Source organism: Melanerpes formicivorus, unplaced genomic scaffold, assembly GCF_026170545.1.
Source record: "Melanerpes formicivorus ecotype bairdi unplaced genomic scaffold, bMelFor1.0.p_v2 SCAF_30, whole genome shotgun sequence".
Lineage (NCBI taxonomy): Eukaryota > Metazoa > Chordata > Aves > Piciformes > Picidae > Melanerpes > Melanerpes formicivorus.
In genome coordinates, this window is record NW_027142382.1 from 8,444,079 (window position 1) to 8,515,637 (window position 71,559).

General features: G+C 44.8%; 1 protein-coding gene and 1 long non-coding RNA gene across 2 annotated transcripts; one reads left to right on the forward strand and one right to left on the reverse strand.

Moving 5' to 3' along the window:
* Positions 1 to 3,508: 3,508 nt before the first annotated feature.
* Positions 3,509 to 28,382, forward strand: RIPK4 (receptor interacting serine/threonine kinase 4). Its single transcript, XM_068155234.1, has 8 exons — positions 3,509 to 3,769; positions 12,104 to 12,395; positions 21,184 to 21,332; positions 22,124 to 22,173; positions 23,181 to 23,339; positions 24,274 to 24,380; positions 24,868 to 25,120; positions 26,132 to 28,382. Exons 1-8 carry the CDS (start codon positions 3,588 to 3,590, stop codon positions 27,307 to 27,309), a joined length of 2,370 nt encoding a protein of 789 aa, XP_068011335.1. The 5' UTR covers positions 3,509 to 3,587; the 3' UTR covers positions 27,310 to 28,382.
* A 24,992-nt stretch (positions 28,383 to 53,374) lies between these two features.
* LOC137449611 (uncharacterized) lies at positions 53,375 to 56,567 on the reverse strand. Its single transcript, XR_010989436.1, has 3 exons — positions 56,465 to 56,567; positions 54,096 to 54,235; positions 53,375 to 53,731 (listed from the first exon to the last, which is right to left on the reverse strand). It is a non-coding gene; the product is annotated as an uncharacterized lncRNA (long non-coding RNA).
* Positions 56,568 to 71,559: the final 14,992 nt, after the last annotated feature.

The following is a 71,559-nucleotide window of genomic DNA, read 5'->3' on the forward strand; positions in this document are numbered from 1 at the left end:
TTTAAAGTTTAGCATCTTGGAGAGGAATGGTTGCCATGATGTAGTTTTTGGCATGTAATTCCATGAAGTAAGATGTATTGAAAACGATCTGCAGAAGGTACTTAAAGCCCTAAACCTGTAATTTCCTTACTAGATCACATGAAATACAGAGTACATTCCATTTACTGTCTCTACAGTGCAAAGTTTATGTGATCTCTAGCACATTATGATGTGCTTCAGTTTTCTGCCTTGAAAGAGTTCTCAGCTTTATGAGGATGCCATGAGATTTTTATTAACTTGTGTTCTGATTTGTTCAACTACTACAGTCACAAACACTGAAAACACACGAGGGAAGGCCCAAGGATGGTCCCAAACTTGCTCTATAATTCATGTCTTACTTTTGTAGTTCAGATCAGTTTATAAAAGACCTGAGTCTTGAGGTGCTAAGCAGACAGAGCTGCTATTAACTTAATCTCTGAACTAGCCAAAATTCATAGATTGGTCTGACTGGGCACTAGTAGCAGCCTAGCTGGAGTGTGTTGTGGAGTTCAGTAGGATTATGTACAATGTGATTTATTTGTTCATTTTCTTCAGTGGAATAGTTGGTTTAATTATTCCCACCCTCTTCCGGCTGCTCATTTCCACACCACGCTTCTCAGTTGTTTGCAAGGGTGTACTTTAAATGAGATCAGCAAGGAACTCCAACATCTACTACAATGTGTAACTATGCCCCTTTCATCACCTTCCTCTTTGGAGGTAGTGTCCTTCCAGACTACTTGCCTCCCATCCTGGGGACATTAATGAGCATCTGGTAACTCAGGCCAGCTTTCTGATCTGTTGGAAAACTAACCAAGGGAGTTGTTTTAAGTGAGATCATTAAGTTGATTCAGTTACTGTTAAACCACGTGGACCTGAGCACAACTATGTGAATACAAGCACCCACACAAAAAGAGAATGGCAGCCTCCTTCCAAGATGATGTAGGTTGGCTTAAGCCAGCTGCAGTATTGCACTGTTTGTGTATAAAAACCTATGCCATAGCTTAAATATTTGCAGAGTGGGTGAATAGGTGGATTTTTGTTTTATCTCTCCAGAAATCTGCAAGTTGCAAATTAGTGCTCTTTCATATTAGCTTTAAAGCTATTGCACAGTTGTCATCTGCTATCTGTTTGCAGAACATCAAATCAAAATAGTTTAGCTCTAATACTCAGGATAAAGGTGCCCCACAATCTGATGAAACTTTAGGTTGGCCAACTTCATACACATCAAGGAACTCTTCAGATTTCATTCTGAAAAGAAAAGGCTAAAGTGCTGGATTAAATCCTGTTCTCTGAAGGACTGCAAGAAATACTGCAGGATAGTGAAACAGAATGAGAAGAAGGTCTCTTTGTGATGCCCCTGCTGATGTGTATGCATGGGAGAGAAAGATTTATACAAGACTTGCCACAAAAAGATACATGGTTTCACATGCTTTGTTCTCAGTAAATCTAGCATTGACTGTTGTTTGTCAGACTGGCTAGCTATTAGCACATCTTCTTTATTTATTTGTCTACATATTTATTTTTAGTCAGGGACCTGACTGCTCTAGAATTCCCTTGCCACCTTATTTTTCTGCCTCTTTAATACGAGATCTTCTGGTGTGCTTTTCCAGCCTTCCTACACTGCATCAACTAAAAGCTTGGAGTCTGGGCAGCCAGTTCTCTAAGCACCCTAAATGTGAATTTTATTTAGGCCTAGCCCTCTTGAAAGCACTGAAGTAATTAAAATACTCTTCGGTGAGCTCTTTCCATGTCCTATCATGAGCTCTCACCTCTTTGTTGCTGGTGTTGACTTAATTCTTAAATCACAGTGTAGAGAGAAAGGAAACAATCTACTTTTTGCTTAAACTAAAATGTCAAGTGCAAGTGAGGTTTTACCTAACTCAGTTTTTCATCTTTCACCATCTTCCCAATGAAACAGCGGAATAGAACCCCTGGTCATCTGGTGTGCTATTTTGAACAATGTGGTACACACCTCTCTAACACATAGTATCCGAGACCCTGGTTCTCCAAATCACTTCAACTTAAGTAGAGCTCCTTGAGAGCATGGAGTCCAGCCTGATCCAGTTGTAGCCAAAGTCCCAAATTAAAGCAAGGAAGAAGTTAGGATGACAGCCAGGAGAAAGAGGTCAGATAGAGGTGTATTTTTGGGCCATGCAGGTGACCTAAAGGCTTGCTCTACACATAGCTATTTCTTATTCCTGATTTATTTATATACAGGTGTCTTCATTCAGTGTGAGCCATTGTTTAGTTTAATCTGGAGTAAATTAAGAAGGAACAAGTCCATATGGAATAAAGCCCTAGGAACAGACTTGATGTCCCATGTCTTCTGAAAGTAATTAAACATGCCTATAGATTCTTTTTCAGTGGAGCTTTGCAAAGACAAGACTGCCTACTGCCATTATCCTAGCTTTAAAACACATTGTCCTCTATCTGTTGCCTATCCCATCAGATTAAATGATCAGACACTAACTGCCTAGATCAACTTCAGTCTGATATTCAGTATAACAAACAAGCACGAGCTTCATTAACCTTTACACACACAATAGGTGTGAAGGTCAGGATGCAGATCGGAATAGCCTCTTTACTATCATGTTACAGACCACAGGTTGCAGGCACCTTCTTTCAAACTGCAGCATCTCAGTAACAGAGCAAGACTCTTTACCCATTAGTCCGAGTCCTATGGTACCTGCAATTAGATCCACAAAATGATTCAAGCACTCAAATCTGCCTCTGGGATCATCAAAGTACTTCCTCCCAAGGGCAACTAAAAACCAGAGGCATATCAGCCTCGGCAGTATAGTTTCCCAGAGCCTACAGATTGTTGCTTCACAGTGTGCCTGGACAGAGGCCAGTCTCTGCCACCCAGAGCAGGTTGACCCGAGGCTCGTAGACCCGCGCAACATGCACTGGTTAAGGGTTTGTCCTTTGCTGGAGGGACGCAGACCCTCTGGGGTTCCTATAGCAGGTGCGCAGGTGCGCAGCTGCGGAGTGCTTCCCTCTCCCTTGTATTTAACAACTTAATTGTCACAGCTCCAAAGTGCTCTGGTCCTGCCCCATCGCTTTTGCTTGAGGAGCTTTAGATATGCGTGCTGCACCGCACTGCCAGGCTTCGGGACACGGGATCTTGCAGGGTGCCGGGAAGAGATGAAGGACCACTGAAAAAGCCACCCGCGACTGGTGGTACTGCCCTTTACAGGTGTCGGGAGAAACAAGGGCCAGCCCCAAGCCCTGCTCTGTCCCTGGGAATATCCCAGCCGCGTCCGAGGGACCACGGAGTGCGCTATGACCCTGAGACCGCTACCTGTGCCAGGCTGGCAGCAGCACTAGGGAAAGGGAGGGCCGGACCAGCCCAAGAGAGGCCACGCCACAGATGCCCTCCCCGACAGCGAACGTAGCCCTCAGCTCTCTGCGGTGACGGGGGGCGGCCGGTCCCGGCCCAGGAAGTGACGCCAGCCCAGGCACACCTGACTCACCTGGGCAGGCGGCGGCGCTGGCGCTGCTCACCGCGGTGCCGGGCGGGCGGCTGGCTGCCGGAGAGCGGCGGCAGCGGCAGCAGCAGCAGCAGCAGCATGGCGCGGGACAGCGGCTCGCCGTGGGCTATGGGACTGCTGAGAACCTTCGAGGAGAGCGAGTTCTGCAGCTGGGAGAAGATCGGCTCGGGTGGGTTCGGGCAGGTGTACAAGGTGCGACACCTCCACTGGAAGACCTGGCTCGCCATCAAGTGTTCGCCCAGCCTCCATGTGGACGAGAAGTAAGGAGCGACGGGCTGAGGGACTGGGGAGGGAGAGAGCGGGGGACCGGGGCTTTTTCCGCAGGAGTGACCCCCTCCAGGCGCCCCGGAGCTCTCAGTCGCCCTGAGGATTCTCTACACATGCAGCCGGGAAGCCACGGGGCGACTGAAGGCTCCTCCTTCACAGCCCTGCTCGGCTCACGAGAGCTTACGGATTGCTGTTTCAATTTTTGTTTTGTTTGTTTTATTACTGTCGGGGTGTTTTTTGGTTTTTTTTTTTTTTTTTTTTTTTTGTTGGTTTTTTTCCCCTTGTTTTCTCTTGGCTCAGCTTAGATAAGGCTTGCAAATGAAGGTAGTTGTGCTTAACGGCAGCCTAAGCGCATCTGAAGCCAAACGAGGTGATCGCACTGCCCCTGCAAAAACTTGTTTTTGAGAAACAAATCAAGCCATGGGCTATAAGCCCATATGAGTTAAAAGCTCATACAGAGTTACAGGCCTTGGGAGTGTACTTGCGAAAAAGAACAAACTGGCCCAAGACAGCCGCAGGCTAACAGGGCCGGAGCGGCAGCCGATCTCGCAGCCCTGTTTACCAACAGTCACAACGGGTACGAAGGCCTGACTAAACGCGGCCAGCAGAGCCGCGTAATTAATTATTCCCTAGGCAAACGTGGCCTTTGTCACACTTAAGCGAAGGCCGAACCAACACCTTTAGTTATATATAATGGGGCTGGCCTTCCTCAAAGAATAAGCTATGTTGCTTAGCCACTTGCAGCAGCTCGGGAAGAGCCGCCGCACGGCTGCAGCGTAGGGCTTGCCTATTCCCTCGGAGCCATTTGGAAGGCATTTTGCCCTGCCCTAGTCATGCCTGTACTGGCTTGTGCTAAAGCGTTAACGCCTGCTACAGCGCTGAAGGTCATGAAAGGCAGTCCTGTACGGGAAGGGTAGGAGGAGTGAAAATGCCAAATGGGATCCGGGGGCTTCTCAGGCCTGCCGTGTCTCACTCCACCTTGAGAAAAGCCAGCCCTTTGGCTTGTGTTTGCAGATGCGTTAGTTGTGCCTCCTGTGTGGTGGATGGTGGTGGTAAGCAGCAGGGGGGGTGTTGGGGTGTGGGCGCTGCAGCTGTCTTTCAGGAGTGGGTGCTGAAAGGAGACGTGCTGGGAAAGACGTTCTCCAGCTTCCGTTCAGGGCCAGCGCTTCTCCCGGCATCTGCTCGGGATGCATCCTCACTCAGTAGGTCAGAGTGGAGCTGTACTGTATTGCAGGTAAAGATACCCCATGTTGAGAACCCTCTCCAGCTTGGCTGCTGTCTGACTAGCTGTGGCCTGTGGTGGAGGACAGGACGGTCGGCTGTGCGGTGCTCACAGTGTGTATGTGATGGAGACCTGCCAAGTAGAGCTCTGATTCCCTAAGTAAAGAAGGCTGACAGGCGTGTCTTTAGAAATGTCCTTCTGTTTCGAGGCACAGTAGTGATTTCCCAGCAGGTGTGCATCAGTGTGGAGGGAGATGGATATGACCAAGTCATGTTCATAGAGTTTTTCCAACTCCACCTTGATCTTTGGGAACTCTGCCAACTCACTAGCTGATTCTGCAGTTAAGTTTTTGAGATGTGGGTTGGTTCAGTCACAAAAGGTTTCCCTTGTTGTGGTTCCTGCAGGAGGAGGGAGATAAGTTGGCCCAAGATTGAAAACGTTTGTAAGCCTGGCTTCTAGGGTAGTTGGGCATCTTGTCTTTTATTTAAATTGCTGGCTTTGCTGTAAGCATGGCTCCTATGGTAGAGGAAATGAGATAAAGTGTCACATTGTTTTAAAAGAGGAGAGGGACAACTTAATATAGGCATAGGGCAACTGTCTTGTCTGTGAATAAAAAGGGAAAGACCTCAAAGTGGCAGAGGATGTTTTATTGTGTTAACCAGCAAACCCTCCTACCATTAAAACTCCAAAATAGATTTCAGAATTGATGCTTATTGAGACTTAAGCAAATTGTACCATAGCCAACTAATTTTTTTTCAGTTAAAACATCTGCTAAAAATAAGGTAGAATATTTGCTATGGTTTTCTTATTTATGGAATACACCTAGAAATTTACTCAAAAGTTAATTTTCAGTCTGAGTCAAAGGATGCTGCCACCTATTTTAATAGGAACAATTGATTTGGAGAATTGCTACCAAATTTCTGTATTTAATACATTCAATGTGCAATAGAGAACCACCTGTCCCTCAGTGGACGTGAGGTGTGCAGATAACTGGAGAGACTGTGAACACACAGCGCAATAAACTGAAGCACCTTGAGAGTTTAGGAAATTTGAGGGTGTGGGGCTCCTGCAGCTCCTACATAACAAACCAATCCTTACAACTGATTGATTTGTTTTACTGCAGAATTTATGCTTAAGGGGAGCACTAATTAGAAAGCAGGGGGTCCCTGGCCTTGGAAATGACTGCTTCTACAAAATAAAGCTAACCAAACTTTCTGTAGTTGGTGATGCTGCCCTGCAAAGAGACTTTTCATCTGAAAAACCTTTCTGAAGAACTTGAAACCTTTCTAAGAAGTTTGTGCCATTCAAGTGGTGGGGTGGGGGGCACAGACAGAATAAAACACTACCTCTTTAGTTTGCAGGTTGAAACAAGCCTGTATAATTAGATTGTTGATCCAGAAGAATAATTTGACAACCCGTTTCTGGGGACCTTGTGAAGCAGCAATTAGAATTACCAGTGGTATCAGAAGCATTAACTGAAAATCAGAGGCTTTTTCTTATTTATTTATTTGATACCACATTAAAACTTGGCTTGGTGGTGGTGGTAATGCTCTGTAGTGTCTCTTACTGTGTTTCTGCAGACAGTAAGAGATTTGGAGTAATTCCCTTGGCAGTTATCGCACCATAAAGCCAAGTGGCCTCAAGCAGAAGAAAAACTGAATGTACAGCCAGAAGCGTTTTTACCTTTAACCCAAAGCTCTTTCAGGTGATCAAGGCAAATTCTACTCCCAACACCTTATTTACTCCCACTTGCTGTCTCCTGAGATCACATTTCCCACATGTGACTCAAGATGCTGTCAAGATGGGGAGGTTCAATGGAAGCCTGAAGGTGTGACCCAGAAAGGTGGAGGAGCCTCTCTCCCCCAGGACTTGCAGTGGAGATGCAAAGTCTCTTCTCTTTACTCATGTTGGCCAGAATGGAAGTGTGGTCTGGAGAAAAGAAGTGGTGCAATCAGAGAGAACAACCTGGAATCCTTAGTGAATTACCTGTAAATGACCATAAACGTGAAGACTGTAAAGAGTATGAATGATGTAACAGTTCCCAGGGAGGGCTCATCACCGGAGGTGTTAGCTGGTGGCAGTGGAAAGGTCTGCTGTCTTGATTGGAAGAAAAAAGAAACTGCAACCAAAACCAAACAAAAAAACCCCAAAGGCCTACCTTACTCTACAGGACCTGGATTTAGGAGTAGAATAGGACTTAGAGATTTGGCAAGTTTTAGAAATGTCTTGTTGGCAGATGCTACATTTATTTAGGTGACAAAGTGAAGAATATCTGTTCTGGATCATCTCTGGATGTGTAGGCAGAACTTAAGAGGTAACTTGCATCCCCCACTGGAGAACAGCATGGCTGTATGGGACTGGGTTTCTCCTGGGCTGGGAGAAGCCTGTCTGCTCAGCATCTGGAGGTGGTTCATACAAATGGGCTCATTACAGGTTTTCAGGGCTTTTTGAGTTTCTGTGGAGCAACTTTAACTGCTTGTAGGAAAATGTGAAGGTAATGGTGGTGGACTATAAAATTGCAGGGACTGCCTTGTGAGTTTAAACTTGTGTTTTTATAACATGGTGTTATCTCTAGGGCATTGGATACGTGCAGATGTGGATAGAGTCACGATTTGTGCTTTCTTGTGGCAGGGTTTGTGGAAAAAGGGTTGGGCCCTGGTTGTGGGGGGTGAGGCAGTGAGCAAGAGAAAGTCCCTTGTCTCTCCAGGAGAATCTAAAGAATGCAGCCCTATCCATTCAGAGTCTGACTTTGAGTGAAAGCAGGCAGCTGTTTCAAGGATATTTGTGGTCCCTCATTCGTGTTGTATTAGCAATTGCTTTGAAAATGGCTGATCTATCATGGACTCTGTGACAGAGATGCTATTTGGTACTGAACCCAGGGCTAGATCTCTTTGCGTGTATGCCCCTATCTTTTAACATTGCTATATGGGAAAGTGTGTGCACCCTGTGATTTACAAGAGCTCAGCAGCCCTGTGTGCAAGACTTTTATTACTGTTTTAGGATATAGTACTGAAAGAAGAGGGGAATGGAGCAAAGGTGCTTGGAGAAGGTAATTCTGACTCTTTAATCATGTAGGTGTCAAATAAGAAATTCTGTTACAGCAGTGGCTAGCCCCATGCTTCTTCACTGAAAAACCTCATGAAAAGCTTTTATTTTCCTCCAGTTTGTAGGGAAGTGTTTCTTGATTATAGTGCAGAATGATTCTAAGTGCCAGGAGTAACTGAGTAGCATAACTTCTCCTACCCCATACTTTGATCTGTTAAACGTGAGCTTGAAAGGTAGCTACTTGTTGTGGACCGTAAGTTATCCATGGGGCAGCAATGTGCCCTTGTGGCCCAGAAGGCCAGCGTCATCCCAGGGTGCATCAAGAAGAGTGTGTCCAGCAGGTCAAGGGAGGTTCTTTCTGTTCTTGATACAGTCCTAGTGAGACCACATCTGGAGTATTGAGTCCAGTTGTTGGCTCCCCAGTTGAAGAGGGACTGGGATATGCTAGAAAGCGTCCAACAGAGGGCTGTGAGGAGTGAGGATGATAAGGGACTGGAACATCTGTCTTTTGAGGAAAGACTGAGACCTGGGACTGTTTAGTATGGAGAACAGAAGTCTGAGAGGGTATCTTATTAATGTTTACCAATACCTGAAGGGTGGATGTTAAGAAAAAGGGGGCAGACTCTTTTCACCCGTGCCCCATGATAGGACAAGAGGCAATGGACACAAGCTGGAATGCAGGAAGTTCTACCTCAATATGAGGGAAAACCACAATAAGGTTGATGAAACACTGGAACAGGTTGCCTAGAGAGCTTTTGAAGTCTCTTTCCCTAGCGATTTTGGAGACCCATCTGGACACATTTGTGTTTGTCCTGCCCTATGTGATCCTACTTTGGCAGGGGGTTTGGGTTCAATGATCTCTGTAGGTCCCTTTCAACCCCTACAGTATCCTTTGTTGAAGCATTAACGCTTGTGTATTGAAGCGAAGGGCACACTGAGAACACCTTAGACCATGCTGAGAGACAGTAGCTCCTTGTACTAAGAGAAAATGGAAGGGAAAGACCTTTCATCTTTACCTGGTGGAGGTCTTGGTTTAACGAGTTGTTTAGGTTAATGCGATTAATGCAAGGGCACTCCAGCACTCGGCTAATGACTGAGTTGTATTTTGGCTCTCTTTGTTTCTTTTGTCTTTTCTCCTCTTCTGTTTTCTAAAGGCGACTGGTCTGTACTTGAAAACTGTCTCCCCAGCTGTAGAGATAACCGATTCAGTGCTGAACATCTTGAGTATGGAAAGATGCTAAAGGTGACAATTGCTCGTACGGGGCTTTTATTTGAACAGGCAAATCAGATAAAGGACACTTGCCTGTTAATTAGTCAGTTAATTCACTCACCTCACCGTGTCTGGTCGAAGCAGACGGGAAGCTTTTTCTTCTTTCTCTTTTCTTATTCTCTCTTATTTTTCCTCCCTCTTTTTTTCTCTCGTTTTTGTTTCCTTTTCTTCCTATTTTACTCTTCCCCCGCCATTCTTCTCTTTTCTTCCCCCCACCCCCTCTTTTCTTCTTCTCTTTCCCCCCCACCCCGCTTTTCTTCTTCTCTTTTCTTCCCCCCACCCCCGTTTTTCGTCTTTTTTCTTCCCCCCCACCCCCGCTTTTCTTCTTCTCCTCTTTTCTTCCCCCCACCCCCGCTTTTCTTCTTTCCCTATTTTCCTCCTCTTCTCCCTTTTTTTCAGACTGTGATTTTGTCGAAACAAAATTCTTCCTAGGGAAAAGCTGAGGCTCTTAGCCCGGGAAGCCTGTCCCTGGGATTCTAGTGGTTCTTGTTAGGCTTTACCTGTTGCTGGGATCTTGCCTTGCCTTGGAGGGCTCAGACAGGTACTTTACATCCCTGACTCCAGAGCTCAGCCCGCTGAAGCCTGGTGAATTATGCTGGCTATGCATGTGGCTTGGGGGCAAGGAGTTGGTTGCATTATTCATAGGCGCTCCCTTCCAGCGTGCCAAAGAGCAAACTGGGTACTTGTCTACAAAGGCAATTATTTCACAAGCAAGCTGCTGTAGGGAGCAGCAGGAGCCAACATGGTTAATAGAGAGAAAAGAGTTCCCTTATCTTTTTCTTTTTTTTCCCCTCCCAGTGTGTACATCCCTCTCAAACCATTTTTCAGTCTGATCTTGCCTCTGAAATAGGTCTGCTGCCTCTTGCTAGGCTAGACTCATGCCTAGGGTGAAATGTTAACTGCACTGGGTTATTGCAGGCTGCTACAGCTGGTGAGGAGCAGGCAGCTTGTCTGGGCAAACGTAACTTTGTGCTTCCTGCAGCATGTGAAGTAGAGGGGAAGGCGATGGGGACACAGAAGTGTCCTAATGCAGAATCTGAGCGCTAAATGACAGCTCCCCAAAATGCTCCCACGTGGGAGCCCCGAGTGCCCCTCGCAGATTGTGTTTGTGTCATCGTGGTGCATGCTGCCCCATTGGTCATCCAGGCACTGGTGAGAGAACACATGGGAAGGAGAGACTTCACTACCCTAGGGCTGGACTTGGTATTTCACTTTTTACAAACGGTGCTTTTTAAAAAGAAAAAAAAGTCTGGTTGAGCTGATAGCTCTGCTGTGGCAGGAGCTCCCACAGTGGTAAGTGGCATCTCTTGTTAGTGACAAAGGGCACAAAAGGTGGCTGGATCAGGATTGGTCCCCAGATATTTTCCAGCTCTCGGGGACTGCCTGAGGGGACAGATGACAGAGCTGCCTGCCTTGGGGAGCACGCGAGCATCTTTCTTCTGCTCCGCTGCTGCAGCCACCCTGAATGTGCTTGCTGAGCTTAGTATTTAAACCCTGAGTTTTCCAAGAGAGTTGGTCATCTCAAAATGCCTGTGGAGAAACAGCAAAGCAATGTGGTTGTTTTGTTTAGTGGGTTTCTTGTTTGGTTGGTTGGTTTTCTTTGTTTGTTTTGTTTTCTTTTTAAAATGGGACTTTACCAGGTGTCTGTGTCAAAACTTTGTCCTGTTACTTCAGGTGCTGTTCTCTGTTAAACAGTGTGCACACCTTGGGTACTTTACAGAAACTGTTGTGTAATGAGAGGGGCGTCTGTTCAGGAAATAGTACCTATCTGACCTCCCTGTGCCCTCTTTTGTGAATTAGTTGATGGCAGCAGCAGTGATGCATCAGTACCCCTGGCACAAAACTGCTCTAGGTACTGCCCATCATCACTGATAATGTAGGTTTTGAGAGACTGAAGGTTCTTTCACCTATCATATGTAGCTTGTCTTTGGGGGTGCAGTTACCCTGGGCAGGTGGCCTTATTTCCTCTTTCCAACTCAATGCCTAGCAGGTCCTCATGGGCTTTTGCAACTCCTGTGTGAAGTGCAGGATTAGAGCATGGCAATGAAGGGTCTTGACCTGGGAGGCTGCAGCTTGGACTGACTAACACTTAACGCTCTGCAAGGTCAGGCTGAAGCGGCCTGTAAACAACCTAGGGGTGCTCATTACGTGTGCCAGTGCTGGGCCTGTTACATCACCAAAAATGGTGCACCGGGATTCTTCGGCATTTGCTGGAGCTGATTCAGCATAGTATTGGAGTTGCCAGATCTGGGGTTTGAGGACGAGGAAGCTTTTGCTGTATCCCGCTAGCTGCAGCAGGCAGCTTGCTCCCCTAAATGGTGGGTCCTGGGGATTCTTTTCCCAAGGTCTGTGCCTGTGTACTGGCAGCCTGTGCGGGCAGAACAGCTGAACAATGCTGTCTGTGCTCTCTCCTGATTAACTCTGTCTTATGACTCACAAAAAGTTAATGACTTTGGCCCAAGGAGTTACAGCGGTGGTAAATCTGGGCACTACATGTATCGTCCTCCTTAATAGCACAGCACAAACATCAAAGCGGGGAGATGGCCTTCATGCTAGGGATATTTACACAACTCACATGTGGATCAGCAGCTGCAAGCTCCCTACCATTAGAAGTATAAAACAAAGTTAGTAATATGTGGAAATATGCCTGGAGTACAGGCTGGTGAAATGTAGCATGGTTTGGCCAAGTGATGGTCATGAAATGTGGTGTTCAAGAGAATATTTTTGTGCGTGATTGGTGAGGGGAGAAACAGCTATTCCATCTTTCACTCTCTGCTCTCTTCTACCCAGGGAGCGCATGGAGTTACTGGAAGAAGCCAGGAAGATGGAGATGGCAAAGTTTCGCTACATCCTTCCTGTTTATGGCATCTGTAAAGAGCCAGTCGGTTTGGTCATGGAGTACATGGAAACGGGATCTCTGGAAAAGCTCCTGGCCTCTGAACCTCTGCCCTGGGAACTGCGCTTCCGCATCATCCATGAGACAGCTGTGGGGATGAACTTCCTGCACTGCATGTCCCCTCCACTACTCCACCTGGACCTCAAGCCTGCAAACATCTTGCTTGATGCCCACTATCATGTCAAGGTATGCACTGGGCACTCTGCCAGGGACCCACCTTTGGATACTTTTTGGTGGTTTCTGCCAAAATCAAAGGCCTGGGAGAAACCATCAGCACTCTTTTTCATAGAACCCTAGAATTGTTTTGCTTGGAAAAGACCTTCAGGATCCTTCAATAAGAAAAATACTCACCAACCAAACCCCTCTACTCTCCAAACTTTTCTACCTGATTTATGCACCATTTTGGTACATAAATAGAGGTAGAGGTAGGGAGCTTATGAGAACTGTCCTAAAATGCTAGGAGGGTGCTTGTATAGTGAACTCTGGTTTTGAGACCAGAGTTGTTGGATTTTTTGTTTGTTGCAGCAGGGTTATAAAGAAAATGCAAACAGGGAGAGAAGAGCAGTTAGAACTTCTAAATAATCTGTGCCGCTTCCGCAGCTCTCAGTTGTAATCTCGTTCTGTCTCACTCCTTCTGGCTTTGTATGCTTCACTAAATACCCAAACCTCATTTACAGTTGCAGTCCAGAGAATCTTCCCAGAGACAACTCATTTTCCTTCATTTGCTCAGAGCATGTACAGTGAAGAAGTAGCTCTGTCCTGACTTTATGCATATCAGACATCACTTAAGGGAATCTTTGTGGCTGTAGCAGTATGACGTTCTCACTTCATTTGTTTTCAGAGTAAGCACTCCAGGAGGTTCTGCTTTGACAGCTGGACTAAGGAGGCTGTGCTTGCTTTCTGATCCTTTATTTTGGAGAGGAGGGAGATAGCGGGGGTGGGTTTGCCTTTTTGTTTGGTGTTTTTTTCAGTTCCCCAAACCGGTGGCCAAACTCCTAACCTTTGACCTTCAGGATTAATCATGCAGAATGGCTGATATAACTCAGTACAGGTAGTCACAGATCTTTATCAGTGCCATCATCCATCTGCTCCCTGTTTTCCTATCTCACTCAAACTGGCCAGGCAGCTTCGGTCTTGCTGTACCATTCTAAAAGTGAAGTTTTCATTAAGGAATATTCCCTTCCGATGTCATGAGAGGGTTGGAGCCTTAAGAGGTGTGTGCCTTGAATGAAATCATATCTGTGACAGTCTCAGCATTTTCACTAAGCCTCTTAGTGGTTTACTTCTTGGAAGGATTTTCTTCCTGACACAGGAGGCATCTACAAGTGGTCCATGGTATTATGACTTTCTGGTCGTAATCATCAGGATCTGAACTGCTGAAAGTGTATCCTTGCACACCGGTGCTGAGAGGCCCTTACTGAGTGTTTATGTACTTGAAGTTTGCACTTGCTTGCATAACTTCTGGAATTCCTAATTCTTGACTCATCTATGAGCCAAGATATGAAGGCTGTATTTTTCTCACTGTTTCAGGAGGCTGAAATGCTGCCTGATATTCTACCTGCTCTATAGCCTATATCTGGATGGTGATGTAATGTAAGGGGCAAAGTGCAAAATGTACCAAAAAGGGAAAAAAACAAACAAACCCAAACAACTTACTGGGGAGGTCATCCCTCAACTGTTGCTACTTGCTGTGTGTGTGAAAGCCAGGAGGGTCTTCAGAACCTTTCTGTTCCATTCCCAGTTCAGAAGGATGATCAAACCTTTTTATGGTCAGTAGTCTTTTAACATCTACAGGTGTCTTGGAAACCCCTGTGAGCAGCAAAGCAGACAGAGCAACCTATATGCAAAATAAGAGATATACATATTCTGTGAGGTGCCTTCACTTTAAAAATGTGGCCCCAAACCTTCTTTTTGTGTGATGTGAAACTTGTAATTATATTTCAGACCCTGCAGCTTGACTTAATGTGCTTTTTCTTGCTGAAAGGCTAGTCAAGCTGATGATTGAAGTGTTTTTAAATGTCAGCATTAATTTAGTAGGTGACCTGTCCCTAATAGAATCCTAAGGTGAGTGAAGATATGTTGCAGGCTGCAAAAGAAGAGTTTGGAGGTAGGGAGGATTTCTATAGACTGTTTGCCCTTGAGCCAGGAAACAGTCTTCCAATGGAGCACATTAGAAACGCTTCTGAGCCATATTGCTGGTTAAATGGAAACACACCCTTCTCTTTACCAGCACAATGCTTACTGTAAAAACCCCGGGTGAGGATGATGACTAACACAGTAGTGTTGCACAGAACTTCTCATCAAGTGGGTGCCTCCATATCATAAAGCTGTCTCCGGTGTATTACATAAGCGTGTACTGAATTTTGTTCTTGGGAGGATAATTAAGAGGCTGGCATTGGCCTGAGCACTGAGCAGGGAGGTAGATGGACAGGTAGTAACTTTTTTGAAGGCATGTTGGGGGATTCCTTGGTGGCTTTAAATGTACGTATATAATCTGTGCCATGAAAGACGAGGCTTTGCTGGGGTTTGGGGGAATTTTTTTGAGGCTGGATGCACGCCTGTCTTCTCCCTTGTGAGAGGTGGTGGAGCTCAGTACAAACAGGAGCCTGAGCCTGGAGCTGCCTTCCCCGCCATGTCATGCTCCATCTTTGTTGCCTGAAGCACTGTGGTTTCCTTGGGAGTTATTCCATACCCAGGCAGGCTTTTGCTAGCAGGGATCAGCTTTCATTTAGTTTTTACTCTTAATGTCAACCTGTTCTAATTGTACCAACAAGATCCTCCCTGCCCCTTTCTCTAGGGTTCCATATATTCAGCCTTCCAATATTTACAGGCTAGTGCCTAGTTTTTGCTTAACTGAATCATTTCTTATGAGCTTGTTCTTCAACTCTCCTATTTTCCATACACATTCTGGATGTCACCCCTGAGCAGCCTGTGATGTGGCAACTGCTTGCAGGGAGCTGTGCCTGGGGAAGCAATGCCACATTCCAGCACTGCCTCTGTGGGCTGTTAGTTTGCTGTTCCCTGCTCGGATGTGACCTCTCTCCAGGGCCCTCAGTAGAATACACCACCCCCTTGATGCAGTAATCTCGTACTCTTACTTGTTGCCAGCTACCATACCTGCATGCTTCCCAGGTTTCTTCTTGTCAATATCTCATGGTTAAGTCTCAGTTTTGCTCAAGTATTTAAAATTAAGTCAGCCTGCAACTTAATACTTTTGGGCAAAACCTTTTTTTGTAAGTTCTTGTTTCTTACTTATCCATTCTTTTTTATTAGCAGCTCCTCACCTTGCTGTATGTATGTGCACATACACACACACTGGGGCATATCTGTGTGGGTGCATGCACACACAGAGGGAAATCCCACCAGTTATTTTTCATCTCCCAGATTTTGTTTTTGAAGAATGTAGAGACTGGAATAGCTGGTCTGAGCTGTGCACTGCTGTAACTTCACTTGTAGCTGCTTTCATATTTTTTTCTCCTAGTGCTTCAACTTAAACCAGCACCAAGTTGCTGCTGTCTTGTACTGTGTCTCAGATTGCCTCTGTGGTCTTCACCCTTACTTGCTTTAGCTGAAGAATGGGCTGCAAAATTTCTCAGTTTGGAGATAGAAGCAGCTTAGTCAGATGTCAAGTTTGTTTATCAGAAAGCTGCTTAATGTAGGTTGTTAACTGTAGGTCAAAGTAATGCCCAGAGGCCAGCCTAGTAAAGAGCAGGTTGACTCTTTTTATTAGACTAGCTGATGTAGTTAACACAGACTTTTCTTTCTCGTTTTTTTTTAACCATCTGCAAATATTCCCTTGTTACTAGAAATGAGAAGAGACTTTGTTGTTTTGGATGTCCCTTCTCCCTATTTCCCACCCCTCCACCTGACCAAGGTTTCAGTGTAGGGGTATTTTTACATGGCACTCTAATCCCAACCAACAGAGGTGGTTTCCACCTTGCTGAATTCTCTAATTGTGGTGGGGAAACATACCACCCTGCCAGGGGAGGGAACAAGACCATCCCTATTGCAGTAATGCAGGTTTATGATGGATCAAAATGGATGCTTGACCATGGCTTTGGTTTCTGCTGCTTCTGAAGAGAGCATTACAAAAGTCACATTTGAAAGAGGTTTTGTGGAGTTAGGGTTTGAGGGCAGGCTGGAAAAGGACAGAAATACAGTCTGCTTCAGAAAGGCTTCTTTTAGTAGCTATCAGAAGTATGTTCATAAATACTGAAGTAAAGACTTAGGTTTGAACTGCAGATGCTTGGAAGTAATTTTTATTCCTACTTTGTAGCAGTCCAACTCTGTGACCCTTTTGAGTGTCAAAAACGTTTGGCATTTCTTAACAAACAAAATTGTAACATTTAGCCTTTCTCCCCTACCTCCAGGAAAAACAAATAAGAAAGGCTGACGGCCTCCCTCTTTCCCCAGCAAACACCCCAAAACCCCATAGACAAACGTGGTTCTGTTCTCAGTATTCAGGTGCACAGAGACTTTGGTCAGAGACAAATACTGGATATGCCAGCAGAGATTAAAAATTAATCTGATGGCTCTGTTACCTATTTGATGAACTAAACCTTTTGCTGAACTCTGAGTCCATTGCAGTGGGTTCTTGGGTCTTACTTGCAGAAAAAGGACATGCAGCATCGGAAGCTAAGCGCACGCTTCAGGATGGCCTGTCAGGAGTCATCAGTGAAAGCACATTCCAAGCTCTGAATTTTTGTTCCTGGAGTGCTTGGGAATGGCTGACTTTAGTGAGCATTGTAGTGATGCAGGCATATCTACTAGATTTCAAAAAAGAAAACAGTTCCAAAAAGTAACTTCACAAACTCAAAGCATCGAAAGCTTTGCAAGTGTTTTCTAGAAAGAAAATGTCCACAAATGCCAGAAGCGGTGAAAAACCTGTGTGCTCAATTGAAAACAACCCCAACCAAAACACACACAGGGGGCAAAAAAACAGGGGGCAGCAAAACCAGAACAACCAAGCCCTAAAAGAAAAGAACCCCCCAAATATCTTCACATTTTGGAATCTCTCAGTAAATTAAGTGCTGCTGGGAAGTGGACAGGAAAATACGTTCAGCTCCCCTCCCCAGTCACCACTCACGTGTTTGTTCTCATGCAGACCTTTAAAGAGCAGAGATGGAGCGAGCTGTCTGAACATGAACAATCCCACTGTCTGCGTGGGCTTTGGCCAATGTTTTTTCTCTTCTTCCTACCTCTTCACCGCATGTTTTGCATGAAGCAGTCTGTCGCCTCCGTGTCTCCTCTTAACTCTCCTGATATTAGGTATGCTTTTGAAGCATGGTGGGAGCCACCTGAAAACTGATAGGAGGAGTGAGATTATGGGTTCTGCTGGATCAGGGAGTCGGGCAAATCCCAGGGTGGGCTGCAAGAGCTAGAGGGGGATGTGGAGGAAGAAGTAGGGAGGGGCACTCTGCTTTCGCTCCCTTCTGCAAGGGTGCCTTGTGTTGCAGAATTAGGTACCTGGCAAGCAATTTAAAGGCAAAATAGGTAAGTTAAATGGCTGCTTTTTCCACCCACAGTACAGTTCCCACTGATGTTTAAAGAAACTGCGTGGCTACATACACCATGCAGTGCGGAAAATTTATGCTAAAGGAAATAATAAAGCCAGAAGAGCTGTCTGCAGAATCTTACTCTTTTGTTGCAGCCTGGAAGATAACAGTTCTCCACCTCCCAGTGCTTTCTGCAGAATTTGATATGGTTGACACACTGCAGATGAATTTCCTATTAGTTGGTATAAAACTTAGTCCTTCACAGTTGGTGGGGGCAGATTCACACAATAAAGTTCTTGCTAGCCTGAGGGGGATGTACTATGTACCTTAGCCATTTGTTGGTTTGTAGGCTGAGACCGAGACCTTTTATGTCTAGTGTGCTTAGCCTCTCCTCTTAGCCCTTAACCTTTGATTCATGCAGCATAGCTGTGTGGTGCGTTGAAATTTCCCCCCAACATCAAATTTGCCAAACCAGCTCAGTTGGAAGCAAATGCAAGCTGTATTTACAAGCAAAACTACAATCTACAATGAAATACAATTAATATGTACAAAATATACAGGATTTACAGATATTTACAATTAATAAACGGCACAAGAACCCCCCTGGTCAAAGACCAGGGGAAGCTACTAGCTTCTCCTTCTCTGCCTCCCCCTTGTACAAAAGGGAGAAAAGACAGAAGCAGAGGAGTTAATAACCAGTCACAAGAAAAGCAGTGCAGCCAGGGTCAAGCAGAAGCAAGATAATAGCTCTCCCGGAGGGAAGAAGTGAGAAGAGAGAAAAATTGTTTTGGAACGGCTAGTTTTAGTCCCTTATCTCTTCCAGTGGGATTGGTAGAGTTATCATTATTTTCCTTTTTATGCCTAATTGATTTATTTACATTTTACTACTTTTCTGCTCAAGATCTGTGGGAAAATTTTAAAGGCATAGCCCAAAACTACCGCAAGCTGGTGGCTCTTAGCACAGGCATGTCACTATGCTGTCTGCATCTCTCCTCTTTTTCTTAGCTTGCACAGCAGGAAACCCAGTATTGTTTAGACAAAGAGGATGATGTATTATTTTAATTATGCCTGCATGCCTTATGAATTTCTTGAGCTGTGTGTAAGTCTCTGCTTCACATTAATCAAAGGACAGCAGCGCTTCACCAAGTCAGATCTGCTCAGACTTGCAGCAGTTGGTTCATTTATTAACCTGACACCATGGGCTTGTGTGATGCTGGGGTTTTTGTTCTCTTGTGGTGCATTAAGCACCCCAAACTCATGCAGCGCTTCCTGAGGCAGTTGATTCAGCTCTTCCCAGGATAAATTGGCTTGCAAAGCTGGGTTTCTTGGCTGTCTACTGCTTTCCTGGACTCCAGTGCTTAGTTTGAGGAGCCTGGTAATCTCCCTCTGACAGCATGCCCCTGCAAGCAGGAGAAACTATTCTTCTAGATGGCTTTGTTTCTTTCCCCCCCTTTTTCCCCCTCTCTTTCTGTTTTCTTCTCAAGTTATTCCCACAGTACCCTGTAGAGTTAAGATACAGATGGACAACAGGTTGGATATACTTGTGTGCTATCGTACAGGACTTTTGACATCTCCTGAGAATGCCTTTTAGTTCCTTGTTCCTGGCAGAAGTTCTTCCTGAAGCTGTGTGGGTTGCTTTGTTTGTGTTATGTCAAAGAGAGATTCCTAGCACTTGAAGACCAATGGCTGTGTAGCCTGCCTGTTCTCCACAGGATTGAGGCTGGCAGCAGTTTTCTCCCTTTCCAGTAATGGGTATGTGTTAGGACTGGCTTTGTGATATCTTTAGACAGAAACCTCTGAAAGTGTAAAGGTGGACTCCATTGGAACAAAAACAACAACAAAAAAAAGGCACTTCTAAACTTCTGCTTGCTTGAGGGAGAACTTCCCTCTTGCACTCTGCTCTGGTGAGGCCACACCTCGAGTATTGTGTCCAGTTTTGGGCACCTCAGTACAAAACAGATGTGGAGGTGCTGGAGCAAGTGCAGAGGGCAACAAAGCTGGTGAAGGGCCTGGAGAACAAATCTTATGGAGAGCAACTGAAGGAGCTGGGGATGGTTAGTTTGGAAAAGAGGAGGCTGAGGGGAGACCTTATTGCTGTCTACAACTACCTGAAAGAACATTGCAGAGAGGTTGGTGCTGGTCTCTTTTCCCAGGTAATTAGGGAGGGAACAGAGGCAACAGCCTCAAGCTGCAACTGGGTAGCTTTAGACTGCACAGCAAGAGTGGTCAGGCATAGGAATGTACTGCCCAGGGAGATGGTTGAGTCACCAACCCTGGATGTGTTTAAGGGTCATTTGGATGTGGTGCTTGGGGATCTGGTTTAGGGGTGAACCTTGTAGAATGGGGTTATTGTATGAACTTGGTGATCCTGAGGGTCTCTTCCCACCTGAATGTTTCTGTGATTCTGTGAAAGGAGAAGCTGTGAAGATCAAAACAAAAGGGGAATGAGTCATTGCAAAACCTGAGTATTTGTTAGATAAAAAGAGTGTGAAAGTCAAGAAGGGGGGAATCTTATCTAACTTATAAACAGAAAAGAGTGGGCTGAATGATCAAAAAGACTTGACTTCTCTTGAAATGTCTACTTAGCATGATAGACCTTTTTGACCAGTGGGAAATAACTAAGACAAAGAAATTCCTTGCCTATCTGTTTGCTTGATGATTTGGTATGCCTCTGAGAGCAAATGAATGCATATTTGTTTGACACTTCAAATTAAAGTGGAGGTGTGTTTTTCCTTCTTACAAACTTGCTGTCACTTGTTTTGTTCATTTCAGCTGTGTTCACTGCGTCACTGCACCAACTTGCCGTATCTCCTAGTTGCCAAAAAGAATTCCCTGTGTGGGTTTTTGGTGTGTGTGTGTTTTGGTGTAGGTTTCCTTAACACTTGATGCTTCTGGTGTTGAGCTTAGTCCTTGTTAGCGTGGTCAGTGTAACAGCAATACCTGAAAGAGCAATTTTCTTGAACTCATTGGAGAGGTCATGATATGAAAACAGGTGCTCAGAACATAGCATACAGTGTGAGGTTGCATAGGGAAAGAGGGTGGCAGAACCAATCATTACATTACAATAGTTTGCACTAGCTAAATTTGACTAGTTCTAAATTACAGTAAATTGTCTTTACTCTTTGCTGTCTTTGCTATGTAATGGGCCAACAAGTTGCTGCTTGCAAAAACCAGCTTTGTTTGGTTTTCTTGGGTTTTTTTCCTCCTCCTTTCTTTTTTTTTGTGTGTACCTTTTGTTTGTTTCTTTGGGGTTCTTTTGTTGTTTGGTTTGGGTTTTTTAGTTTAACCATAAAGAAAAGCCTCCCGTTGTGTAATGCTTCCAGAGATTCTTACCTTAGTATTTCTGAATGCAGCCTGTCAGATTTGTTGGGTCTTCCTGTTATATGTATTATTCTTTCCAGACAACTGTTTGCTAACACTTTTGAAGTCTAATGGTAGCATGCACTTCTCTTCCCTTCTTCCTCTTCCATTTTTTGCAGATTTCTGACTTTGGACTTGCAAAGTGCAATGGCTTGTCCCATTCCCATGATATCAGCATGGATGGCTTGTGTGGCACTATTGCATACCTTCCTCCAGAGCGCATCAAAGAGAAAAACAGGTGTTTTGACACCAAACATGATGTGTACAGGTCAGTTAACTATGAAAATACTTAAAAGCACTTTAATGCTGTAAAACGAGTCCTCTTTTTTCTGGTTATAATAACAGCTGGTTGAGCATGAAACCCATACATCTGTTTTGAGCCTCATCTTGCAAAGAGTCACATTTGATTTTTTGCAAAGTGTTTATAGGACAGAGGCCTTTTAACAATCTGCACCTAGTCTTGAGAGCTGCTATGCTAAGTCACACTTATTAGTGGCTGGTGTGGGAAACACTCTGGCCACCTTTAATTTCCCCATGAAAACGTACATCCTCATCTACTTTCTGAGGCTGTGACAAAATTCATAGTTATCTTCAGTGAATTTCATCACTAAGTCTGGTTCTTCTTTTGTGGTAAAATTATTGGGAAAAGAAAAACATAGCTGTAGATTAAAAGATAGGTCATATTCTAAGTGGAATGTATGTCTTTAAAGTCATCTTGCGGGGTAGAAGTATTAACTGAAATCCACAGTAATGCTTTGCTGCTCTCTGATCGTGTCAGTGTTGGAGAGCAGCAGTTGGTGAATGTTACCAAGAACTCAGCAGCCTCCAGCAAGACCCTAAGTTTGCTGCCTGAGGTTCTTCCCTGCATAAACTAGACTTTTAAATCATGGTTCTTGGCTGCATGTTACTCATATGTGCCTTCATCAGATGAATTGGATGTAGAGGTGGAGAATCCAAGGAAATAAATTACAACTCTGTGGAGTTTTTGGCCTTTTTTGCTGAGTTTGTTGGGGCTTTTTAAGCTTTTCTAGAATTTTTTTTTTTTTCATTTATTTGTAGCTTTTCCATTGTGATTTGGGGAGTTCTTACACAGAAGAAGCCTTTTGCAGGTGAGTTCGATTGGGTTTGGGTTGTGTTGGGAATTTTATTATTTTCCTTCCTTTCTCCCATTAATAAGCATGCTTCCTGCCCCTCCAGCCCCTGACCATATCCATGTCCTCCAAATTCCCACAGCCTTGTATGGCAGACATGTTTAAGCTTTCGAATTCTGATTTCTAATGTAAGTCCTCCTTTGTCTTAAATGTGGAAGCAGAACCTACATTGCTGCAGGAAGCCCTAGTCTGTACCTTTTTGCTTCTACTGGAGTATGCTGTACAGATCCAGGTTAGCATGTGGCCTATGTGGACTTCTGACACGTCTGTGGCAAACAACAGTGCAGACCAAAGCCGCCTGGCAGTGAAAGTGTGCTGTTGTCAGAAACAGCTTGTCAGTAGAGGGGTTCTGTTGTTTTATTTGTGGATTGTGGGCACAGATTTGCTCTTAAAAAACAAAAAAAAGCTGTGTCTGAGAATAAGCCTTGTTCCACCCCACAGTAAATGTACCAATCAACAGGGAGCTATTTATTCTCTGTGACTTTTCCTCTGTGTGTGACTAGCCTATGTATAGCAAACATGTTTGAACAGGTTCCAGTCTACTATTACATTTTCTCCAGGTGAGAGATCCTATTTAGCTCAGTAGTTTCTAAATAAAATGTGTGCTTCCATTTTTTCACAGCAGGAATAGAAATCCAAAGAGAGGCAGCAAAGAGCTGTTTGAGCTTTTTTCTTTGATTCTGTCTTTTAAGGGTGGACAAAGCACAAGGGTGGACAAAGTCACTCCCTGGCAATTGTTTTTGACTAACATACAGAAAGTAGGTGGTACTGCATTGACAACTGGGTTGTGGGAGAATAAGACCAACTTCTTTCTCCCTGTTGGTAAAGGAAAGCACTCTGAATCTAGGGGGAAAAAGTGCATAAAACCAAAGTTTCTGCCTAATACACTGTTAATGCTCTTAGACAAAAGAAAGATCATTCCTTTTGCTGGAAGATCTTAATTTTGTGTGTTTTTGCTTTTACAGAAGAAAACAACATTTTACATATTATGGTAAAAGTAGTTAAAGGCCACCGCCCAGAGCTACCTGCTGTTTCCAAATCCAGGCCTCATTCATGTAATAACTTGATCAAACTGATGCAAAAATGTTGGCAAGATGATCCTGGTGAACGGCCAACATTTCAAGGTAAGATTTCCTTGTAACTTGGCTGCCCATTTATTCTTCTATGAGTCATGTTATTGCTCAAGACTGTTAATAGTTGGGGTAAACGCTCTGAACCTCTGTGACAGAATAAATAGAGCACGTTGTATGGTGGAGACAATGATACAGGCCACTTACTCATTTATGGAGGAAGGGATTATCTGGGGACAAGTCTAACCATGACAGTGTTATGTAAACACATCAGAAATAAGACCTGTACTGAGCCAGCTGAACCATTTAACCAGAAATTCTATTAATTTCTGGCTGTGTATCAGGGCATACGCCAAGCGGGAGCTGGTGTGGTTTGCTCCATACCACGGTGCTAAAGGGGCCCTGCCTCTTGAAATTGACTGCTGTATGCCGAGAAGTGGAATTGTTGTCTTGTAAGAAACAATTTGTACTGTCATTTTTCTACCAATAAAAAGCAGTTCTGATGAATGGCTTGAACTTACCCAAAGCACTTGTTACAAATTCAAATGTGCAGAAGGATGTAGTGAGTGTTATCTCCAGGTAGCTTCATTAAGCATTAATGAGAGTGATTTGCTTCTTCCCACTCCTCCTAGCCAAACAAGGTGTGGGGACATCAGGGAAGAGGGATTCCATCTTTTCAAAACCATGTGCCTACACTTGCCAGCAGTAGTCTGGTTTCTATTTCACAGTCCTGCAGTGTAGCCACTGTGTAACACCAGTCTGGTCTCACTGTGAAAATGAATTGTTTGGTTAACCCTAGGCATGCTTTGCCTAGCTACACACTTGTACCTACTAGTGAGATGCTGGATGGTATAGTCAACATTTGGAGTCACCCTCCCCCAGTACCTGAAAGTTGTTAAGCTCTAATGGTAGAGACAGGCAGCAGGGCATCTCAGAAAAGTCTCCTCTTAAAAAAAAGTAACAAAAGCTTCTTTTGCTCTCTTCAAAGAAATCACTTCAGAAACAGAGGTGCTTTGTGAGAAACCAGATGATGAAACAAAAGAGATGGTAACTCAGGACCTTGACACCAAGAATTCCCCAGAGCAACAGCCTCAGGTATTTTCTGTTTCTGTTTGTTCAAGTGCTCGTGTTTTGTGAGGAACCGTTTTCTGTGACCTATATCTTCCCAAGCAACTTTCTCTTTGCTGCTCTTGAGCACCCTCTTGCCTCATAGAAGTGAGTATTGGTGAAGGACCAGAATACAAAAGTGACACCAGATGCATGGACAATCTCAGAAAAACCTCAGTGCAGGACTAAGTACAAGCAGATACTAAACTGTTGAGGGAGAGCATGGCAGTTAGGAAATGAGGGCTGGAACTGTGTGAATGTGACCAATCTTAAACACTTGTGGACAGAAGGCTTTAGTGGCTATGAGAGTACTGATGAGAGCTGCCCTCCTGCATCTGAAAATTTTCAGTGAGTTCACTCATAGGTTTAATTTAATACAAATAATGCTTAAAGTAACAAATCTCTGCTTCTGTAGGACCTCGTGCTCAGTTTTATTTGCTGACCTTTCTAAACTGCTTGTGTCCTTCTCTTGAAGGGGATGTCTGCATTGTCCCAGCCAAAACAGGAGCCTGCTCTACCATCAGTTAAGGATTACAGTCTGTCAGAGTTGTTGTCCCAGCTGGATTCAGGGATTTCACAGACTATGGAAGGCCCTGAGGAGCTCAGCCGCAGCTCTTCTGAGTCCAAACTTGCTGCCAGTGACAAGCGGCTTTCAGGAGTTTCATCCGTAGATTCAGCTTTTTCATCCAGAGGTTCCCTTTCCCTTTCCTTTGAAAGGGAGAGTTCAGGTAATGGTCAGGGGTTTTTTTGGGATTTGGTTGTTTGTGGGTTTTGTGGTGGTTTGGTTTTGGTTTGTTGTTTTTAATAGTTCGTACTGGGGCATGGGAGTCAGTGGGTTGGAGAGTAGTCATATAAAAAACACAATTGCATTCTGGAAATTGCTGTCAGCCTTGCTTTCTCTCACTGTCAGTACTACAAATGTGCTCACTGGAGGTGATATTTAAAGGGAAAAAAATAATGAAAAATAGTAAATCTCATTTGCTTTGCCAAAGTTACCAGGGTTCCCATAAAAGCAATCACAGAATCAGTCATGTAAAGGTTGGTTGGAAGGGAGCTCGCCTAGTCCAGAGTCCCACTCGAAGTGGGACTAAAGCAAATGCCCAGTCAGGTTAGCTGAGTTTGAGGCTTTTTCCATTTGAGCGCCTACTGTTTAGAAGACTCAAGCCACCTCCTCAGCAGCCTCCATGAACGTTGTAATAAACCCCCCTGCTGTTGCACACATGCCTCTCTCCTTTCAATCTCGTGCTGCAAAACTCCATACTTCTGTTTTCCAGTTAGGCAAACAATGCTTAGTGCAGGGAGATCAACCACAGCATCCTTTGTTTTATCATTCAACAAGAAATGGAAGAAGTGGGGCTCCAAATCTGACCTGAAAGTGTTCTTAAACTTCTGCGGGGAAGGGGAAGGGGAAAGAGGGAAGGATATTTTCTTGCAGTCAAGTCATTGCTGAAGCCACCAGGTATGTTAGCCATAGGCAAGCAAGGTTTGATGGATATCAGAATTGTGATGGTATCTTTTTCATAGAATAGTTTGGGTTGGAAGGGACTTTTAAAGGTTATTTGGTCCAACCCCAGCTTCAATGAGCAGAGACATCTTCAATTAGATCATGTTGCTCAGAGCTCCATCCAACCTGGCCTTGCATTTTTCCAGGGATGGGGCACCCACTACCTCTCTGGCAAACTTGTTCCAGTATTTCACCACCCTTATTGTAAAAAACTCTCTTATTGATATCTATCTAGATATTGGTACTACAGACATACAGAAGAGGAAACTAACGGAGGCCATTTTATCTGGAGATACCAGCAAGCTGATGAAGATCCTCCAGCCTCAAGATGTTGATATTGTTTTAGATGGGAACTCCAGTCTTTTGCACCTGGCTGTTGAAGCTGGTCAAGAGGAATGCGTCAAATGGCTCCTCCTGTACAATGCTAACCCTAACCTCACCAACAAGAAAGGATCCACCCCTCTTCACATAGCCATTGAGAAGAAGTTTAAAAGCATTGCAGAGCTGATTATGGCTAGGAAAATCAATGTCAATGCCAAAGATGAGGATCAGTGGACTGCTCTTCACTTTGCTGCCCAAAATGGGGATGATTTCAGCACCAAAATGCTGCTAGATAAGAATGCATCCTTAAATGAGGTTGATTTTGAAGGCAGAGCCCCCATCCACATAGCCTGTCAGTATGGCCAAGAGAATATTGTGCGGATCTTCCTGAGAAGAGGCGTCAACATGGACATCAAAGGAAAGGATGACTGGGTGCCACTGCACTATGCTGCTTGGCAAGGTCATCTCCCCATCGTAAAGCTTCTGGCCAAGCAGCAGGGTGCAAATGTGAACGTGCAGACTGTAGATGGGAGGACCTCGCTGCACCTGGCCGCTCAGCGAGGACACTACCGTGTGGCTCGGCTGCTCATCGACCTGGAGTCGGACGTCAACGTACAGAATGCACTGTTGCAGACTGCCCTCCACATAGCTGCCGAGACTGGCCACACGAGCACCTCCAGGCTGCTCCTTAAACATGGTGCAGACATCGAGGCGGTGACAGCAGAAGGATACACCGCGCTGCACCTGGCGTCTCGCAGCGGCCATGTAGCAACAGCTAAGCTGCTGATAGACGAAGGGGCCAATGTTCTAGCCAGAGGCCCTTTCAACAGGACAGCGTTGCATCTTGCTGCAGAAAACGGGCACTCTGAAGTAGTAGAAGAACTTGTCAGCCCAGAAAATATCGATGTTTTTGACAGTGAAGGGTTGGCAGCTCTTCATCTGGCTGCACGAGGAGGGCACACAAAAACAGTTGAGGTTCTCCTGCAGCGCGGGGCATGCACTAACGTGCAAAGACCCAGAGATCAGACCCTGCTACAGGTAGCTCAGCAGAGCAGCAACAGCTCAGTTGCTGTGTTGTTAAGCGATACTTAAGCAGAAAGTACAGGACTTGCTACCTTTCTACCTGGTGTGAGAAGGCTGATGGAGCTTGGCTCATGAGGCCCTTCTCCAGTTGTGCAGTGGCCTGCTCATCAGCAATGTTAGCTGATGGACTTGAGGGGCAACCAGCAGAAGTTACTTGTGTTTGATTGTACAAGCGAGAGCACACATGGACTAAGGCCAGATCCAGGGCCAAGTGCTGGAGTCTGCCATGCTGTGGTGTGTATTGGTCGCTCTGCACGTGCCTGCCTTGCCTGTTCATTGATATTTTCCTCCCAAGGATATTGTGAGAGAAGGATGCGACTTGTGGGTTTCCCCCCCTGCTTTTAAATGCCAAACTAATTTAAGAACTACCATTCTGCTTTTTAATGTTCTCACCACACCCCCCAACAAACAAACAAAACCAACCAAACAATAAAGTTAGAAGAAGTAGGTTCCTTGTTTGTTGCAATGATCTATATTTTGGGCTGAAAACCTTCCAGCATAAGCATAACACAAATCTGCTTGAAATTAATGCAAAAGATAAGGAAAAGGCTATTTAAGATACAGCTGATCATATTTCAGTGTAAGAAGGTACTTTCTTCAATAGAAACCCTGATTACAGATTTCCATGTACTCAAAATGGATTAGGGCAGGCTTACTAACAAGGCAGGATGCCCAAAATGCATATAAGTGGAAGTAAAAGCTTAGCACTGGTATCTTCACATAGGCAGTACCACCTTGTATGTAATTTTAGATCAGTAAGCTGAACTAGATGCTTAGTGGTTTGTCTTAAAGGAATAAGTCAAAAGCTACAATTCATACTGGACTGTAAGTGGCTGATATATTTGAATACCATTCCACCAATCTGCAAAGCAATGTTTGGAGGTGCTGATGACTAGACCAATATACTGTGTATATAGTATTTCTACCTGTTGTATGGCCTTTGTTTTGTTTGTTTGTTTGTATTTTTTTTTCTACTGAAGAAAATAGATTTCTTAGAGTGGGTATGTTTTAATACACCTTTTAATGTCACTCTTTTTGAAGTTCAAATGTGAGCTGTTATTAATAAAAGACTCTGTTCCGTATCTGTGTTGTATGGTTTCTAAAGCATCTGCTCTCCCCTTGGCCAGCAGCAGCAGACAACTGTAATGTTATACAACATTGAAGCCCAAACTGTGGACGTGTAAGGCTGTCTGCAGTTTCACATGCCCTATACTCAGGTGTTATAAGGAAGGTAAGGAACTTGACTGAATGGGAGGTGTTTATGGAATGAATGTACAGAGTAGCCCTCCCCATAACCCTAGCCTTTATGTGCAAAACACATTGATGTACAACTGGGATGCTTTCTTCTTATGCTGTAGCCATTCAGAGCTTGGTTTTCTTCCCCACCTTGAAGCCAAGTGGAATGCTTTTCTGTCTTTCCTGTTGACCAGCGGGCTGCTGATCCTTTGTGGTGTGCTCCCACAGAGCAAGCAGCAGTGCTGTGCTTTACTCCCGCTCCTGTTGACAGGAAAGTTGCTCCTGCTTGAGACCTTCCTCTGAGCATACCTGATGTCAGTGATATGAACACCAGTGCTACCTTGGTATCTGACTTAAGAGGTCATAGTGCTGCTGTGGGAATCTAGTCCCATTCTTAAAAAACAAAACCCCATCTTCCTGTCAGGAAATGAGATGAGATGAGCTGAGGGTAATAACCAAAGGAGGATAAGTGCTTGTAGAGGAATTAAGGAGCCAGCTGTTGCTGGGTACTGTACCTGACTCCCAAGTAGATACATCTATGTACCTGTGTGCAACTCCCCTAGTTCAATTTACTGAATGTCAGGGCAGTTCACTCACTGCTTAATGGTGCTGTGTTAAAGGACAGATGGTGAAGCCATGCACATGCCAGTATGTGAAGTTTACAAAGCAATATACCTCTTACCAGGCAGTCACAGTTAGCTTCCTGAAGGTGCTGACAATGCACCTTCTCATTAAACAAAATAGTAGCTTTCTTGCTGCTTCCTACAGCTGTTTTTGAGACCAATGAGGTTGCTGTGTTTCATTAAGCTGTACTTAATCAGTCTCTCCTTACAGCAAATTCAGCCACTTAGTCTGTCAAATCCTGTGCCACTGTCATTAAGCATTTGGCCTAGCCTAGCACTTGCCATTCCCTTCTGTTTCAAAGTCCCCTGAACAGAGAGGTTTGACAGACTTTATTTCCAGCAGTATTTGCCTGAACTGTAAGAGAGACAAAACCTGGTAACGCCAGTCTTGTGCCTCCTAGTAAAGGTGGTGCATGCCAGCAAGGCAAGGGGAAAGTACACTTACTAAATGCTTTTAAAACAGCTCAAGCACTGCTTTGCCAGTGCATTCCTTCAGTGCCTAATAATAATAGCACATTAGCTTCTAATTAAACATGAGGCCACACTCATGAGTCTTTATTTTCCATGCTGTCTTTCACAATAACAGACAGCAGCTATGCACTACTTCGATGGCATCACAGCTGGCACTGGAGAGAATCAAAAAAGGCAACAGAGGGATAACAATGCCATGCTGCCAGTGCTGGAGTAGATATTTGTCCCTGTGATCCAGCCTTCCTTGGGGGCAGGAAAGCTGAAGGGGGGGTGCTAAATTAGCACTAATGCAGGAATTATAAATTACTGTTTTGTAAATGTCTCCTGCAAGTGACTTTCCCGGTGGTATGTTCACTCCTTTGACTTGGCTGAAGTCTTAACTGGGCTACTGACCTAAAGCTTACAGGCATTTCTTTGCTTTTTTCCAATCTCAGCCACATTCTTATTAAAATAAATAAATAAAACCCAAACACCACTATCACCCACCCAAAAACCAAACAAACCAAAAACCAAAGCAAACTACCCCCCAAAGTACACAAAATCACCTAATGGCAATGCTAGGCTTTGTCACTACTTACCTACACATAATTAAAACCAAAACAACCCTCTATGATTCTACCAAAATTAAGAAATGAATCCCCAGACTCTACCATAAATGCACACATGGTATCATTTGATGACTTTTCCCTAGCTGAGTTGGCAGGGTGAACTCAGCTGCTCCAAGCCTGAAATGAAACCTGTTCTTCCCACTATTTTCTGCCAGCTTCCCTCCCTCCAGTTCACGCCTTGAAGCAAGCCAAGGCAATGGTGTGAACCAGCTCCTAAGGCACGGGCTCTGCCCACTCACCTACCAGCTCCAGCCCTCACACAAACCCCTAAAACGTGCATAAAACCCCACATGCTCGGGAAGCAGGTTTGAGAGGCGGTGTGAAGGCACAGAGAGCTCCACAGAGCTAAGCCTTGCTCCAGGTCCCCCACACTGCCTAACTGTTCTCTGGCAGCAAAAGGGCTGCGATATAGGCGTAAGCTCCTCTTGCTCACCTCTGAAATCAGCTGGAAGTTTCTTGCAGGGTGTCTGTGTACACCACGCTTGCTTGTTTCCTTAGGGTTTCTAACCATGGCCCCAAGTGGCTGTTTCAGCTCGGAGTAATAAGTATAAGAAAAAAGATACAGTAAAATGATATTAGGGACCACAAGCTTCACCTTTTCATCTCTGCACATGTTTTTTCAACCCAGTTTCTGTCTGCATGCCTGTGGTAGTGTAGTCTGGGTTTCCCCATCCAAGAGCCCCAGCAGCAGGAAAGGTGCCTCACATCGTCCCCATTCCTCACTCCTTTGCAATAGTTCGTTCCCAGCACCCAGTAGCTTTATTTACCTGCTGCTTAGCATGAGGTGCTGCAGCACCGTGTTTCTACAGGCCTCGAGAGGACTTGACAAGCCTGCAGTTCAAACACGCTCAGCAGTGGCGGCAGGGGAGAGAATTGCTGGGTGATTGCAAAGAGGCCCGGAGGCAAACCTCAGCCCTTTCATTCCTGCCTCTTCTCTTGCACCACCTTGGCTCTGTACAACAGGGTTGCAAGAAAAACAAGGCATGTGGGAGCTGCTCTACTAGGTCTCCTTTAGCTTAGAGTTTGTGGGGGGCGGCTATCTGCTCTCCTTCATGCTCCTTGAACCCTAGCTGGGTAGCATAAGGTGCAAACTGTCTTACAGGTATCCCCAAAACCCCAGGCAAAGCCTCCGGGTGCAACAGTGCTCTGTCACTGGAGTGCAAACCTCATTTACCTACCCAGCTGCTGATCAGATCCCATCATCCCTGTACCTTGGGGAGGGGGTGTCCTGCCTTTCCCCCTTCCTCAAAAAGGGAGGACTTTCTTCAAGCAGTGAACACTTCAAGCAGTGTTAATTTTGATCTGTTTCTTTGAAAGAGACCCACACAAGCAAGGAATACAAGAAGCACAAAAGAGCACTGGGCTTCTTTACCCACAAATGCTAGGGCTAGGGGTTTGAGGTAAGACCTCAGCTGTGCTTTAGCCTGTCCTGTTCTTTGGCCAAAGCTGCCACACATGAACCCATTCCTCTGCATGAAGCCTCTGCAGCAACACTGATTCAGTGTTGTGGAGGGATGGGTCATGCACAGCACCACTCAGCTCCCTCCCCTCCCCCTGCTTTTGGAACACACTTTAATCTGGTGGCTGTGGCAAAACGTGGAGCCAGGGAGAGATTCAGAAGCCAGAAAGAGTGCTGATTAAACAGGGCAGCCTAACAGCACAGGAAACCCTTTCAACAAGGGAGGCGGCAGGAGGCAGATCCCAACACGTCGGGACGCAGGCTGCAGTGGCTTGGCGGCTGAGTGTCACAGGCTGCTGGCAGCCAGCCGTGGGCTGGGGGGCATCAAGCTGTGGCTGGGAGCAACTTGAGAGGGCTGCGCCAGTGGGGAGGGTGGGCACGACGCCTGGCTTGGCCACAAAGCCTTCACTGCTGCATCGGGAAGTCCTGAGCTTGCAGGGAACCATAGGGCCACCACTTAAGCAAAAATGAGGTTTAAAAATCACTGCTGCATTAAGAGGTTTAAAAATCACTGCTGTGAGAGAGGCTTTCAGGCTTTTCTCTGCAGTTGTATGGAGCAAAGACCATTATGAAGCTAATAAAGGGCAACTCATGATCTACACAGAAACACCTAACTCTGTGAGGCTCGAGTAGGAGCATGCAGAAGCACAAAACAGATGCTACACCTGTGGCAAAGGCAAGGGGAAAGATGCTCTGCACTCTTCCCTAGAAGAGCAGGCAAGAGCACATTTGCTGGCTCTGCTCCCTCGGACAGACTCTGCCCCACAAGCAGCAAGTAACTGTTGGCCATGGCAGGAATAAGGGCCTACAGGCTGCAGACACAATATGCATGAGAGACTAATTTGCCTGATGGGTCTCCCCCCACCAAAGTTGATTGGACCAGAGGAAACAAATCCTGGCAGAGCCAGTTTTCACATGAGTTCATACCTGACCCTGCATCAACAGGGACCTGGTCCAATACGTTTCCTTTCTATCTATTTAAATAAGATTGCTTTTCTTAGTCCACTAACAGGTAAAACATGCCACATCCTGTGCTGCCATTAATGATGTCTGCCATGCATTTTAAAACTTCCAGTGAGGCTGACTTTGTCCCAGCATCACCTTGCTCTTTGCAAAGATGCTTAACTAGGGGCTTCATAGGAGGTTAAGCACGCCACAATTACAGCTGACATTTGTCAGAGCAGATACTCAAAAGCACATGTACAATGGAGATAGACATTTGCAAAATCAAAGTCTGGAAGTTTGTACCCAGTGAATATAAAGGCTGACTCCAAGTAACCTTCTGCCAGTCTCAGGAGCTCACAAAAATCCCAAACATCTTCCTTAAAAAAAAAAAAAGGAAAAAGAAAAGGGAAAGGAAAAGGAAAAGGAAAAGGAAAAGGAAAAGGAAAAGGAAAAGGAAAAGGAAAAGGAAAAGGAAAAGGAAAAGGAAAAGGAAAAGGAAAAGGAAAAGGAAAAGGAAAAGGAAAAGGAAAAGGAAAAGGAAAAGGAAAAGGAAAAGGAAAAGGAAAGGAAAAGGAACCAACTAAAACAAACAAACACAAAACACCCCAAAACAAAACACATAAACAACCCCCCCCAAAAAAAAACCCACCACATTTTGGATCTAATCATTGCATTATTAGTCCTTCCCAGCTTCAAGAAGGTGCTAGATGTCTTCAGATTGATTTAGCCTGACCAGCACCTACCCATCAGCTGAAAAGCTTGCATTTCATGGTATCTTCCTACTTGGCTCCAATTCCTGAGCATGGCAGCACCCCACTGGCCATTGCAGCTGGGGTGCAACTTGCATAGTACCTACAGGATGGGTGGCAGGTACCAGGCTTTCTCTCCATATTGAAGCTCCTTGTGTTTGCCTACACCCCAGCTGAACTACCCCCTGGGGAGGTTGAGGATGAGGAAGCTGCGCTGCTTGGCAGCGGTAACTGTGGCCTGAAGGAGCAGAGCAGCAAAGAGCCATTGACCACTGGTGAGCAGCCAAGACTTTGTGTTACCACTTGACATGAAATCCAGTTTCATGATTTACTAAGGAAAGGCAATACTGCTCCATTGCTCTCCAAGTCAAATTGCTCTCAGGATTAACCTTGTTCTCCTCTTATCCTTTGGGATCCTGACACATTTCTCAGTTCACTGATTCCCAGGGAAGAAGTTTGCTTTAGTGCAGCAAATCAGGACAAACAACACAGATGCAGGCAAGCTCCTTTGCCATAAGTATAATTTGCAGCATGTGTTGCTCTCCCTTTCACCAGCACAGTGTTTTCTTTGCTGAAAAGGTCCCAGGCACATCTCCAAAGCCAGAAGCTTGGCAGAGTTGGAAAACAATGAGCCTACCCTTGGCTCTGCCGCTTCAGAGAAAGAGAGATGTGTAGAACTGCTCCTGGCATCCCCTTCCTGGGGCCATGGCAGTGCCAAGAACACAGTCCCAGACATGCTTTTGGCTGAGCACCCTTTCTCCTTCCTCCTCACAGACCTGCCAGAACTAGGCAGCTCTGCAGCCCTTTGCCCTGGGTGGTGAGTGAACCATAGCAGCTCACGTGGCATGTGCCAGCATGCACTGTGCTACAGGTGGCTCTGGCTCACCACTGCCTGCCTTTCTGTCATGGGAGGCTCCTGCCCAAATGAGGCTGGCTGAGGTTTTCCAGCCATTTTTTTTCTGGCAGGCAAAAGGCTTTGCAGGTGCTGCTGGACTTTCTCCATTTATTTCTCCCTAGAGTAACCAAAACAGCTGCTCCAGCCTTAAGTTCAATGGTGAAAGCAGTGGTAATGAGCTGTGCTGGCAGCTCACCCAGCAAAGCAAAATGGCTGGGGAGTCATCATGCCTCATAAGCAGCCTGTGCCAGTAGGGAAGCTGAGGCCTCCCTGATCTTTTCCTTCCTCCCTCTGAGCTTCTCTCATCTCTCATTTAGTTACTTTATTCCTGGAGGAATTAAAATAAAACAATCTAAAAGACTATCAAACAGAGGAACACACCAGCTTCTCCCTGCCCCCAGAGATGTGTGCCTGAAATGGGGGGAGGGGGGTTGTGTGCCACTCTCACCCCTGTTGGAGTGCATGCTGGTAGCAGAAAGGCAATGTTGAAGCATGGCTGGGTTGGGGTCAGGCAGAGGGTACATCTCCCCAGTGGCAGCACAGCTAGCCAAGCTCACCCTCAGAAAGGGACTGTTTTGCACCATGATGTTTTGAGGCCAGTAGGGTCATGCTAGCCCCTTAACAGAGTCTCTCCAGGCTGGAGTGGACCAGGAAGAGTGGCTCCAGGGGAGGATGTTGTTCCCTTAACAACAGCAACCCATTCCCAGGAGATTTTATGCATCTGACCCCCGTTAAGACCAGAGGAATGCTGATTAGAGGGAATTGGCCAGTATTGTGCTTGACACCTGCTGGTAGCTGGGACCACTATTTCAGATGCCACCTCCTCTCCTCCCTCCTGCACCACAGAGTAGATGGGCAACCTGCTGCCTCCCCCCAGCTGACAGTCCAGTGAGTGCCTTGAGGCACTCAAGAAAAAGACCCACAGAGTTTAAATTCGGGTTGCTTCCATGTAAAATTCCCAGCACCAGGAAAACATGTTCTGAGGCATGCTGCAAGGGGCCCTCGGGCACGCCACCAATTTGTCCCCTCTCTGAGATCACAGGCAGGGGTCTTCCTCAGCCCCTCTCCCTCTGCCCTTTGCTCAGCTGCAGCCAGTGTCACAGCTTGGCACAACAGTCACAAGGCAGCGTGGCTATCCAGATATGGACCCACCCACCAATCAGTTCCTTGGCAACGTGCAGCAATTCTGGCTGCCACTGCATCCCTGCTGCTGTTTGTGAGCAATTAACAGGGACGTGGGACAGGGTGAGGCTGGGTGAGTGTGGGTGAGGTAGGTGACCAGAGGTGATAAGGATGGGATCTCAAGTTATTTCAGCTTTTTAACACAGCTCTTTCCCCACCATGCTCACAGGGATGGCCGGGTGTTGGTGCATGTGTACCACCCACACGGGCACACGCGTTGCTCTGCCTGCACACCCAGGCTTACAGGAGCACACGTGCCTGCTCCCACCCTGCACACATGGGTGTGCCTCTGCCAACACACATCCACAAACACACTTTTAGTGGTGGGGTTTTTTGGTGGGTATTTTGGTGAAAATGAGACACTTTCCAAGACAGGAACCTCTCAGACTGCTAGGTGCATCAAACTCACCCCAGCCTAAGCTGTAATTCTTTGCTTTCAGAGCAGACTACAAAACTGAGAAAGGTGATGGCAGTAACACTCTGCTGCTTGTGCAATGCTTTGCTAACCTAATCCTGCCAACCACTCAGTACCACAGCATTTTGCAGCTCTCCCCTTAAGCTACTCCATCCCTGCTCCCTGTGGTCTATCAAAGCATTTGGATGGCTGCCTCGGGGTGCATCCCTCAAGGCTGTCAAAGATTCATCACAGCACTGCTGCAACCCTGTAATCCACTCCTATGAGACACTACCACTGTCAGAACAAAATCAAATCCCAGTTGCAAAAGGAAAAAGAAGAAATGCCCACTTGCACAGCCACAAAGACTGGTACAGTTGTTCCCATTTGATTATTCCTAACCTAGGAAACTCAATTTGGATCAGACCAGCATTCTCCAAAATCCCTCAAAATTTCCCCTGCTAAAAGCCTAAGGAAGAATCTGCTCTAAGCAGTTAGGAAATAAAATACTCACTTTCCACATCCAGGTCACTTATCACAGTGTTCACATTACCTATAATAAATATTTCAATATTATCAGAATCCTGCAATTGTTCTTGACGCTTACAACTATTTAAAAATATTTACATACACCTGCATATTTCCATCACTTTATAATATTACCAATAGTTACACATTAAATGTATTACTATTTATAATATATAATTATGACTATTACATTATTCTCAATATTTTGTAATAGCTGTATGTACATATAGATAAGGATTTCTTTATATATATATATGTATGTACATGTGGCAATGCCAGGACGAGCAGTGTGAGCAATCTGGCAGTGCAGGCCTAGAGCCTGACATGGTGGGAGGCCATGCTCAGCATAAGTGCAGAGCCAGCTAGCAGTGTAGCAAAACAGTGCTGTGCCTGCAGCATGGAACTAAAGCAGGACACTGGTAGCTATAAACACAGAGTTGTCTTGGGACAACAGGACATGCACCTGCATCAACAACCTCGTGTGTCATTAGTAGTTGGACCAATAATCTATAACAGTGTGATGCGTGGTCACTCATAGGGAACCAATGAAGCCATGCCAACGAGGCTCTCCGAGTTTATATAAGTTGTAGAAGTTCCCCTGATACACACTTCTGCCTTTCCTTTCCCTTCTTCTTCTTTGCTTTACTTTACTGTGCTGTACTGGCACTATAGGCCTGCAATACTGGAACAATAAAGGAACAATACTCGATCATATTGGTCAGCTGTATTGACTCCCATCTCCGTCCCGTCATGTACATATATATATTCACATATATATGTGAACTATATGTAATTTTGCAAATCATCAAGCAAAATAATGATTGAAAGCATTATTTCAACAGTCTGAAAACATCCTGCCTTTGGGTTCTGCTTCTGTGTTCTGCTGCGGCGAGGAGATTGTCATTACCTCCTTTCTAGCAGTCACGTGGGATACAAACTCCTACAATTTCTTATACTTACTGACAACAGCTCCTACCCCATCCGATCCCATTCCCCAAACCCAAATCCAAACCTAGTAGCAAAGATTTGGGTCCAAAATGTTACATCTGGGTGCTGCTCCTATATCACTCAAAAAAAAAAAAGAGGAAGAACTGGGAGTAACTTAGTTTGACATTTTATCTTTGCAGAGATTCATTCCTCTCTCTGTCCCCCAGCTGCCTTCTCCAACAGACATTGTAATAACTGTCTTTGCTGATTTAATTTACAGAATTTAGTTTATACAGAATTAACCAGGCTGGAAAAGACCTTCGAGATCATCAAGTCCAACCTATCACCCAGCACCATCTAATCAACTAAACCATGGCACTGAGTGCCTCATTCAGTCTGTTTTTAAACACTTCCAGTGATGGTGACTCCGCCACCTCCCTGGGCAGCTCATCTCAATGTCCAGCAACAGCCTCAAGTTTACCCTCAAGGGAGTCTTTGGCCTATGGAGAAGGCATTTACCAGTTAGTTCTCACACCAATGATACACACAGAGTAAGTGGTCAGTTGCAGTGTTGGACTGCTTTTACAAGCAACAATATTTGAAGCCTTCTCCTGCCCTTCTGCTGTTCTCCCAACCTTTTTGTTTTCCTAGATTTGCTCTAGGCCTTAAATATCACAGAAACACAGCATCTTAGGGGTTTGGAAGGGACCCCCAGAGATCAGTGAGTCCACCCCCCCCCACCAAAGCAGAAGCACCAATGGTAGGCCACACAGGAATGCATCCAGGTGGGTTTGGAAGGTCTCCAGAGAAGGAGACTCCACAACCTCTCTGGGCGGCCTGTTGCAGTGCTCTGTCATCCTCACTGTGAAGAAATGTCTGTGTGTTGAGGAGCCAGTATATTCCACATCTGCAGAATTCACTGGAAACCAAGATGCAAGGGGGGCAAAAATTTTCAGCCAAGCAGACCATGTTCCCCAGCAAATCTAGGTTTATTTATCTCAGCTCAAAGTGTCCCCTTGTTCCCTCCCAGTGCCTGGTGGGTGCTAAGGGCTTCATGCCAAGCCCTGGCCACTCCTCACCAGCCACATGAGCAGCAGCTCCCTTGACATACCAGAGGATTATGGCTTCCTCGAAGGTCTTCCAAGCAGCTTTAATTATCTTCCTTGATCAGATCTCAAAGCTCCTCTGCCGACAGCAAATGATAGGAGCAGATGCAGCTGGGGAAGATATGCTCTTGGGAAAGGCACTGGACTGCATCAGGGAGCTGTTGCTGAGGTCCCCAGCAGGGTTGGTCACAGGGACAATAAGCATCAGCACGTTGGCTTCCCAAAAAGTTTAATTTCTGGAGGTGTCTGTTCTGGGGAGAAGAGCAGGCTGGCTCTTGGGAGATGCTGGGGCTTTGGGGGCAGCTCTGCTGCTAACCACAAGAGGATAGGAGGTGGGTGAGTCAGAAAAAGAAGATCACTGCTGCTGCTGGAGAAATCTGCCAGATGCCCAGGGCCAGCTAGTTTTGGGGCATGCCACCTGCCCCCCAGCACAGTGCTTTTAACTCCTTAAGGACCTCTCTGAACAACCAGTCCAATCCTGTTTTGCCCAAAAGGCATTTGGGCAACGGTAGTGAAGTTAAGATGTCAGTGTAAACACGTGTGTTGCCAGCAGAGCTTGGCTGCAGATCTGAGTTGTGACATAGTTAATATGTAATGAGGTTATTAAGAGTGTATTGTGATCACCAGGTTTCCACTGAATACGTAATTGTTCAGGAGCTATGAAATAATCCTTTAACTACAGATTAAATTCAATCCTGTTCAACATTACATCCTTTATTCAAACCATTAAAAGAACCCAGGCCAGGAAGCTATCCTTGTTCTTCGCCCAGAAATGCTCACGTGCAGATGAGATATTTTTCTAATAGATGTGCAAATAAGAAGTTATGAGGCTCTCCAAGGACTGGCTGCTCCAAACTAGTGCCTACACTACATTAGATGCTGTTATCTTGTCTCAAAAAAAGGCCATTAAGCTGCAAACCTGTCTGTCCCATCTTAGGCTTCATTCTTGACTGCAAATTTAATGCAGCAGACTAAAGACAGTTCTTAGATGCCTATATCTGCTGGTTCCTGAAAGCAGCAGGTGCAAGAGGTGCGGCCACTGCAGGGTCACCTGTCTGTACCTTCTGAGTGCGTAGGTGTGCCTGCAGCCACCACACATGCCAGCAGCCCAGCCTGCCCTTCTTTTCCTTAGGTGTGCCAGCTGCCACTGTAAGGGTACTTAAATCTGCTATCTTAACCTCCTACTCCTCTTCTGAGTCCTGCCCTTTGAATCATTATTGAACACATCCAGAGTTGAAGGGTGAAGTCTTAATGACTCATGGGAGTGGGGAACATGAACACAATAGATGGACTATGTGTTTCAGCCCCTGGTGCAGATTTTTCTTCCCCTCTTTACCATGGGCTTTACCATGTGCTCTGAAGGTTGGAGACAGCAGGTATCTGCTCCTCTGAAGAAGCTGTTCCAGCATTTTAAGTACAGCTGCCAGCACCCTCTGTAACTTGGCCTAGCTGTATCCCAGCCCAGTCACTGTAGGCTTTTCCCCTCTCTCTTCTGCAGGGACTTTCTGCTTTTCCTGTCTGCCACCTATAATGTAGGTCCTCACAGATCCTTCTTTCACTTACTCCTGACATGGCTGGGCCAAATTACCAACGATCTCTCTCTAGCAGCAATTGAACAGAACGAGACACAGGAAAGGTTGAATCACAGAATCACACAGGATCACAGAATCACCAAGGTTGGAAGAGACCTCAAAGATCATCAAGTCCAACCTGTCACCACAGACCCTATGACTAAACCATGGCACCAAGTGCCACATCCAATCCCCTCTTGAACACCTCCAGGGACGGTGACTCCACCACCTCCCTGAGCAGCGAATGACTCAGGTCCTGAAACAAACACGGAGGAGGAGAGGGGAAATGATGAAGGCAGCTGGGAAAGAAAAGCACATTTTGGAATTACGCAGTATCCCTGAACAAAATCAGTTATTCAGCTACTTGTGAGGGCACTTATTTGCATTATTCATAGGATATTAATTACACAACATTTTTTTTCTCTTGAGTCTTTGCCATTACAGCTCAACACCTGCAGCAGGTAGCCCAGCAGCACTTTGCTCCCCCCAACACAGACTATTCAGTTTTCTCCTCCTGCCTAATTATGACAATTACTTTCTTATCCTCCTGTTTTATTTCCCTTAACTTGCATTGTTTGAGCCAGCTATTACAGCTTTCATGTTCTTGTAACAAAGCTGCTCTCTGCAAAGACCCCACCTAAGATGGCTCTATGATATCAAGCTTTTATCAGTTAACAGAACTGCAGCTGGAATTAGCTTTCCACCAGGTGTGTTTCTGACAACTCCAAACAAAAAGGAGTTTGTGGGCTTGGTTTTTTGTTTGTTTGGGGTTTTTTTTGTGTGTGTGTATTTTTTCATTTGTTTGTTTATTTATTTGGGTTTTTTTGTTTGTTGGTTGGTTGGTTGTGGGGGTTTTGTGTTTGTTTTGGGTGTTTGGTTTTTTGTTTGTTTGTTCATTTGTTTTGCTTTTTTCTCTAGCTGCTGCACTTCTTCATTGCCCTCTCTTGCTATCCTTTCCTGCTCAGTGTGCTCTGGATGAGCATGGATGCATGGTCTCAGAGAGTTTTTCTGAAGTTGCAGTTGTCCAAAGGAAATGCTCAGGTGGCTGCCTAAGCACAACAGCCCAGCTCCTCAAAACTGCAATCTTTGGTACCAAGAGTCTAAGCATTACTGAGGACTCATACTTAGAGCCCTCCTGCAACAGGACCAGGCTGTGTGGGCTCCTCTCCTACATCTCCCAGGTCACCATGCAGGACACTTTATGCCGATCACAGCAGGTAAGGTGCTTACTAATTACTAATAGCAGCACCAAAGAACCAAAAGAAACCATTTGCGAGTGCAAGAAATACATGACCAAGTTAGAGACTAATAAAACGGGAGGAATCGGGTTAGTCAGCAACACTCACTCACAGCTGTTTAGGTTATTAATTAGGTATAAATTTTCATAGCTAGGTAGAATACAGCACACCCTACTTTAAGCCTCCAATAGGCTGCAAGCATGCAAAAGCTCCCTCAGCAGTCAGTGGAGGGAAAAGGATGAAAACTCATCCCACCTTATGCAGACACTGAGCTGTGTCTCTGTGTGAGCTGAGTGTCCTATACCAACCAGACAGGGAGAGCAGACTGCCCAGATGAACTCTGGGGAACTGGGCTGGACAAAGTAAGGAGAGCCACATCTCATCAAGGCTGCCAGCACTTTATTGTTAAAATAGCCCAAAGAAAGGCCTACAATAAGAAGTTCCTGTGACATGCCTCAGGGTATCACAAATTATGACAGAGTTTTGGTCTAGGAGCTAGAGAGTTGGGCTCATGACTGTGCTGTGGCGTCTCTTGAAGAAGAGAGGACGACAACTGCAGCAGCAGCAGAGCCAAGTATCTCGTCTGATGGGTCCTTCTAGGGTGAGGGCTGTTTGTGAGATATTGCTGTCAAAGTTACTTGTCCAATAGTTTGGGTTGAGTTGACCAGGCCACTGGGCTAACACTAGGGTTATGCTTATGGACAAGGACAGAAGGAACTAAAGAGATGGGTCCAGCAGCTCTGTGAAATGCAAGGACTAAGAACCTACAATAACAAATGCTTTCTCTAGACATAATCAGATCATCAGCCCTTGAGCTAACAGTGCTTCACTGGTCTCCTGTGTTAGGGCTGCCCTGACACAGTCAAGGAGGTAAATTCCTGAAGGGCTGAGGATAATTCTGAAATTGGCTGAGGATTTGTTGGTATTGGGAAGCTCATGACTGGAGAGATAGGTTGGATCATCATTTGGTTGTACTGGGGTTTTGTGGCAAGGTTTTGGTAGCAAGGAGGCTATGGAATGGCTTCTATGAGAAGCTGCTACAGAAGCTGATTCCTGTATGACAACCAGCTCCAAGATGGACTTGTTGCTGGCCAAGGCCAAGCCAATCTGCAACAGTGGTACCACCTCTGTAATAACATATTTAAGAAGGGGGGAAACTTATTGTTCAAGAGCAATTGCAGCTACAGAGAGGATTGAGAATATGTGAAACAACTCACAATAGAGCAGACTCTTGACAGGAACTGTAGACTCATGGAGAGAGAAGCCCATGATAGAGCAGCTTTGCTGGCAGGACTTGTGACCCCACCATGGGGGACCTACAACAAAGAAGTGAGCTCTTGAAAGACTGCACTCTGTGGGCAGGACCTGTGCCAGAGCAGTTTGTGAGGAACTGTAGGTCATGGGATGGACCTGTATTGGCGAAGTTTCATGGAGGACTGTCTCCTGTGGGAAGGACACCACACTGGAGCAGGAGAAATGTGGAAGTTCTCCTTCCCCCGAGAAGGAAAGAGTAGCAGAAACAACATGAGATGAACTGACTGTCATCTTCTATTCTTCATCCACCTGTACCACTGTTGCGGGAGGAGTTAGAGAAGACATCAGGAGTAAAGTTGAGCTCAGGAGGGAGGGGTTGAGGGAATGGGTTTTTAAGGGTTGGTTTAACTTCTCATGATCCCACCCTGATTTGATTCATAATATAAATTAAACTAATTTCCACATCTAGTCTTATCTGCCCATGATAGTAACTGGTGATTCTCCTGTCCTCATCTTCACCCATGAGCCTTGTATTTTCTCTCCTCTCCTCTCCTCTCCTCTCCTCTCCTCTCCTCTCCTCTCCTCTCCTCTCCTCTCCTCTCCTCTCCTCTCCTCTCCTCTCCTCTCCTCTCCTCTCCTCTCCTCTCCTCTCCTCTCCTCTCCTCTCCTCTCCTCTCCTCTCCTCTCCTCTCCTCTCCTCTCCTCTCCTCTCCTCTCCTCTCCTCTCCTCTCCTCTCCTCTCCTCTCCTCTCCTCTCCTCTCCTCTCCTCTCCTCTCCTCTCCTCTCCTCTCCTCTCCTCTCCTCTCCTCTCCTCTCCTCTCCTCTCCTCTCCTCTCCTCTCCTCTCCTCTCCTCTCCTCTCCTCTCCTCTCCTCTCCTCTCCTCTCCTCTCCTCTCCTCTCCTCTCCTCTCCTCTCCTCTCCTCTCCTCTCCTCTCCTCTCCTCTCCTCTCCTCTCCTCTCCTCTCCTCTCCTCTCCTCTCCTCTCCTCTCCTCTCCTCTCCTCTCCTCTCCTCTCCTCTCCTCTCCTCTCCTCTCCTCTCCTCTCCTCTCCTCTCCTCTCCCCTCCCCTCCCCTCCCCTCCCCTCCCCTCCCCTCCCCTCCCCTCCCCTCCCCTCCCCTCCCCTCCCTTCCCTTCCCTTCCCTTCCCTTCCCTTCCCTTCCCTTCCCTTCCCTTCCCTTCCCTTCCCTTCTCTTCTCTTCTCTTCTCTTCTCTTTCCAGGTGAGGAGGTGGAGCAATAGAGCAGATAAACACAGGGCATCCAACCAGAGTCAACTCACCAGATTGATGTTAGTGGGTCTGGGGAAGTTTAGAACAAAATCAAATGCTGCCTAAAGATGCAGAAAGAGGTAGGGTGCCATCAGGGATCATCAGTCTGTATTTTGCATTGGGCTGTTCTGCTAAGGCAAGGGTTAAGCCAGGGTTAAGAACCACAGGAGAGATAACAAAGCTGCCCAGGTGAACACAGGCCAGTAGTGGTTGTAGTAGGAATGAGTAAACTCTTGGCCTTCCCAGTACCACCCAACTATTTCCATTGGTATTAAACAAAGATATTCCATTCAGCATTCAGTGATCAGCCAAACTTGCCACTCACTTCCCTTCACAATGAGGATAACTTCTGCTTTTCTGAGACCAAACAGCTGACTTACCCCTTGTCTTAAGCCTAGGCCACAACCCTGTCTGCTTTCCCGCTGTAGTTTCCTATATGCTGGGTGCAAACCATAATGTCCTGTTCAAGAATTTGAATCTGGCCCAGAAAAATCAACACTGGATTCACATTTTTAGCCTTACATAAAAATGTAATCCCACTTCTGAGCAAATTAAAGGCCATTTTCCATTGCATGATGCCAGGCAGGTTCTGCAGATGCTTATATAACACTTTGGCTTTTAACACTCTAGTTCAATGATGTGGAGCTCAACCTAAATGAATTACAACCCTTTTGCCCCAACTCTTACTTTTCACAGGACTACAAGAACCAAACAGAAACTACAGCTCTAACCCTGAGCCCTAACAATAGGCTTGATATCCTTGCTTATAGACCCTGAGTTGGTACAAAGGCTGGATGTTAGGAAGAAGTTCTTCATAGAAAGAGTGACTGGCCATTGGAATGGGCTGCCCAGGGAAGTGGTGGAGTCACCATCACTGGAGGTGTTTAGAAAGAGACTGGATGGGGTGCTTGTTGCCATGGTTTAGTTGATTAGATAGTGTTGGATGATAGGTTGGACTTGATGATCTTGAAGGTATTTTCCAACCTGGTTAATTCTATTCTATTCTAAAAGAAAAGAAAAGAAATAAAAAGACATAACTCTTTCACCCACATGGTAGCCATTCTACTTTTAAAAGTGTAACAGAACCCAAGAGAACAGAATGCAAAGCCCATGACATCTCCAGTTTACACTAATCCAAACCCGAACCATTGTGCCTTTTGCTGTGTTCCTTTAAAAAGAGAGCTGAACAAATCAAAGACCAGTGTTTTCCCCCAGGACGCCACCCTTACTTTTGCTTGTTTAGCCTTGAAGGCACATGCACATAGTGTCCCATGCAACTCTTTAGACTCTCACCTTTCCACGTGGTCCCTCAGACACAGGAGTCATAAACTCCCACCCACGTGGCACCAATGTTAATCAAAGCCCAAAGGCAGGGAAAATGCCCCAGAAAGCTTAGGGCAGGGCCAAGGCTTCATTCAACAGGAGCTGAAGAGTTTCCTGTTTTACCATGAGGTAAATCTGAGGGCCTGGGATGAGAGCCTGTGCACTGTCCTTGAGGGCTTAGTTCTTTTTCATAAGGATGAGCTCTCAGAGGTCTTGTGCTAAGATGAGGGCCAGGATTAGGAAAAGCAGAGTTTGAGGAGCCTGAGTGATTCGCAAAGCTCAGATAAGCAGGAGGAGGGCTGATATCAAAAGGAGCAAATGACTTTTGGACTATTTTGGGATGAGGTAGGGACTATTGCATATGTGTCTATGGGCACACACTTAATGCTTGGGTTGGAAGAGCCTGTTTCCCTGCTGTAATGACCAAGTGGGAAGGCAGGATGGTGTCATGCTGTCAGGGTTATTTTGCCCTTCTCATCATTTCAGTGAGCCCTATCTAGCCAAACTCACCACCTGTTCCACCCATGGGGTCTTCCCAGCTCCAGCAGCAAATGTTTTTCAGGCTGTGCCAACTCTACTCTGCCCAGTGCCAGCATACCTTAGCAGCCCCAGGATCTCATGTCTCCTAAACCACTTTTTGGTGAAGAGCAGCCACTCACCACAGCTGCCAAAGCCTTCTATTATATATCAAAGGAAGAGGATTGGCCAGGATTAAGAATCAAAACAATGCATGGAATATCTCATCCTGCTTCTGAATCATTCAGTGCTTGGAGGCTAGGATTAGAGATGGTTCGACTGGAAGCCAATAGCTCCTGCTTCTTTTCTGGGGCAGGGAGAGTTTGCTGGAATCCTACTCCATGGCACTTTATCCCAAACTCTATGCCAAATGATAAATCCTGCAGATTTGCATAAATACTGGTGTCAGTCTGGATGGCTTCTGTGTAACTGTGGGGCATGTGTGGATCTCTTGGATATACAATAGCAGAAGCAAATAACTTAATAGGTCTGTTGTGAGGAAAGCCTGCTTCAAAGGCTGAAATTGAAGTCTTGATTAAGAAAACCAAGAGATGAAGAGCTAAGCTGATTTACACATTTTGCAACACCTCCCAAAGTAGAATGAGGGCTGCTGGTAATAGCAGCATGTGTCTTCTGGTTTGTCTTGGGGCACAAATTGTTCTCCAGACAAACATGGGCAAGCCTAGAACTGGGCTTAATATTAGGGAAAGAGACAACACAGACTGAAGACCTCTTTGTTGTTCTCTCTTAAGCTTAGAGCATTACAGTAGATGCTGCCCTGTCAGTTTGCCGATGTGTTTAGCTCTCACTGCCTGGCTGGTGCCTTGGGCTGTTTAGAGTGCTGGGGTCAGTGCTCAGGCAGTTGCGCCGAAGGAACCAGCTTTTTGCTCAGGCCCAGGAGGTCAATGGGCTTTAGTCCAGGTAACACCAGCAGAGTTACCTGCCTTACCAGGGTATATAGCAGCACCTTTGCTTCTCAGCCCTAGCACATGGAGCTACCTAGACATAAACCCTCTATATTCCTACAGTACCACCCAGCCAGGCCTTCTGCCCCTAGCTGCTGCTCCCTTTTCACTCCATCCTATTCTGCAGCCCAGAGATGTCCTGACAGCCACTAGACAAGGCTATATGGTACACAGGGAACACAGACAAATCATCAGGGTAACTGCTTGGGAGCTATAACTTCCAGAGTACACATACTGTTATTTGCTCCACGCTTCCAACAGCAGATGTTGGCCTTGATGATCTTTCTGAACCTTTCCATTTCCAGTGAATTTATTTTACGTGCCTAAAATATCTATGTTTAAAAGAAGACAAAGGTTCAATTAGTAAGGTTATTGTTATCTATCAGATTTGGGGAACTTCTGTTGACTCTTTGAAAAATTGCCTTTCTGCTTCAGTTTAGCATTATCAGAAAGGCTGTTGAAGCACATCTAACATGAAGCACCACAAACTATGGCTTATAAATTAACATTTTATTGCAGTAATCTTTCATACAAGAAGTACCTCATTTATGTACCCACGTGTGACAGTTTAGGCTGTGCCTTTAAGAAAAGCATAGCTGCAGAATTCTCTAGCTGAATATTGGGGTGTAAAAAGGAAAACAAAGGAAGATAACTCTAAACTAATTTCATTGGTAGATGAGTGGGATGCAGTTTTATGATCTTACATTCTGTCTCTGTCTTCTGTTTCTTGGCCAGGCTGCATGCATGCTGACCTTGGACTGAAACGGGTAAGATAAGCAGCTAACTTCTTAACAACTGCTTTGAGCTAACTGGAATTCTCCTAACATTCTTTTTCTACTCTTCTCTTTTCTTCTAATTAACTAGAGGGAAAGGGAAGGTGAAGAGAGGTAGGGGAGAACCCGAGGTGGGATCCTCCTTGGGAGGATTTCTGCATTGCTTCTTTCCTTGTAAATTCTTGTACAATACTGTATATATTCATTGCATTTCATTATTGCTTGTAAAATACAGCTTTCATTTGCTTCTCTGGCTGAGTTCTGGCTGGGCTTTTTTTTGTTGGTGTGGCTCGGTTAAACCATCACACCACTACCCCATGTCCGCCTTCATGCGCAAACATAACGCTCATTAATTTTTAATAGATATTGGAAACGCTCACTGGAGCGAGAACAGCCTCTTCTCGCTGGCCACGAACAGAATACGATGGCATGGCACTAACTCTTTTCCACCCTGCTGAATTTTTTTTGATCCTGGCTTCTTACTTCATAATAAAGCAGGCTGTGCACACAGTGACTCATCTCTTGTTTTCTCAAAATAGCGAGAAGCTTTATTTATTGTTTTAATCGGTAACTACCTGGGAGAAAGGAATGCCTCACAAGATAAAGGCATTTAATTAGTTTGTTTGCTGTTAAGAAAAGTATGTAGGTGGATGTGGGCAAGGTGCCAAGCCAAAGTGGTCTGGCTTTACTGACAGTTCAGCAAAAGGAAGAAAAAAAAAAAAAGAAGGATTAGACATCATGGAAAAAATTACTCCCTGAACAGGAAAAGCTGGACACGGCACATATTTCTTTTCATCATCTAGCTTTGTAACAGTCAAAGGAACCACTAGCATTAGTTAACAGAACATACCTAAGAGTTTAAAAGAGCCACAAAACTACAAAAGTGTAGCTGAACTGGAGGGCTCTGCCAATTCCCTGACTTTTCTTTCAAATATCTTATTTTTCATTGTTATGATGTCAAAAGTGAGTGCTCCCTTGCATCCCCAGGCTGCGCACAGGCCAACACATCAGCACTGCTCCGGGGTGCTGTGGACCTGTGGCTGTGCTCTATACATTTCACAGCAGACTCAGAGGTCAGGCATATTACAAAGCACAGCACTTTCTGTATCCAGGTTAGCAAACAAACAGTACTTTATCAATCATGCTAATCTTGATTTTGACGCTTTTCACATTCCTGTGGATGTGAAACACTCAAGATACAACGTGCTGGAATCTCAACACACAAATGAACCCTGAGAGACTGCAGAGGGTCACAAGCCTGCTTAGACTTTGGCCGTTCTAGCTGAAGGCTAAATTTGCATTGCAAGTGGACATCCTTTGTACTCCTCACAACTGGATCCTTCTACTCTACTGCTGCCAAAGAGCTATTCCTCATACTTGGGTCCAAACCACCAGAACACCCACCTCTACCAAGCTTCTCTCTGGCTACTGGAGGGCATTTCAAACAAAGCTTTCCAACTGGCCTCTACATCAAGAATGTGTACCAGCATATCTGGATACAGTGTCTTATTGCCAGTCATCCTTTACTCTTTAGACTTTCATCCCAGATAATAACCAACCAACTCCACACCTTTCCTGAAATCCACAATTCTTATCATCATGACCTGTCTTAATTTTTGACCACACAGTTAACTCCCACCTTTGGATTGTTAAATCAATTTCTGTTAACCAGGAGGGATACTGAAATAACCAGTCCATTATTAGCTGCCTCTTATTTCTGAGGTGAGTTATTTCTACCACTTTGGAGGGATCTGACTGCTTCCCCAACAGACCTTCAGGAAAGCAAGATGTCTGTTTACTGCAAGTTCCCACCTCCCAGACAGGCATGATAGCTGCCTATATGTACATACACACACACATAGAAACAAACAAAAATACCACCAAAAAACCTAACCCAAACAAAAAACACCTATCACACTTACCCCTTCCCACACTGCAGAGACCCTCCTATCATAGTACTTCCGTTTTCCCTTTTATAATTGGAGGCTTTGCGTGCATGACTGCATGAACGCTCATAAGGAACTTAGTGAGGCAGCTTCTTTGCAGCCACTCACCACGCAGTCAAGGTACCTGTATAGGACATATTTGTACACAGATCTCCAGAATAGGAGGCATCTAGCTTTGAAGACCAAGTTTGACATTTCCCGTAGCTGTTAGTGACGGTACAGGGACCCGCTGGATAGGAGACAATGGACATATGAACAAGAATCCATGAGAACAGGAATTTACATCATGGACAAAGACCATGAAACCACGAGCAGATTAAAAGTGTGTGGGGTTTTTTTGTTTGTTTGGTTGGTTGTTTTGTTTTGTTTTGTTTTGTTTTAAAGTAGTTGGATGGTCTGCTCCCCAGCCTGGCTCTCACCCCTTCTTCTCCCACAGGATATTCCCTTGCATATGCTTCTCCCATTACCATTTCCACTTCACCCATGTCCCAGTAAGACTTCTAACATGCCCTTTACGTAACTCAAATTCCTCTGGGAGATGGGCCAGGAACCCTACCTAAATAGCAACTGGCTCAGCACTTCTTGCTGCTGAGACAGTAACATCAAAGGTAATGCCCACACCACAGGCTAAAAGGGCGCAACTGCTGCCATTGTCCGTCTTGCTGACAAAGATGTTGAACAGCACTGGACCCAGAACAGACCCCTAAGGAACTCCACTTGTCACTGGTCTCCAAATGGACATTGAACCATCAACCACAACTCTTTGAGGGAGACCTTCTAGCCAGTTACTTATTCACCAAGTGGTCCATCCATCAAATCCATCTCTTTCCATCTTAGAGACAAGAATGTCATGTGGGACAGTGTCAGATGCCTTGCACCAGTCCAGGTAAATGACGTCAGTTGCTTTTCCCATGCCAACCAATGATGTAGCTCTGTCATAGAAGGCCACCAAATGAGTCAGGCACAACTTGCCCTTAGTGAAGTCATGTTGGCTGTCACAAATCACCTCATTATTTTTCATGCACCTTAGTACAGCTACCAGAAGGATCTTCTCCAAGATTTTACCTGGCACGGAGGTGAGGCTGACTGGTCTGTAGTTCCCTGGGTTTTCTCTGCTTCCCTTTTTAAAAATGGGGGTTATGTATCCCCTTTTCCAGTCTGTTGGAACCACATCCAAGTGCCATGACTTTCTCAAAGGTCATACCCCTTCAGGCAGGATGAGACAGCTGTCATTTGGCAAATGCTACCTGTACACACTCTAGTGTGGGCCCTTCATTCTCTCCTGCCTCTCCTCTCTCCAGGCTGATGAGATTTTCCCTCTACCACAACCACAGCTGCTGTTTTTCAGCAGGGAATGTGCCTGTGCTCCCATCACACATTACTAAAGCTGAACCATTTCCTTGTTAGACTTATTTTGAAAGCTGACTCCCAGGCATAATGGTGGCAAACCCCCATCTTGATGACAAATTCCCTGGCACAACCTGGTGCCCTGTGAGATCCCGTCTCAATCTCCCACTATTTCCCAGTCTCCATTTCCCCTCTTTGTCCCATAGGATGCTCTGGGACTCCCACTTCCCAACTCCACACAGACTGATGCCTGTCTTGGGGCAGCTCAGTGCCACATGGGGACTATACCGTGCCCTGAAAGCTCTGGGATCAGCAGGATGAAGAAACCTGATGCTGTGGGGTTGGGTAATGGTAGGTGAGAAAGGGCAATGCAGCTAACTGCCTGTAGCCATGTTACTGTCTCAGGTCTGTGGGTGTTGTATGGGGTCCAGGAGATAAAAGGAATACGGGCTGATGTGTTTGCAGACAAGAGCCACTGTCATGGCACCCAAGAGCTCAGGTAAGGAAAAGGTTTCTCACTCTGTTCTAGTTGAACAAAAACCTTTTCTCTTCACTTTAGTTCCTGTACATTCTGTGCTCAGCCCAGCACCCACAAAGCATTTAGCCATTTCATTAAGCCTTTGTAGACTACAACAGACACACACTGCATTATGTGAAAAATACAGGAGTTAATGTAATTGTTTTTAAACATGGAACAGTCTCCAGCATCAATTAAATACTTAAAAGGTATGCATGGGAGATAATGGTAGGAGTATAAAAAGGGTAGTTAGGCACACAGCTTTTAAAGAACATGAATTTCTGGTCAGGGAGAAAAGAAAGTATCAAGAGGGGAAGACTGAAAAAAATCTATTACATGAAATGTCTCCAAAATGATTCACAAAAATTTGATGTGAAAATTAATATAATATAGATTGGGGGACTGAAAAAAAATCTCTATATTCCTTATTTTTATTCATTTTATAGAATCATAGAATGGCTGAGGTTGGAAGGGACCTCAGAGAATAGAATAGAATAGAATAGAATAGAATAGAATAGAATAGAATAGAATAGAATAGAATAGACCAGGTTGGAAGAGACCTTCAAGATCATCGTTCCCAACCCATCAACCAATCCAACCCACCTAAACAACTAACCCATGCAACCAAGCACCCTGTCAAGTCTCCTCCTGAACACCTCCAGTGATGGTGACTCCACCACCTCCCCGGGCAGTCCATTCCAATGGGCAATCACTCTCTCTCTATAGAACTTCTTCCTAACCTCCAGCCTAAACCTCCCCTGGTGCAGCCTGAGACTGTGTCCTCTTGTTTTGGTGCTGGCTGCCTGGGAGAAGAGACCAACCTCTGCCTGTCTACAACCTCCCTTCAGGTAGTTGTAGAGAGCAATAAGGTCACCCCTGAGTCTCCTCCTCTCCAGGCTAAGCAACCCCAGCTCCCTCAGTCTCTCCTCATAGGGCTTGTGTTCCAAACCTCTCACCAACTTTGATGACCTTCTCTGGACTTGTTCCAGCAAGTCAACATCCTTCCTAAACTGAGGGGCCCAGAACTGGACACACCTCCCCACCATCCACCTCCCAGTTAGACTCAGCTACTCAAGGCCTCATCGAATCTGGTCTTGAACACCCCCAGGGAGGAGGCATCCACAACCTCTCTGGGCAGCCTATTCCAGAGTTACACTACCCTTGTACTGAAAACCTTCTTCCTGATATCCAGTCTGAACCTACTCTCCTGAGTTTAAAACAATTCCCTCTTGCCCTATTGCTAGACACTCTTCTGAAAAATCCCTCTCCAGCCTTCCCGTAGGATCCCTTCAGGTATTGGAAGGCATTTGTAAGGTCCCCTAAGAGTCTTCTCTTCTCCAGGCTGAACGACCCCTGTTCCCGCAGTCTGTGCTCACAGCAGAGGTGTTCCAGCCATTGGATCATATTTGTGATGCTCCTCTGGATTCGCTCCAGCAGCTCTGTGTCCTTATGATGGGGACGTCAGAACTGGATAAAGTATTTGAATAGCATGTTTTGATATATATGCCAAATCATATTTTTATCATAAAAAACTTTAAACAAACTGGTTGATCAGCTATTTGAAATTAGCAACCAAAGGAAAAGAGTCAAGATGTGGGAGGAAGTATTAGAGAGGAAATGTTTCTTTTTGCCGATACACGAGGTGGGCTACATTAAAAATGCCAATTAAAAATTAAACAGGAACAAGGATTTAACCTGTGTGAAATGCATATTGACACAAGTATAAAATTCTGAGTAAATTAAAAGTTTTGCCCATAAAATAACCACCCAAAACCCACTGCAAAGAAATGCAAACCCTATCTCCTCAAATGTTCCTCAATACCTTTACTCTTCCTCCCCAGCAGTTAAGTGGAAGACAATGGTGAATTTCAGGACACGAGATATGGGCAGTGTTTTAAAGGTATAAGGAGGCTCAAATAGGATGAAAAGAGGAATGAGAGAGGTGAGAAGACATGAAAATACATCTCCTCAGAGAGAAAGCTTGACAAAGTAAGAACAGAAAAGTAGCAGGGAACCGGAAGCTGACTTAACAGCCCGTGAGCAATGGTGAATGTTTTCAATGCTTGATGCTTATGGCAGCAAGTTCACACCCAGCTTTCACTCCAGCGTGTCTCCCAAGCTGAAAAAATGAGTTAGCTAATAACCAGCACACTTTCCATGCAGTTCACCTGGGAATAGCGTAGTTTATTTATTATCAGTTTTATTTGAACACCAGGTAATGCTTGTCACGTAAGCAGGTCAAAGGCACTGTCTGAGACACAAGATATGCTCTCCATAAAATTTTACAGTCAAATATTGTAATATAGGAAAGAATCTAGACTTGGGACATGTTTTCATTCCTGAACTGAATGCAATTATTTTCATCTCTTATATGAACTCACTGTTGTTGAGAGAGATGTTTGGGTTTGGGGTTTTGTTGGTTTTTTTTTCTTTCAGATTTTCTTTTGCCTTAAAACCCAGGTTGACTTCTCTTGCCTGTTCGCAAGTTTGTTGAATGCAGTCTTCCATATTATCCTCTGTTCCCTGCATCCACTGATGGCAGGTGATCAAAACCTTCTTCACATAAACTGTACCGAGGCAAAGAGCATGCTGCAAGAATAATGACAGAGCAAATTGACAGGGCTCATCTACATGTACACACTCTGGGTTTAGAGGAAGGAAGGACAGTCAGACAGAAAGCAAAACACAGCTATTGTGAGGACAGGGCATTATTGAACTTGGAGAAGGTGGCTTGCGTCAAAGTTTTGCAGAACAGGGCCAGCTAGTGTACCAAGACCTCTGAAGCAATGGTCAGCATTAAAAGACCTCATTTCACAGAGGCAGCTATGGGGAAGGGAGGAGGTTTAGGGGGATGCAAAGAGTCTAAACTATGTTTGAATTGCATCAGAGATCCACAATACCACCAGCAGCTCAAAACAACCTTTATATTGACAACAAGAGCTCTGAGTCCCACCTTGCTTCAAGACTGGATGGAAGTCCTCCTAGGAGGCAGCCCTGATGAGCCTGCGTGCCCACAGGTACACACACACATGCTGATTCATCAGCGAGTGTGCATGAGCAGTTCTCACCAAGGACAGCTTATCAGCAAGACAGCTATGGGAAAATGATAAAGACCAATATAATTACACCTGCTTGTCTCATCACTGGGTAAATGGTGTGGGACTCACACTGAGGAGTGTTGAGTCCCCTAGAATTCACCCAAAGTCACCCTGCACCTCTCAGGATCTGACACAACAGACAATCGTATTGCAAGTAAAACTGAGGAAAACATCTGAGAGAAGAGTTTTCTATTAAAATAAAAAGCCAGCTTAAACAGAATCAAAATGTTTTGCAGAAGTAATTTAAGTTTTTCCAAGAAACAAAGAGACCGAACAAGTTTTCACATTAACAAAATGGAAGGAGGAAGTCATTTGGATGAAATGTTGTGGTTTGGGTTTTGCTTTTGGTTTTTTTAAGCTATGTTCTATTACAATATGTTTACCTATATAACAGAAGAGTGTAATATGCTCATGCTATCAATTGAAAGTTTTTGTAGAGAATTTTGATTAGGAATAACTGAGTTTTATTTTGCAAGAGACGTGGAATTTGTTCCCACACAGGATTCAAATGTCAACACTAAGCTTCAAAAGTACTAATTTCTCCGTAGCTCCACCACTGAAAACATGTTTCCCCTAATTAGGTTTCACAGTAACTCCTGTAATAAAGAACCAGATACTTTTCCTCAAGGAGATGTAGACAATTCTGTAACCCATACTTGCTTGGAAAAGAGATTAAGTTAATATGTTTTTCCACAATGGCATATTCCTCAGACTGGACAGAAGCCATCAAAAAAGCATATAGGAAAAACATGCAGCACATACCAAAGCCAAGTGATTTCCCACTTTCTCACAGGGAAAATTTGCCATTGGGTGTTTTAATCTCCACATCTTCAAGTCATTACATCCCAACCACTCATAGGGTAAAGTTCAGCTAATTAGATCAGACTCCCAGGTTTTAATCCTTGAATATAATTTGAAGTTTACACCATAACACCAAAAGCTCCCTGACGACGACAGTTCAGTTTGCTGTCATCGATTGCTCCCCTGCCACTTCAATCAGATCAGCTGAAAGTCAGAGAGACCCAGCTACCTGTGGTGCAATCCTGGGTGTGTAATACTGAGTTTTATATTAATAAAGGCTGATATCACTATGATGCACTCCTGAGGCAGATAGGAGATGCTGAAATGAGTGCAGTAATAAGGAACCCCACCCTTTCCATATATACTTGTTAATAACTGGTTTCCCTTAATAAAGGTCTTCTAAAAGGACAAGCCTTTTCCTTCCCAGCAGCCATACATAATACCCACATAAGCATAAATGGAGACATTTCCTTCTAAAGTGTTGCTCTTATGCAATGACATAAGGTATATCTCCATCAAGCCCAGGGTAGATAAAGAGAAAACCAGTATTAAGCACAAGAAAGTGAAGTCAAAGTGGGAACTCTCCTGCCTGTGAATAAACTCTTGTGGACAAGATATTGTGTTCCCACATAGCCCACTCTGTCTTCCTAAGACTTGTCAAAAGATGGAACAGAAAATGAATTATGCCCACTCTGCATCTGCCTGAATCCAAAGCATCTTAGTGCTATCCTGTCATCATTACTGTTTTCAGGAATTGAGCTGGACAACACAGAGTAGCAGCTGGGCTGTTGGTCCTCCTGCCCTTATTCCTGCCCCATTGCACAGACAGCAACTTCCAGCAGAGGGGCAGAGCACAAAGAGGGACATCAAACCACCACAGCTGCACATCCTAGAGCTCATCTCTTGCCATCCTTTATCATATGCCTGTTACACACAAGCAACAAAAGAACCAAGGACAAAATTTGCACAATTTATGCTTTTATCACCAATTTCCAGCTAACTGGCCAAGTCCATCTCACACCATGCATTTGCTGTACATTGAGTCCTTTTACTTTGCTATTGCAACACAGGATGACATTTTCTCTCAAGCCCTCCTAAAACTTCCTCTCATTACTGTGCTAGCTTGCATTTAAGTTAATTGGAAAGAGATCATCAGACAAGTGAAGTAAGGTTTGAATAGAGCTGCGTCATCTCTCTCTACATGCCTGTAAGATAAATCTGGGTGGAGACCAGGGAGAAAAGAGATTCTAGAGTTGGGAGCAGAGTGATGTAGGGAACGGAAAACTCCTGAAACAGAGGGATGAGAACCCAATTCATGCCTAGCAGCATCCATAGCACTGGCATTAAAGACTACTCAGGATACTACAAGAAGTGCAGTCATACCAGAGCCGTTCCCCTAAAATAAAAAATCTCAAGTGCTCACCTATTCTTCCCATTTACACATCAAAAACTTTGGTCCAGATTCTGAAAGCTGACCCACAAAAAGAGAACCAGATCAACCCCATGGACCTTCAGAGGGGCCAGCAAAGCTCAGAGTCCTGCAGATGAGAGGCAGATGAGAGGCCTCGAGATGGAAAAGGCAGGCTTGGGCACTAAGGAAACATCTTCTACATTAAAAACCCAACAAACAAAAACCCAAACAAACAAACAAAAAACACACCAAAAAAGCCCCCAAACCCCAACAAACCAACCAACCAACAAAACACCCCAAAAAACCCAAACACAACCATCCAGAAATACCACAGGTCTGCCATTACTGATCTTGAGGGAGCACAGGAGGAGCCCCAGGTGCTTATGAGCTCCAAACCTGTATAAATGGATCAAGACACACCACCTGCATCCAGGAAAACTGTGATAAGAGGCCAGAGGCTGAAGCAATACATGCCTACAGCCCCAAAGCCAGGTGAGTCCATGCCCAGACATCAGCCACCCTCCTTCAACACCCAGGAGAGGGGAGAAGCCCAAGAGGGCTTTTAGGGAGAAGAAGGTGAAGGGCATGGTGCTGGTTGCCTCCAATTAGCCTGCCCACTAGAATGGAAAGGCATAGGAAGGAGAAATGACAGGATAATGGGAATGAATTGATAGTGATCACTCTGACAGGCAGCAACCTCCATGCAGTGTTGGCCAATCACTGTGGCAATTTTGGTAACACAGCACAAGGATGGAGGGGCTTGCAGGTGGACAGTATACAGAAGCCCAAGAGATTTTGCTTCCTCTCAGAGAGAACAGGTGATGTCCAGCTGCTATGCCAAGCTTTGCCTTGACTCAGCAAAGCCATGAGTGTAGGATACATGTAGCTGGGATCGGAAAGTACCTTGAGCTCATCACATGGAAAGTACTATATCAGCTGGAGGGGAACACAGAAGGGCCAGACCTTGAAGCAATTACTCTGACCTTACTCAGTGGGAATTTTGTCTGAACAACAACTGAGTAATGACTTTGCATGTTGGCACACACATGACACACCATTGCTTTTTATATGGGAGTTGCCTAGATTTCTAAATAGTTTGCACTTGTCTTGGTTGTATTTTGACAAGACAGCACTAATAGAGGAGCCTATTTTCTTCTGCCTCCCCCTGTATTTAATAGCATCTATGATGTACCTAGAAAATACCTGGGGAGGCCCAGCTCCATGCTGCAACCTGAGCATAGCTACAAGGTGCACAAATGCAAGCTCACTGCAGACTTCAGGCATGCTCCAGGGATGGTGGCAGGAAACGTCTGATTCTGCTTTCTACCACAGTATGTATAGAAGCTTTCCCACCAGGCACAGACTCTGCTGTGCATGGCTGCAATTTGGCCATCGCCTCCTGTCCTGTAAGGTGGTGTGACTATGCCAAGTGAATGTAAAGATGTGCCTGTGCTATTTGTGCTGAAGGCTGCAGGGACAACTGTGGTTTGTGGGGCAAGGATGGCACTTGAACATCACCCGCTCACCCCTGATTTCAGCTCTGCCCACGAGCAGACATTCAGCACCTAGAGCATAGGTCATGAAGCAGCTCTCTGCTCAACTCTCAGGACAATCCTCCCCAGCATTACCCACAGACACCTAGTCCTGTTTGTGGTTTAATGCTTCTCTGCCAACATCATGTTTGAGAAGAAATCCTAAAGCAGCAGTGTCACTGATCTGGCTCTTCTCCAAGACTTGGAGGCTGCCTGACCTCCTCCCCACCACAAGTAGCCGCACGCCCCCGTGCAGGCCTTACCCATGATGACTGTTCTCCCTCGCCCAATTTCCTGGTCAAAGTTCTCTGACTCCTCTGAGCACACATTTAAGTTATTATATAACAAACACCCTCTCAATGCTGCTTTAGCATCTCTGAAACATGTTTTCTGAAGAGGAAAAATGAAACCTCCTAATCCCCCACAGATTTCTGTCACCGAAAGTTATTGCAGAATTTATTCTAGCTGAGGCTGAAAGGACAAACATTGCAAGTTTTACAAGGTGGCTGTTATTCCTTTGCAAAGGCAGGAAAAGGTTCCCCTTGCAGGCACCTGCAATCTTATTTCTAAATCCAAAGGAAGGTGCATGCATGCAATTATTCAGCAACGTGCTTTCAGTCAGGGATTTAATAGGAAGACAGAGAAATGAAAAACACCACGTGTCAAACTAAACATTGTCCTGGTGAAACACAGTGGCAACAACAGATCAAATCCGGGTCCTGTGCACATCGTGTACTCCAGACAGCCCCAAAAGTCACATTGTTCTGTAATGCAGGAGGGCTTGAATCCTCTCCATGGCCTCACTAAAGACAATGAGAGTGTGAAGAGCATCTGAGACCTATGTGCTGTTCAGTTTGAGATCACCACCTGTTGAGACAAGCATGTTGTTATAGGAGATAAACTGCAGACATTTGACACCTTTAAAATCTATTTTTAATCTTCAGATAAGATCAATTTACTAAAACAAGCTCAGCAATTGCAAAGGTCTTGTTACTGGCTTAAAGGTGAGCAGTTACAGTAAAGTTTTCAAGGGCATGGGTCAAGCTTGCAATGCCAAGTTTAATAGCAGTAATTTAGGATGGTGTTACGTGTGAGGCTGTTTGGGACCCAGGCCTTTGTACTGCATGGCCAGCAACCAGCAAGGCTGTAAAATATATCATGTGCTAGCACCTCAACCTTGCCAGTGCTGAGCTTGCAGACCAGCTCAGACCCTGTTACTTGGCACCAAGATAGTCAAAAGCACACACATAATCTCTGTGCCACCAAAGACAGACTTTCACTGCTGAATGCCAGTTTGCCCTTAAACCACCGTGGACATTTCTGCTCTGAATGCATTTTAAAAGCTCATTTTACTGTACAACTGGCACAATTAGCAGTGTGTTCAAATGAACAAATACGTGGAGATGTAAGCACCCAACAGCAGACTGGCACACAACCCCGGAGGAGTTCCTTTCCAAAATATGGAGGAACTTAAACTTCAAAACTGACCACAAGTTGAACTTAAGACTCCTGCTAATTCTCAATAGTGGCCAAGCTTCCTCTCAAGCTTGAATGTAGGGTGACTAACACACTCTGTTTCATTGCATATAATTTTTGGCATCACCGTTGGTCTCACAGAAGTTGCCCTGTAATATGGCATTTTACTGAATAAGTATGTGGATGTACATAACTTTCCTTAACTGACAAGGAAGCTCAGACTGAATCTATTTCTGAAGTTCCACACTGGGTAACACAGCTACATTCCAACACGAACTATCATTCCTCACTTGGCTTTTGTCATTGTTTGCTGCCTGCTTTACAGACTATATACAAGAGGCAACAAGTGTGCATGCATAGTTCCATAAAGAATTCTTAGCCATTAAAAAAGAAAAATAAAGTAGTTTCCTGACCAAAATATTTTTGAATGAAAAATTATCCTGCCTCAGATTTATGTATTCATCTTATTTTCAGGTTTTTCTGGCCAGCTTTGCACCACCTAACTCACCCAGTACAGAGACTGAAGTACACCACGCCCTTATTGTTTTCTGCTGAGCTGAACTTCTTTGAACAGTTAGATTTTTATGGTGTTTTTTCTACCCACCCAAGCCATACATTTCTTTAATGAAGATATTTTTTGACACTGAAGTTTGAGCTTAGAAGAAAAAAAGGACATGATGTGCCCTAATTTCAGTTCTGACTGGACATCTGAAAATCCAGTAGCAGCAACTACCCGAAGCTCTAACCTGAAGCATTTCTGGACCAATTTTTTGGGGGGGTGGGGGAACGGTTTTACATTCAGTATTAAAACATATAAACAGCTCAACTGACATGAATGACAAATTTCATTCACCTGTAAATGTCTGCTTAGTTGTTCATGTCTGTAGAGATACAGAAGAGTTACCTTCCCTAGTCATTGACCACTGTACAATTTTGAAGACATTCCTGTGCTGACGATAAATGTGATTAATAAATGTGACTATATGAGAGGCTCCCTTTGTGTCACACTTTTATACAATCTAGCACTGCTGACAATTAATCACCTTGATTGAAAAAAAAAAGTCTCTCCACCTTTGAAAAATTCCAAGTGTTTTAAGTGTGGATGAGTACTTCGTCTGGGAAGCAGGAAGACAATGTGTCAACAGACACATTACTATCCAAAAGCATTCTGTGACAGGGTAGGAAACCAGATGTGGCAAAAAAAAAGTGTTTTGGGGGCAATTAATTCTTGAAATGAAGATGAGGTACTTGTCAAGTCAGTGGATCTGTTTAGTGTGGGTAGTCTCCTTCTCCTGAAGAAATTTCAGCATGAAGAATAAAAAAATGCAGTAGAATGTAATGAAGTGATCTCCGAACAATCACACCCCAGGAAGGCACTTCCTTCCTTTATTAGTTGAAAAGTGCCCTACTACAGATTTCTTGGGCTTACTTTCTATATGTTTTGGGGGTTCCTCATTGTGGATTAGCACTGAAGGAAATAAATTGTCTGGAGAGAGGTTTAGGAAACAATGGGGAGAAGGAGTGGCTTGTTTGGAAACTTAATGACACAGCCAGACACACTCAATATCAACAGATATTTCAATGCGCTTGCACAACAAGATATTATGGGAGAGGTCTGCACTGCAACTGGGTGAAGTACTTCTGCTTGTATCAATAATGTATCATCACTACAATGCAAACTGGCCTGTATCAGGTTCTGCCTTATGGCATCAGGACATGAGAAACAAGAGGTCATTTCTTTCAACACTCCATTAGTGCCTTGTGTACAAATACCTGAACTCTCCGCTCCAGCACACAGCTGGCATAACAGCCCTACACATTGTTATTTCATTGAAGAAGAAATAGCTGTCCCTATTAACTGGATTTCTGTGTTGAAAGATGCCATTTTAACATCTATGTGTTTCATGCAAGTAACAAAAGGTTCTTCTTGACAGACTTCTATATTTAATATATACATAATTGTAATGTTTTAAACAATCCTCCTCCCTTCTGAAAAAAAGTAGTTTTCAAACCACTGCCCCATTCCCCTATCAAGAATCCTTGTATTTGGAAAAATATTCCTCTAATGAAGGTATTTGAAATCATACTCTGAAATCCTCAAATGGAAAACGCACACTCTTTGAGACCTTCAAAGTTAGAAATTCTGTCAGTGTTTACAAAGATAATGTCTATTGTCCCATTCAGTCAGAACAGTAATTCATAAATAGGTTTTTAATTGACCTTCACTTCTTTACTTTTCCTCTTTGCTCTCTTCTCTGCTGCTCTCCCAAGTGTTTCTCTCCTCCCTGCAAACACATCTGCCAGACATTTTCTTAGTAGACTGGAAAGCTGTCCCCTGCTTGACCAGACCAAAGACTGGCATCTTCTCCCAGATCTTGCTGTGCAGCCCAGGGTCTTGCTCCACCTCAGCATCACTGGCAGGGCAACTGACGTCTGTGCTTTGCCTGTTGCACTCCTTGCCCTGCTCCAAGTTCATGTCAAGGCTCAGTAACTTCCTGGTACCAAAAGCGGAAGCCTCTGTTCACCTTCCTTCCTCCTCCTCCCTCTGCCCATCTCACGGCAGGTAGCCAGGCAGAGGACATCCTAGCTATTGGGGTGTGCAGGGAGAGGGCAAGGGAGGGCAGCTGTGGTTTGGCCTGTGGGCTGTCCACCTCTTTGTCTGCTTGCTTAATGCACATCTGGTCTACCCTCTGTTCTTTATTTATGGGAAGCCAAATGATTACATATATCTTTGTGGAACTTGATCATGCTGCTGACGATAGTGGGAGCTGACTCAAGTGCATCATTTAGTTTAGTTTTATGCTATGTTAGAAATATCCTCAAATGAAATCTAATTCAGCTTTTGTTCATGATGCTCCCCACTTTGTATAACAACCCATAAATAGGCCTTTTTTTTTCCTCTAGAATCCACCCAGTATGCAAGCACTCCCAACCGTATGGAAGCATAAAGCCTTTCCACAGATATTAAGACTTAGCTATTCATCTAAATGTCAGTCTCAGTGCTATTCCTATAGGGCCAGCCTGCTCTTCACAAGTAAAGCTTCACAAAACTCTGGACATGCCTCTGAAGAAAAGCAAGAGACCATGCAACCTATAAGCCTAAGTCACTCTGAGTAAAAATCCAAGTGGTGTATTAGAGGGTTGCTTTGTTTTTCACTGTTTTTAGTGGCCTTTGTCATAGGAGAGGCCTGCGAAAAAAAAAGAACCAAGCAAAGAAGGTCACACATGCCCAAGCTTGCAGAGGTCTCTAAACAATGACTCACCAATTAGACCTCTCTTGGCCATCTCACAGCAAGCTTGGCATGGCAGAGTAACAGCGATGACAGTTCAATGTCAACATTAATCCTTCAAGAGCTGATCTTTTCTATAGGTAAGCTGAGACTGTGGTAGGTGTGAAGATCATGAAGAAGCACACAACTCTGAGGAGACAAATGCAACGAGCAAACAAAAATAGACTAATGGCAATGAGAGGGCTAGGGCATAGAGGGAGAGAGAGAATGAGATGGAGTCAAACCAGTCAGAAATATTGGCAATCTAAAAGGCTATCCTGTGAAGAAATATTTGGGTTTTTTAATCCCAATAATTAACTGAGAAAAATTCTACCCTTGTCCTCTCTATGCAAACTGCTTCTCAATAGCTTCTGCAGGGAGAGACAAAACAAAGTCCTGACCTTAAATCTAGTTATTCCTGTCAAGGAGCTACAAATGAATATACTGCCCACAAGGCCAGAGAGGAGCCTCTGGGCTGGAACCCCTCCCCAAACCACCATCACTGTAGCTGAGGGAAAGCAACCACAGCACACCTTATCTTCCCAAACAGTGAATGGCTTGGACAGAGTACATCTTTTGGAGCTTGGTGATGTGCCAACCTCCTCTGCCAGTGCAATTAGCTGGGAGCCACTGCTGGGCTGCCTACCTCCCAGCAGGAATCATTGCTGAGTTTTCTCCTCCAACCTGATGTTTGCTGTGGACTTTCAAAGTACACAGAAATGTGATAAATGATTTATCTTTCCCTAACACAAGCTGCCTCCCCTCCTACCTTGCAATATCCCAAGGGCACAATTAAAGCCTCTCTGGATAACAGGAGCACTCCCTGGAGTGCTAATCATGCTGAAAAGATTGTTGGATCATTTAGAAACCTAAAGCTTATCTTCTGCACTATACAAAAGGGGATCTGCTTCTACAGACACCCTAATCTGCAGGATTCTATTTAAATTTCAGCTAATTCTCAGTCTCACACTGAGAATAAGAAAAGGCTGATTAGAAGCTGGGTGAATCAATAAAACTGGGAAAGCAGTGGGTGGATGACTAAAAGGAACAAAAGGCTGCTTAACACTGTTAAGCTAGGGTAAAAAAGGCCAGGAAGAAAAGCACTCATAAAACTTTATGACTAAGATCAGAATGAGATGAGAAATACACTGGAAGAAGAGTTGGATCAGGAAGCACATCACTAAAAACCTAGTGAGTCATGTTGACTCCTGCCTTTTAGGATTAGAGGTCTGCCATGCTGAAAGGGTCAAGTCTCCCACTTCGATAGCTTCATGAAATGGCTGTTTTCCTCCAGTGAATTAATGTGACTACACAAGGGAGGTCCAGCCTTACATTTCAAAGCAAGGTAAGCATGACGGCGCCAGAGCTGCTGGTTATTCCAGCGCTGTATTAAGAACATCAGCATTAGGAAGAAGGGAAAAAATCACCCTGAGGAGATTACAGGGCAACAGGCATGCCCTGAAGGACTCCAAGCAAGGAGAAAGAGCACCAGCTTCAGCCTTTGGGAAGAGAGGCCGAGAATTCAACCAGGCTGGAAATGGGACGACCTGGGGCCAACGTTACAGCACTTTGTCAGGGCCTGTATTTCCTCTGCCCTTGCTTTATTCACCCTGTGGCTATAGGGAGAACTTTCTCTTCTAAAGCTGTCAATTTGCAAGTCTCATGAGCATTTAACTTGCTTAATAATCTGGGGGGTTTGCTCATGTATATTTTGAATTAGAATCTCTGTTCATTAAAAATAATTTTCTTCTAAAAGTGTAGAATGGTTTCAGTATTTTGGAACAGCAACATGTGAGGTCCTAAGGAGAGTTAATGCTCCAGCTTATTAAAAGGATTGCTGAAACATTCAAATAAGATTGTTTTCTGCTATGTTTAAGAAACTCTACTCAATAATAAGAACAAATACAGCACCAGGAAAAATACCTAAAGGTACTTAGGTTTGTGCCTTGATCACATGCTGGTAGTATTGCCTTCTTTCTTCCTTCCCACCACCCTTAAAACCTACAATCAAACAACCTTTGGCACTGATGTGTAGTAGACCAGAAACAACACTGAGCACAGATGTGCAATTCCAAGCTCTGCCATAAGGTCACGGTGCCACTCACTCACCTTCAGTTCAGACTTTGATTACTTTTAAATATTACTCACAAAAGTCATTAGGAACCCTAGCACAAGGTTGCTGGAGCTACACAGAAAACAGTGGGATTTGTAGTTTTGGGTTTGGTTGTTGTTGTTTTTTTTTAAATTAGTAAGGCTAAATTTGGCATTCAGACTCAACCAGAGTATTTGTCAACATGCTCATTTTCTGCCTGAAAGGCTTCAAATGTGTTTGCTTTCTACAGAGATTTTGAACTTCTGCTATCGGCACAGCCAAAAAGGCAATGAACAGGATGATACAGGTTCAGTGAACACTTGGGAGTGCTCTCCACACTTCCCACCATCCTCAGCAAAGCAAAGTGGGGAGACACAAGATAGTGTCAGGAGAGCAGTGCTTGGGGTATTCCTAGCCCTACAACAAAAATATACCAAAAGACTCAGAATAAACCCTTCACTGACTCAAGAGGTTTTTGTGTTCAGGTAAGATCTGGTGGCATGCACATGTGCTTGGATGTTATCAAACTATTTAGAATAAACCTTTATTTAGACTAAACCAAACCAGGTTGGAAGAGACCTTCAAGATCATCGCGTCCAACCCATCAACCAATCCAACCCACCTAAACAACTAACCCATGGCACCAAGTGCCCCATCAAGTCTCCTCCTGAAAACCTCCAATGATGGTGACTCCACCACCCCCTTGGGCAGCCCATTCCAATGGGCAATCACTCTTTCTGTATAGAACTTCTTCCTAACATCCAACCTGAACCTCCCCTGGTGCAGCCTGAGACTGTGTCCTCTTGTTCTGGTGCTGGCTGCCTGGGAGAAGAGACCAACCTCTGCCTGTCTACAACCTCCCTTCAGGTAGTTGTAGAGAGTGATAAGGTCACCCCTGAGTCTCCTCCAGGCTAAGCAATCCAGGCTCCCTCAGTCTAATACCAATTAATACTGAGGTGCCTTGATTGTTCAAGTTTGTTGATTATAACAGACATCTTTATGCTTCAAATGAACATGAGATTCTTCGAAGGTATCCCTTCATCTGGCTTTTAAGATGGACAGAGTGATAGGTGCTTGCAAGTAGATGTCACATCTACAGTGTAATCAAAGATACTCAGAAGAACATGATTCCTTTCTTATATGTAAAGGCATCTCATCATGACATGGAACTATTGATGAGCGCTTTGCTTCTGACACAGGTATGCTCTGACACAGGTATGCTCTGAGGGTCAAAACCGACTCTCGGAGCTGTTTCGTGGGTATGTGGAGGCGGAGGAAGCCCACAACCTTCCAAACCGCAACAGACTGCTCGGGCTTTGTTTCCCACACCTCAGATTACAGCTCTCCTCCGAGAAACTGGAGTTTCTGAACTCAAATTACTGGCTGAGGACACCTAGTGGAGTTTTGCCTAAATAGCAACGCCACGAAAACCTTCGATCAGAGAACGATTCATTACAAACCATCACCGCCATGAAAGCTTTTTCAAACCACGAAACGCATTTATTTATAAAAATTCAATTATTTATGCTACAGAGAAAAAAAAAACGTATCCCCAGTCTGTTTTCCCAAGTGTGTCATATCACCGCACACTGCTTCGGTTTCTTTCCCTTTCCAGATTGGCATTTCTCAGAGTTTGAACTCAACAGATCAGTCAGTGCCATGTTTTGAAAGAATTTCATGGTCCTAAACCTATCAGCGAGGCCAATCAGCATGAGCAAGCTCATCAACATTACTGGTTAGAAGTGCTCCACAGCTTAAAACCACCAGCAGAGCTCCCAGCTGCAAGAGTTACAACCAGTAATTTAAACTGAGGTAAGGCCAAACTTTTAATTTTTACCCATTTGTAGTGACTAGAGGATGATCCTGTCAACTGTAAAACAAATAAATACTTGCCTGAGTCTCTTACAACTGAATCACTAGCAGTTTATTAATGCAGTTGGCAGTTTTTACAGAGGATGTTATAAAAAATCAGGTTTTTTGGCTTTTTGTTGTTGTGGTGGTGGTTTTTGGTTTTGTTTGTTTGTTTGTTGAGCAGGGATAATAAGGTGAAAGCATTTTAGGGTGGAATCTCATCCCTGGCAGTTTGTTTTTGTTTTGTTGGCGGGGTTGTTTTTTTTTTTGTGGGTTAAAGCACTTTGGATTTCTGTGAACCAAGCACTTTCATTTTGGATTACTGCAGGTGCATAGGAAGCTTTTTTAAAAGCCAAAGTTTAATGTTGTGTGCCACTTTGGGCTTCTCAGTCCATCTTCCACTTTAGCCCTGGAACTGAGCTTTATTAGATCAGAGGTCAGGAAAAGCCATATCCTGATTTCAGCCCCTCCAGAGTTTTGATTTGCAGCATTACCTGAAACCAAAAGGCATGAGGAGGTAACCTAACAACTTTATCTATGTTATTGATGATCTAATTGGGGGAAAAAAAATTAAACCAAATCCCCAGACAGCCCCTTTCCAGTACCTGATGGATGTGTGCCAAGTACCCACACTGTTCTTTCACCTCTCCAAGGAGATCATGCAGTGATTGATAACTTAACCCGTGCTCCAGCTTGCCCCTTAATTGCCTCAAATACCTGTTGCATCACATTCCCTCTGCTGGCTCCCATGTTTGAGAAGCATATGAAGCCAAGCAATGAGGATGTGTGATGGCTTCAAAGAAAACCAGAGGCAAACTGAGACAGGAGAACCTCTTCCCACCCCTCCCAACCAAAGCTAAACATACTTCTGAACCGTACTTTAGTTTAAGAGTGGATTGAGTGAATGGGTCAGAACACCCAAGGGCAGGGGTGAAGATGAGTGGAGAAACAACTTTAATACAGTCTAATGACAGAATTCACAATGGAAAAGCCAGGATAATTTCAGATCATTTCCTAGTATGAAAAACCATGGGAAATTGGCAACTGGACCACTATTTACTCTCTTTCTGGGTTAATTCACCAAACCATGCAGGACAATTCACTGGTACAAGACAGTACTGTTAGGGGTTTTTATTGTGTGAAATCAAATTGCCTTCATTTTAAGTGCTAAGTACAGGGAGGGTACCAGAGCATGTACACATAAAGAACACAGCAGCAGAAGGAAAAGAACAAAACAATGGGATGAGCCACCACAAGGGCTTGCACACTGAAGCCCTATGGCTAAAAAGCAGGGTCATGTCCCTGACTACAAGGCAAGCTTGAGATAAAGACACTGCTCCTTTGGGGAGTTGAAAGATGATGCACTTTCCATTCACTTGGGTACTGGGCCAACCTTTCTGAGTGAGATTTCCTTTCTGCCCACGCTCTCTTTGCTGCTGTCTTCCTGAATGAATTGCCATTATCTGATATTGATAGAAGAGCAGGATACAAGCTCCATCATTATCCAGTTCTTCATTTCTTACTGAGAGATTTGTGTTACGTGAACTGAGCACACAGCTCAGGCAAGGAGAACAACACTCTTGAGCCATCCATTCAGAATAACAACCTATGAAATTCACAACTTCAATTCTAAGACAAAATCATCAGAGCATGAATTAATACCTCCCAACACTGTTGAATGCTGTGAACAGCAAGCATGAAGCTGTTTCTCCGACTAGACATGTCTTACCATGAGATGTGTGTTTTTGTGTGAAACAGGAGGCACAGACACAAGGTATCACCAGTTTCCTTCCTAACACCCAGAAGCACAGTCAGCTGCATGACAGTAAAGCTCACCTATCACTATACTAAAATGCAAATGCAGAGATCTGCTGGGTTTTCTCCTTTTTGTATTCAGTACAGTCAATAGATCTCCAGGACTTTGTTCAGTGCTATCTAAAACACTGCTGATGGAGGAACTTTTACTATCTCCTTTGAAGTCTAGGACTTTTCCACCACTCTCGGTGTTAGGCATGAGGTTTTTTCTGGGAAAGGGAGCAAGCTTTGCCCAGTTCCTTGCCCTTAGCAAGTAATGAATCACCTTTTAAGCAATACAGCCCAATAAGCAGACAGTCATGGTCTCAACTTTTGCCCTAAGCTTTGTGGATTCTCCATAAACACCTGCTTGGCACAGGGCAGATTCTGCACAGGCACTACCCTTGCCCTGAAAACTGCATGCACTTCAAACGCTTATCACGATAAGGAACGATTATCAGCAGGTAAGGACCTGGGAAGGGGGGAGGATTAGATTAGTAAAGACCATGGAAGGCAGTCTTGATGGTTGAAGATTTGCATTTTCCTGTGCCTGCAATGGTTGTTAAGTGACCTATAATCTGCTTTCTGCATCCTCTAGATACTGATGCTGGCCATCTGTAATCCCACGGGGTTTCATCACCCGGAAAGTCTCCCGACCAGCTGTTTTGTCCTTTGCAATGTATCCCTACCTGGCTTTGAAATTTACACGTGTTGCCAGCTCTGACGATTTTATCACAACTGTCCCACACTGTTGGTTTGGTGTTTTCTTTTAACTGAAATACAAACTCCCAAAGGCAAGCAGTTACCAGGTTTCATTAAAAAAGAAAGAAAAGAAAAAAATCTAGGCCTCAGAAACGCTAAGAAAAAGCTTGAAAAGGGAAAAGAAAATAAAAAGTCTAAGGGTTAGGAATGTAGACTCTTCCTATTCTGAGCTTTTCTTTCTAACTATAAATGTTTGAAATTCCCCTGCTTGGAAGGAATAGAAGGGAACAGGATGAATCTTGAGTCAGTTCTGACTGTCTGGGATTACTAACATGGAATTTTACAGTTAATATGACAAACAAAATCTGCTTAGTCTAAAAACAGGTCAAATAATCTCACACACAAGGAGGAAGGATGATTATAAAACATGTTTATTGTTCTAATCCCTGTTATGAGTGGCTCAGATTAATTAAAAATTAATTCTGCTTTGTTTGTGCTATTGTTTACACAGCACTAAGAGAACATCAGACACTTTACCAGTGCTGGAGGCTGATTTTTATAACTGAAATATGAATACATAACCTTTAAAAGAGGGATGGAAACAGAGTGTTCCTTAATTATATTCCCTGACTTGTCCCAGGCTGCACCTTTTGCTGAGCTGAATGACATTAAAAGAAACAAAATGCATGCTTTGTGGAGCACTGGCACCAGAGGAAGACAGGCAAATTCAGGTCCACAATAGCTTTCCTGTTCCTACAGGACAGCTAGTGTCTTCACCAGCAAAATGCTTAAATATCATCAATTCCTTGCATGTGTCTTGGCTCTGTTACAGCCATATAAGATCCCACACAAATGCATCACTCAGATTACTTCACCTGATGGGCTCTATCAAAGAGTTTATTTAGTGTGACTCTACAAAGAGCACTGTGAGCCTTCAGGTGAGGACACCCTTACACACAGCACCATCTAAATAAGAAGCACAAGGACATACCCTTCCACAGAGGACATAAACTTCACTACCTCAAATTCAGGTAGCAATATCCCAGGTGAGAAAGTGGACAAACAGGACTAGGTGGAGAGAGTAGGTTCACACACTGGTCTAGACACAGTGGCCACTAAGGAGTTTGGAATTTTATTTATGTATTTATTTAATAAGATCCACTGAAGAGACACATTTGCAAACTACCATAAGACCTGAACCCCTTCAGCTCTATAGCAATGTCATTCACTATTTCAATGCACAATAGCCAAAGAACTAAACACAAAGTTGGTCAGATCAGAATCAGGCTCTCAAAACAAGACTCAGACAAGGGAATCCTCTTCCAAAACCTCCCTGAATAAAGTACAATTAGAACCTTGATGTTGTATTTATTGGAGATGGGGCAGTTTGACTATCCCATTTCTCTGGTAAGCAGTCATGTACTAATATGTGAATGCCAGACACTTAATGACAAAGTTACGTGGAAAGCATGCAACATCTGCATTCCCATGATCCCTGCTGCAACTTTGGGTTTTGTTTGTTTTGGGGTTTGTTTGCTTTTGGTTGGTTGGTTGGTTTGGTTTGGTTTGGTTGTGTATTTTTTTTCTGTTTGTTTTTGGTGGGTTTTTTGTGTTTGTTTGTTGGGTTTTGGTGTTGTGGGGTTTTTTGGTTTGTTTTTTTTTCTTTTGGGGGGGGTGGTGGTGGTGTTTGTTTTAAAAATCTTCTCAAATCCATGCGATTTAAAGTGAAGAAGTGAAAGAAAAATGCTTTGCATCCAGAGCCTGGACCGTTGTTTGCTCCAGTGGCCCAAATGGGGCTACCCCAACCCAGCAGTACTGGAGTCCCTGGACTGGGGGCTAAGTGCTCTCCTTCACCTCTCCTTCACACTCTGCGATGAGCAGCTCGAGAAGCACTGTAAACAGCCCTGAAGACTATGCAAGGGCAAAGGTGCTTTTCCTGAAGCTCAGGATAAGGACTAAGAATTCCCATGTACTACTCGGTGGAAAAACAAAACCTTGAAGGAGTCAGGAATGTCCTCCATAAGGAATACTTTTTCCATAGTTACTCAGGCGCCCTCCAGTTTCCACTGCACCTTACAGTTTGCACCACAGGCTGTGCAGAGCTGGCGACAGCAGAAGGCAGTGGGGCTCCGACGGTGAGTCCCCAAGGGCAGGAGTGCCTGTGCCTGCCCCAGGGAGAGGGGCAATGGAGGACGCACATCACCACCCGCAAAGCGGAAGCCAGAGCTCACCTCTCCCTGCCCATCAGCCTGCCCGGAGGCCTCATAGAGCCGCTGCCTTAGGGAGGGTGACTGACAGCACCTCCGCTTTCCTGCCTCGCCCTCATCTGCATAGGGCCGTGCCGTGCCGTGCCAAGCCGGTCTCAAGACAGCAAGGCCAGTTACAAAGAAG

Coding starts and splice junctions, on each gene's coding strand:
- RIPK4 (XM_068155234.1), top strand. CDS start 3,588: ATGGCGCGGGACAGCGGCTCGCCGTGGGCTATGGGACTGCTGAGAACC. Junction 3,770..12,103: donor AGCCTCCATGTGGACGAGAA/GTAAGGAGCGAC, acceptor TCTTCTACCCAG/GGAGCGCATGGAGTTACTGG. Junction 22,174..23,180: donor ACAGAAGAAGCCTTTTGCAG/GTGAGTTCGATT, acceptor TTGCTTTTACAG/AAGAAAACAACATTTTACAT.